General features: G+C 41.8%; 2 protein-coding genes across 3 annotated transcripts in view; one reads left to right on the plus strand and one right to left on the minus strand.

Moving 5' to 3' along the window:
• The first annotated feature begins 10,702 nt into the window (after positions 1-10,702).
• Positions 10,703-58,484, plus strand: ZDHHC13 (zDHHC palmitoyltransferase 13). 2 transcript variants are annotated; one of them, XM_082747342.1, is made up of 17 exons: positions 10,703-10,838; positions 21,438-21,583; positions 24,395-24,517; positions 26,511-26,588; positions 28,328-28,472; positions 29,897-29,961; positions 31,331-31,493; positions 31,735-31,860; positions 35,431-35,564; positions 38,726-38,826; positions 44,119-44,243; positions 45,100-45,162; positions 45,876-45,969; positions 47,578-47,661; positions 52,016-52,173; positions 54,991-55,088; positions 57,893-58,484. In XM_082747342.1, exons 1-17 carry the CDS (start codon positions 10,812-10,814, stop codon positions 58,029-58,031), a joined length of 1,869 nt encoding a protein of 622 aa, XP_082603468.1. In that variant the 5' UTR covers positions 10,703-10,811; the 3' UTR covers positions 58,032-58,484. The 2 variants fall into 2 exon arrangements, with proteins under 2 accessions (XP_082603468.1, XP_082603469.1); XM_082747343.1 differs by having other exon boundaries at positions 10,722-10,838; positions 21,443-21,583.
• Positions 58,485-65,562: 7,078 nt separating this feature from the next.
• CSRP3 (cysteine and glycine rich protein 3) overlaps positions 65,563-71,620 on the minus strand; it is a 19,046-nt gene continuing 12,988 nt past the window's right edge. Inside the window, exons 3-6 of the mRNA XM_082747348.1 lie at positions 70,532-70,700; positions 68,698-68,830; positions 67,462-67,555; positions 65,563-65,879 (exon numbers count right to left, since the gene is read on the minus strand). Coding sequence (XP_082603474.1) covers positions 65,803-65,879; positions 67,462-67,555; positions 68,698-68,830; positions 70,532-70,700 — 473 coding nt within the window. The 3' untranslated portion in view covers positions 65,563-65,802. The remainder of the gene's footprint in view (positions 65,880-67,461; positions 67,556-68,697; positions 68,831-70,531; positions 70,701-71,620) is intronic.

The following is a 71,620-nucleotide window of genomic DNA, read 5'->3' on the forward strand; positions in this document are numbered from 1 at the left end:
GGGTTTGCCATTGTATTGTCTACCCTCCCCCTCCAGAATTAAGTTCCTGGAGAGCAGGGTATTTTCTGTCTTGCTTACAGTTCTAACCCCAGTCCCTAGAACAAGACCTAGCACAGAGCACCTTGGCCAGTGTTTTGCCTGGTTGTTCTCAGCCTCTATTTCTACTCTGCTTTGTTCTGCTATGTATCGCAGGGAGGCTTGGACTCCGTAGCTGTGTTTTCCAGACTTCTCGCCAAGAGCCTTTCAGATAGGCTCTATCAATTAGGCAATGGTGAGGAGTTAGCAGAAAGGAGGAGACAGGGGAGGCTCTTTTCCTGCTTTGGACTAGGGTTAGCGTCTCCCCGGCAGGCACAGAGAGCAACAGGTAGTTTCTGGCACTTCCAGTTCCTGCCTGTGAAGTTTCTTCCTCGGAGCCCGAGTAGCTCTCCAACATGGCCTGGCACCACCTGCTGTGTATCCCATCGTGGTCTCAGTTCTGGACACCTTCGGGAAACCTCTATGGCTCAGAGCACCAGTCCTGCCCCCCTTCTTCCCAGGTGCTGGACTCTGGTGGTGCCACCTCTACCCTGCAGTTCTCCCACTATTAGGGATGGTGGCTTCTTCCTGCATCACTAAGATCTGGGTTAACTCAAAGTCCCTCTTTTTGGGACTCCTGGGTGGCTCAGTCTATTAAGCATCTGCCTTCAGCTCAGGTCATGATTTTAGGGTCCTGGGATGGAGCCCTGCATCAGGATCCTTGCTCAGCAGGGAGCCTGCTGCTCCCTCTGCCTGCTGTTCCCCCTGCTTGTGCGCGCTCTCTCTCTCTGAGACAAATAAGTAAAATCTTAAAAAAAAGAGAAAATCCCTCTTTTTTTTTTTTCATCCTCAGCCCTTCCAACACTATGTAGTCACTTTCCTATATTAAATTCCCTCTGTTTAAAATATCCAGAGGGGGCCCCTGGGTGGCTCAGTTGTTAGGCATCTGCCTTCGGCTCAGTTCATGATCCCAGGATCCTGGGATTAAGCCCCGCATTGGGCTCCCTGCTCAGTGAGAAGCTTGCTTCTCCCTCTCCCTTTACCCCTCCCATTTGGCCCCACTGCTCATGCTCTTTCTCTCAAATAAATATATAAAATCTTTTTTTTTAAAGATTTTATTTATTTATTTGTAAGAGAGAGAGTGAGAGCGAGCACAGGCAGATAGAGTGGAAGGCAGAATCAGAGGGAGAAGCAGGCTCCCTGCGGAGCAAGGAGCCCGATGTGGGACTCGATCCCAGGACGCTGGGATCATGACCTGAGCCGCTTAACCAACTGAGCCACCCAGGCGTCCCTAAATATATAAAATCTTTAAAAAAAAAAAATCCAGAGAGGTATATGTCTCATGACTGGGTCCTCTCAACTTGGACTGATATTTTGGTCCTGAATAAATACTTGTTGAATGAATAAATTCTATTGCCAAGCTAATGTCTTAGAGCTCATAATTCTAAAGAAAGAAACATCTTTTCCAGCACCCAAAGATCAAATTACATGGAAGGACTCCGGTGGGACCTCGTTGGGCCACATGCACCTCCATGCCTTGGACCAATCTCTCCAGACCCTAATGGGGGCTCATGGACTCAGCCCTGTAGTTCACAGCAGGCAGGGTACTGACGTGGGCTGTCCCATCTGAATGACTTGGAGTAAGGGAGATGTGCTTCTCCAATGAAAGAGGGAGCTGGGCAGAAAAAGAACCCCAACATATTCCCACCATGATAACTTTACAATCTTCAGGGGGAAATAGACATATTGACAAGCGATTATCATACGATGAGGTGAAGCGCCCGTGTTCTAGGAGCACAGGGGAGGATTTACTCTACAAAACACATTCACAATCGCTCTATAATTTGTTCCTGATGATGCCAGCCACTGCGAAATAGGTATTTTCATCTTCATGTTATGGAATCTTCTTTGGCCTCCTGTGGCGGGTCTATTCTTTCCTTTTCAGCTCAAAGCCTCATCTGCCCAGCTCCCTTGGCCACAGCCCTTGATTTCTTTCTACTTCTAAATATCTCAGCTCCATTCCTTTCTGATGCAAAATCCTCCTGAAGTTGGAGTGATTACAAGCAAGTCTCATAACAACCGTGCACATACAAAGCGTCCACCGCGAGGCAGACACCATACCGGGTGTTTCACACACATTCTCTCATTTACTCTACTTTATGACCTTAAAATACAGCATTGGTGTCCTGGAAAGATTGTGTGACTTGGCCCAGGTATGTGGTTACCTTGTCATAGGACAGGAAGCTATTTCAGTCTGGCTCCTCCAAAATCAACATTTCCCCTATGTTGTCTTCATGCCCATGGAGGGATGGCGAAAGAGCTGGGGATATTTAACCAGCAGGACAACACGCACTGGGGTGGCATTATTCATCCAAATATCCAATGGGCTGCGAGGTAGAAGAGAGAGCTTATTGGAATTTTTGTGTTCCAAGAGCCAGAAACAGTGCCCACGAGGTAAGTTAGAGTGAGATCAAGCTCTGCACCGCATAACCCAAATGGTAGAGAGCAGTGTGGGTATCCAAGGAGATGGTGATGGCGCAGCTTTTGAGAGATGTGGAAGAGTGAGAAAATCCTGACTCAGGGAGCAGATTGGGTGGAGTGTTTTTAAAAGTCCTACAACCGTGAAACCACTCCTTGCTTTCGGATCACCCCATTTCCTGAAGTCACAATTCTTACAAGGCTACTCCCAAGATTCTGGGTTGACTCCAGATGGTAAATTGGTGAAAAACAAACAAACAAACAAACAAAAACAAACTCAAGTAACTCAAAAGGAAAAAGGACGCACTGGTTGTTTAAAAAACAAAACCAAATCACGCACCATAGGGATTTTTGCAAATTTTCATGCAACTTTAAGCATTTTAGTCTGCCTGAGACGTCTCCAGACTTTTTAGTTTCATTTTATCATTTACAAAGTACTCCGGGCTTATCCAGTTAAGGCTAGACGGCTTGTTTGCAAAAATTTTACCGATTTTAATACTCTATCTCAGACTCTACGTGAATTGCCTGAGAACAGAACCAATGGGGCTGAGATGTTGAGACGGGGCTGACAAGAGTGAGAGGTGTCTGGTCTGTGTCTTGTCTGAGAAGCACCTCAACACACTTCCTTCTGTGTCCCTCTGCTCCTGGGTCCATTAACCCAGCTCTGCACTAATATAATAATGTGGTACTGTTTCTCCCTTCCCGAGACAGGTGTCTGGCTTGTCCTTCACTGCAAGGAGAATCACCTGTAAGTGTCCACAGTCCCAAGGAACTGGAATCAAACTAACCTGGTCTTGGAGCTCAGGACTCCCTTCCTTCCTGTCTATAGCATAGGACAAGTTCTGTAGATGTTTCCACAACACATACTTGCAAGTGTTGCTCAGTCATGCTGTGGCCAAAGTTCCATTTGCAGGGGAGGAAACCCATAGGGGTTCGATGTCTCGCCAGAGAACATGCAGCCAATAATTGGCCACTTGAAAGCTAACCCTCTATACTGCTGGCCTGGTTTCTCCCCATGCCCCAACATCTCCTTCACAGGCTGTTCAAGCGCATGGCTGATGGAGGGCAAAGCTAAGCCAGAGAAAGGCTTGGCTCTTGCTTCAGGATTTCTGTGGGTCTGTGACCCAGCTCTGATCACAGCTGGAGCCCTGGCTTCTGGCACCCTGTACTCAAGTCACCCATCTTTTTTTTTTTTTTTTAAAGATTTTATTTATTTATCAGAGAGAGAGGGGGGCAGAGAGAGCGAGCACAGGCAGACAGAATGGCAGGCAGAGGCAGAGGGAGAAGCAGGCTCCCCGCTGAGCAAGGAGCCCGATGTGGGACTCGATCCCAGGATGCTGGGATCATGACCTGAGCTGAAGGCAGCTGCTTAACCAACTGAGCCACCCAGGCGTCCCTCAAGTCACCCATCTTGATTCTCCTTTTTTGATCTGTACTCTCTCCACCCTGGGTATATTCCAGCCTCGAGAACTCTTCCTGGTCAGCGATGAGCAGGTAACTTGTGCCGGGCCTATAAGATCTTGTAGAGTCAGAGCTGGAGTCAGTGTCCCACATAAGGAGAAATTGTGGGAAAGCAGGAGTTGTGAGTACAGAGTACACAGAGGGCCCCTATCTACAGTGAGAGCAGGACAGATGTCCAGAGGCACAGAGATGAGAGAGAAACTAATGACCATGGTGACCTTGGTTCTTGAGGGTGCCTCACTGTTCAATTCCAGTTCTGCAAGGGACTTGGCCTCAGGAAAAAGGGAGCCACAGAAGGTTCAAGGGAATGGCAGAATTTCATGTAATCATTTTATCTCATGTTCTGCCTCTCCTGCCATCTCACCTACTGCCCTTGCTGATAAACCATACTTTCAGTGGTCAGATTCATCAGGAACTCTGTGAGTGGCGTTGGGAATGACCTCAGTGCCTTCCGCTTGGGAAATTCAGATTTTTGTCTGGATTCAGCATCTCTCCAAAGCACAATGTGGAATTCTTTCATTTAGAAACTGAGATGATAGTTGACCAATTAGGCCTCCTCTCGTCCCTTCTATATTCTTGAACATCTTGCACCACAGCAAGCCAGCTTGGCCGGTTACCATGGACACCACTGTCGCTCTAATTGGAGCCTGCTGGGCAGCGGTGAACAGCAGATGTAACCAGTTTCTTCTAGTGAAGGCAGAGCTGGTGGGAATGCAGCTCCTCTCATCACGGCAAATAGTTTAGTGTGTAGGGCAGAGTGGTGGTGGAAAAAGAAGAATGATTACTCCTTTAAAATGTCACAAACTAATGTCCTTGTCAAAACAAGGAATGGATTTTGACCAGTGGAATTGTGGTCATCGTATTTGCTATGAAGTCATGAATATTTCAGAGTTGCATCATAATCGGTGTTAAGGCTGAGTTTTCTGAAGATCTCAGCTTTTCTCAATAGTCTTGAGTATCTAGTAATGATCCACATTTACAAACCACTTATTGTATGTACATGACATACATTCTTTCATTTACTCCAGATAACTACTCTATGAAGTAGGTTCTTTTACCATTGCCATTTCATAGATGAGAGCATATAGGCTCAAAGAGGTAAGGTCTCTTGCTAAAAGCACACAAAAAATGTAGCTCTTAAACTCATGTCCCACCTTGATCCCCCCAGGTAGGTGGGAAGTTTGGAAATACTTTTGAAAAAAATCCTGTATGAAGTTTTGAAAGTTTCTGAACCAATAGATAGTCCCTAGGCCCTGAACTTATTTCTTTTTATTTTTAAAGATTTTTATTATTTATTTGACAGATAGAGATCACAAGTAGGCAGAGAATCAGGCAGAGAGAGAGGAGGAGGAAGCCGGCTCCCTGCTGAGCAGGGCTAGATCCCGGGACCCTGGGATCATGACCCGAGCTGAAGGCAGAGGCTTTAACCCACTAAGCCACCCAGGTGCCCCCCCCTGGAACTTATTTCTTGTCAGTGACTGTATTGTCAAGGTTACAGCCTTGTCACACAGGAGACAGCCCTACCCTCGTCACCTGAAGCCCTGAGTCTGGGCTCTTCCACAGTCTGACACCCTGGGGAAACCACAGAAGCTTCCTGGATTCACAGGCTATCAAGAGGAGTGCTAATCCCCACTCTGCTCACTTCACAGGGATGTTATGAGTCTCAATATAAGTAAAAGCAAAAGTGTTTTTGCAAACTATATAAAGCCATAGATGGGATTCTTCAACTCAAGGCAGCATTTTCTGAACGTACAGCCTGGGTTGGGAAATGTGCTAGATGCCAGGGATATAAATAAAAATGAATTAATACAGGATTATTTGTTACTCAACAACTGATTATTAAGCTGAGTTCCCATGGGCTAGGTACCGTGCTATGCACTGGGAACACACCTGTGTCTGAATCAAGGCCAGGTTCTATGTTCAAAGAACTTCTCATGGCGTGCAGAGAAGATAGCTGTTCAAAACATGAATTTAATAATGTTCCTATGGGGGAGCGCCTAGGTGGCTCAGTGGGTTAAACCTCTGCCTTAGGCTCAGGTCATGATCTCAGGGTCCTGGGATCGAGTCCCGCATCGGGCTTGGCAGGGAGCCTGCTTCCTCCTCTCTCTCGGCCTGCCTCTCTGCCTACCTGTGATCTCTGTCAAGTGAATAAATGAAATCTTTAAAAAAATTAATGTTCCTTGAGTCCTGTTAGGAGAACTATAGGTGCTATGGGAACATTCAAGGAGGAGTCCGAACTTGATCTCGGACTCCACCCTCCCCGAGGTAGTCATATATAAGTGTCCTGTAGGGGCACAGAGACTGGGAGGGGGGCATGGGTATATAAATCTATAAATACAGAGCTATGATAGATGGCTAGAGAAGGTAGAGCGGCAAGTCTTACCTGTATTAAAGTCAAGGTGGATTTATTACCCAATCCTGAATGTTGCTGTCACGGTTTGGAAACATCCAGAAAAATTTCCACAGGAATGGATATTTAAATATGTGACTGTAAGTTCGTGACTAAGACTCAAAATAGCAACCAACCAAAAAATAGTAGGAATACTTCCTGCTTTACCTCTTCTCTCTCTCTCTCTCTCTCACACACACACACACACACACCTGGTTAATCTGGCAAGTAAAATATAAGATGTACACCATGGTCTCCTAACCCAGACCCTAGTGACTTAGAAGATCTCATTACCAGATCTTGATGAATTATATACAAAATAAAGGGGAAAAGTCACTTTCACTTTTTAACTGTGAAGCTTTTCATGCATAGAAGGCAAGAGACTGAGCCAGGCTTCTAAGTAATCACTGCCCCTTCCTGTAACTCCTAGCCCTGAGAATCTGTGAGATTGGTTACAGTTAGAAACTGAGGCTCTTTGGGAGTTGGCAAGATAGCCTTGGGAGCAGGACCAGAAGAGCTGCCCTAACCCTATCTTCTCCACTAAATTGTGGAATGGTCCTGAGCAAGTCACTTCCCTCCACAAGCCTCAGTTTCCCCATCTATAAATAGAGGAAATTGGGAAAGTCCTTTTAGTTTTATGAATTTATGAAAAGAACTTTTTATCTCCCCAGGCTAATGTAGGTCCCTTTGTTATATTTCCTTGTTAGCATTTATTCTTGTTTCTACTTTTTCTCTTAAAAAAATATATATATATATATATATATATATATATATATATATATATATATCAGTGTTTGCCCTCCCCCAAAGACTTGACCTTGAGGAGAGCAGAGACTCTGCTGTCGCCACTGCACTCCATATGTTTTAGCCTGTACCTGGCACACAGTAGGAGCTCAATAAACATTTGTTACCTGAATGTTCACAGGAAGCACTCATCCCCACCCCAGTCCTGCTGACTCAATACCAGTGAGCACTCGGGTTTTCTAACTGGTGTCTGGGAAAATCTGTGTGCTGACAGATGTGTGGAGCTTTGTGACATTCCAAAGGATCATGACAGTGCCTTTGAAATAATTGCAAACCCAAGCCCCGATCCAAAAAATGCTCCTGTCCTTTCTAAGGCCACGACAGAAATGAGACCAGAGTCAAAAGTTCAGTCAGAATGAAGTCAGTTGCCACCCATCGTGTGACAGTGGAGAACAGCAAACTCTAATGTGGAATTTTTCTTCAAAGCCAAGAGTTGTTAAACATTGTGAAATCAGCACTCCTTACAGTGATTTATGGAGCTGAACCACCTTTGATTTCCTTGTGTAAACCATGACCTTTGTTGTATCCATTCATTTGTTCATTTGTTTGGACAGCACCTTTTTAGGCTCTGTGTGCCAGACCTTGAGCAGATCATGGTGAGGGGTATAAAGATGGATGTGTGCCAAGAGTCCATGGCCAAGGAGAGGGAAGAACATCCACCCAAGAACTGCTAGGCTGATCTAAGAGGTCAGTATGTGTGAGCGCATTTGATTAAAGTCTGTCTCTTGCTACTAAACTACTAAGCCCCAGGAAATCAGAGACTAATTTTTTTTTGGGGGGGGTCTTGCTCACTAGTTAATGGTGCTTGATACATAGTAGGAACTCAGTATACAGTTGCAGAATGAGGGAAATAGTGTACTCTAAAAGAGATCCCAAAAGTGCTATAGGGATTGGAGAGGTAGAGCTTAGTCTCAGCAGGGGAAATTCCCTGAGCGAAACTGAGAGGGACCATTGAGGTTAGTGTTTCCTGCAGCATCCCAGTCCCATTTTACAAATAAACAAAATGTCATAGAGAAAATGATTTGCCCAGGGTCATAGAGTTGCTTCCTTCCCATTCATATGTTGAAGTCTCAACACCCAGTACCTCAGAATGTGACAGCATTTGTAAGTAAGGTCTTTAAAGAGGCAAGTAAATTAAAATGCAGTCATGTGGATTGGCCTTAATCTATATGACTTGTGTCCTTGTGGGACAAGAGGGTTAGAACACAGATATATAGAGAGGGGAGACCTTGTGAAGACATGTACCAGGCACTCTTCTGTATACTTCACATACATTAGCTCATTTAATTCACTCAACACTGCTGGCAAGTAAGTATGATTATTGTCCCACTTGTACAGATGAGCAAACTGAAGCATGAAAAGATTGAGCACCTGGCCCAAGAGCAGACATCTACTCAGGCAGACTGCTCCGTAGCCTGCTCCTACCCATCATGCTATTCTACTGTGGTACGTTTCCACAACAAAGACGTTTTCAAAGATGGGAGGTGATGGTTGCCCTGTGGGCCTCGTTGGGTTGGTTCTCCTAGAGCCATCAGTGGTGGCTACCCTGATCCCAGTCTGAAGTGGTTCAGTGCAGGCATCAAACAAATGAGCAGAGTGGAGCAGGAACCTTACTAAAGAGTACAGTGTTAGCATTTATTTGTTCCAGAATCTTCTTGTACTAGGCTATTGATGCAGAACCACTGAAATAGCAGACTTCAACCATCCCGCAGGTTTAAAAAATATCTCCTAAATTCAGTCTTTGAAAGTGAAACGACCAAACTGCTTCAGTGAAAGCACTTTTTAGTAAGAGACCTGGTTTTGAGTCCCCTCTCAAACACTTACCGGCTGTGTGACTTGGGGTTTATATACTCAGTTGGAAGCTCAGTTTTTTTCTTCTGGGAGATGTGGAAACTAACACTCCTCTCATGGATTAGACATAATAAATGCAAAAACACTGTCACAGGGTGCCAATACATAGTAAGTGATCAATAAACACAGCTCTTGTTAGTTAAACAAAGTTGACCATATCCAAAGGCTTTCTCCTGTGTAAGCCTTGCCCAATGTCTCATCCTGGCCTGTCCAAATTAATTGCTCACTGCTCTGACTCTCACGGGAAGTTGCTTACACTTCTTTTTGTCCTTCCTTGTATCATAGAAGTTGATGACGCACCTATCCATCTGTCTATTCATTCAGTAAAATTACACTAACCACTGTCCATATCCTAGTGCTGTGCTGGGCATTGAGAGTTCAGAGATGGATGCCTGGGCACCCACTTTTGCCCTAACCAACCCTGTTTTGTCTCTTATTACCTCATCCTTCTCACTCCTTCAAAGAACTGAGGCTCTAGTTTAGGGTGGGGAAAGGTGGGTGAAAGAGAGATACGTGACAGCTCTCTGCAAAATCCCAAAGGACACTACTCTGTGGAGGACATACTACCAAAAGAGGGATGTAGTTCCAGAGGATGGAACAGGCGAGGGGGACACATTAGTGAAGATAACAGGAGGATGTTCCAAGAGGACAAGGTTTTTGTCTGTTTTATTTATGGCCCCAGAGAGGTTGGGCTTTTGGGGTGACTCAGGACTGCTGTGCCCAATAGGAAGGAAATAATAATAATAATAATAATAATGACAGAGTTTAAAACATTTTTACAATTATATTGTATCATGGTATCTATTCTGGAAAAACCCAGCACTTTGTTGGATTTCTAGACACTTAATGATTAACACTATTTTTATAGAATAAGGGAGTCATAATGTTTTCCGTTCCTTTACAGTTTAGCTTTTAGAGGTCTTAACCCGCTTTGGTTTGGCAACAGACACATTAAGGAATAATTACAAAGATTGTAGTAAGAGCTGGGCTAGAAAACTCCAGTGTTTTCCGGGGTCTGAGGTAGGAGAGCCCCATTGTCCTGCTGGAACTACCCAAGGGCTGGAAGCTAAACAGTTTAGATGCCAGCGCCTTCAGTCCACAAAAGGATGTGGAGAATGCAAGTGGGGGTTCTTGCTTAATCTTTCCCTAGCCTGAGCAGTGAAACTCAAGTATTTTCTCTTTTGTATGAAGAAAACAGGCCCAGATGGTGGCAGTGGCTCACTCAAGATCACCGAAGTGGAGAGCGGCAAATGTCTTAATAGTTAACATTTATTGACGCCTTGATGTATGTCAAACATTCAGTGAGGAGCTTTGCACATTTTCTCTCATTTAATCCTCCTGACAATCTTGTTAAGTTTAAGTACCCTTATTTTCCCCCATTCACAGATGAGGAAATGAAGTAAAATAAGAAACTTTCACAAGGTTATCTAGCTATTTAGTAGGCAAGTTTGCATTTGCTCTCTCAGTAGGTGGTGGGGTGACTTTGGAATAACAGCCTGATCCTAGACCTGTGTCGCCAACCCCGGCGAGCCCAGCATGATCTCGGCCTGGGGCTGGAAGCACACCGCGGGGCCGGGCCAGGGGCGGGGCTTACGACTCGCGGTTACCCATTAGCTTCAGCCGAAAAGTCCCGCCCTCAGCCTAAAGGAGCTCAGGGATTGGGTCTCCCGAGGGCGATTGGCAGCACGGGGCTCGACCGGGGCCGCGGCGGAGGCGGAGCCTCAAGCAGGAAGTGGGTGTAAAGGCGGCTCGAGGCGAGCTGGCTCGCGGGTTGCTGCGGCCACTTTGCCGTGTCGCGGCCGCCAGTGGCGAGATGGAGGGGCCGGGGCTGGGTTCGCAGGTGAGTGCGGCCGGGCGCGGGCAGTCTTGGGGCGGGGAGAGCGGCGGCGGCGGCCGTAGGGAGAGGGAGGGCGTAGGTGTGAGGCGGCTCCCAGGAGGGGCCTCCGGGGAGCGGAGGGGCCTGGGTTGGGGAGGAGGAAGCATGGAGACACCGAGAATGATGCTGGGAATTCTCTCCGTGACGACCGGAAAGAAAAGGCGAGGATGTGCGGGGGGGTACCCTACGGGCCCTCCATCCTCCTCGGTGGCCCAGGGCGCCCCCTGGGGCCGGTACCCCCGTGCCTGTCGGGGACCGCTGAGGGGCCTGGGAAGGGAGTGTGGCCATTCCTGGGGGAGGTGTCAGGTGACACACCTGAGATGGACCAGCCTGTCTTGACCTTGGCCTGGAATCCGTGCGGGTCTCTTGATTTCTTTCTTCGGAGGAGTTGCCTGGACACCTGGCTCGGCCCCACCCAGCCCTGTTCTGGTTCTTGTTCCCACATCCTTGCGTACTCCTTCAAAGAACCGAGGCTGTTAGTTTAGGCGGGGGAAAGGTGGGTGAAAAGAGGTGGGTCTCAGCTCTCCGCGGAACCTCAAAGGACGCTGTTCTGTGGAGGGGATACTACCAGAGGCCAGTTGTAGTTCCAGAGGGCCGGACGGGCCAGTGGGGGACGTTACAGCAGATAACAGGAGGCTGTTCCAAGAGAAAAAGATTTTTGTCCTTTTTCCTGATGCCCCCTTTCCAGTTCCTAGACTGCTGACAGGCGTGTTGTAGCTGTTCACTTAATATTTGTTGAATAAAGGAAGAATATCCAGATTCTGCCAACAGGTAGTGAGTGCTGAGCTTACACCAGATGCTTTTATATGCATTACTTTATTTTGGAATTGAAGCATCCTTAAGAAGATGATAGGATCTCCTTTTTACTGATGGGCAAACTGAAGCTGTCTTCAGTTGGAATGACTTCGGTAGTAGATTTTCTGTCCCTAATGGGATCCAAGCCGTTCGAGATGACTAGAGGAGTTGGGCTCTCAAAAAACAAAACAAAACAAAAAAAAAAACAAAAAACAAAAAAAAACCTCTTTCCAATTCTTAGAGTGCTTTTCATGCTCTGCCTTCCTGTCCTTTCAACAGTCTGGTGTAGGTGTAAGAGAAAGAATAAAACATGTGGAGAATTTAAGTTGTTCTTTTCATATTAGGTATCCTTGCACTTTGACAGCAAAGCAATTTTGCAAGCTGACTGGATTTTACAAAAGGTGTAGAATCTTCTCATGAAAACGATGTCTCATTTTTTTTTTTTTTTTTTCTCAGAGACTCTCAAGGAAAAGTTGGTAGGAGAAACTCTTATATCTTAATTACTGCCACTTATTTTCAAAAGCCTTCAAGTACTTGAAGTTCACTCCCTCGTGCTGAAGGGAAGATAGCCCTGCCCCAATTTCATGACAGATGGAGGAAGAGAATGATTCAGAGGTTGAAATTAATGGGGCAAGGTAGAGTAGTCATTGTTCATAATAATTGTTGTTTAATAATAGTAACATAATGATAATAATTGTTTTTCCGTAATAAAGAGTTCATCTGTATATGGTGCTCTGCAGTTTACAAAATATTTCCCCATTCTTGATCACTGTGACCTGTGAGGTGGGGAGGGATTGTTACTCTAGTTTTAAAGATTAGAACGGAGGCTCAAAAAGTCGGCATCATTTGTTAAAAGTCAAATAGCTGCTAAGTGATCGAGCTAAGACTTCATTCATTCTACTAGGTCTTAGGCCCTGTTACAGGTGCTGGAGATAAATCAGTGAACAAAACAGACAAAAAACATTCCTACTGTGGTTGAATTTGCTTCTCCTGATTCCAATTCAGGGTTGTTGGGTTTTGTGGGCATTTGCTTATGCCATCTGGCCATCAGTTTCCTCTCTCACCTCATTTTTTAGCTGCTTTCTTGCTTGCCAAACCACATTGGTCTCAGGACCTTTGTACTTAGTCTTCACTCTGTCTAGAGTGCTCTTTCCTCAAATACCCACGTGCTTTAATTCTCCACCTCTTGAAGGTTTTGATGTAAATGTCAGCTCAGTGCGCAACCCCTCCTCATCGTTACCCCTACTAGCAACATTCCCTAGTCTCCTTTCTTTTAAATTTCTCCTCAGCATTTAATACCGTTTAACATACTTTGTTTTGTTTGTTGTCTCCTTCCTTCCACTGAACGTAAGTTCTGTGAGGGCAGTGATTATCAGTTTTGTTGACTGCTCTGTGCCTGGCATCTAGAACAGTGCCTAGCATTGGTGGGTACTCTGCAAACAATTGTCCAATCTATGAACTCGGAAACTGAGCTCTGGTACTTCTGTTAGTGTCATGAGAAATTTTAATGGTTATCCATTATCTCTTTGTTTTATTCGATAATCTGGCAGGATAGTGACCCTTATCAGAGTTTGAATATGATTCCTAGATCTGGAGTTTCTCTTTAGTTAATGCCCACTGTAACTTTAATGGTACTTATTTATTATTTAGAAAAATCATGTGAGGGCGCCTGGGTGGCTCAGTGGGTTAAGCCCTGCCTTCGGCTTAGGTCATGATCCCAGGGTCCTGGGATCGAGTGTCACTTCGGGCTCTCTGCTCAGCGGGGAGCCTGCTTCCCTCTCTCTCTCTCTGCCTGCCTCTCTGTCTACTTGTGATCTCTCTGTCAAATAAATAAAGTCTTAAAAAAAAAAAGAAAAATCCTATGATTCCATGTGATATCTCCATGTGAAAAGTATTGCATGACCCCTTATATCTTAAAATTGTTAGAATTTTGTTTTGTTTTCTTCTCTTTTCTTTCTTTCTCTTTTCTTTTTTCTTAAATTGTTCTAGTTTTCTGTTGCTGTGTAAAAACCACCCCAAAACGTAGAGGTGTAAAACAGCCATTGTCATGTTCATGGACTGTGTCAGGAATTTGGACAGGGCATAGCAGGGATGGTTTGTTTCTTTTCCACTGTGTTTGGAGTCTTTGCTAGAAAGACTCATAAACTGGGATACTTAACATCTGGGTTTGGTATCATCTAGTAATGTCTTCACTCACATATCTGGTAGTTGATGTTGACTTTTAGCAGGGACACCTACATGTGGCCTGGGCCTCTGCACAGCATGGTGGCTGGGTTCCAAGGGTGAGCATCTCAGGAGACAGAAAGAGGAAGCTGCCAGTTTCTCAGGCTTGGGCCCACAAACTGGTGGAATGTCACTTTGGTGGGATTTTATTAGTGAGGCAGTCACAGAGCTCAGATTTAAGAGGAAGGGACACAGAACCTCTCCTCTTAATGGAGAAGTATCAAAGAATTTAGGGACTCTGTTGTAAAAATCACCCCAGATGTATCCACACATCTCTTACGTAATTTTCATAGTATCTTGTTCTCCCCTTTGAAGGAGGGTATTAAGCTAGCTACATGTTTCTTTCTTGGTATCCTTTTTACTTTTTTTTGAATCTTGCCTGTTTTGTTCACTGTCATATACCTGTGTCAAGAGCAGTGTCTGGCACATAGAGGGCATTCAGTAAATACCAGATGGATGGATGGATGGATGGATGGATGGATTGCAGCAGGAATTGTGTCTTATTCCCTAATTACCTCGTACAGATCTTCATCGAGTTACAAAGAGGTTACATCTAATAAACCCATCATAAATTGAGAATGCATTTAATACCCCAACCTACTGAACATCATAGCTTGGCCTATTTATTTATTTATTAAAGATTTTATTTGTTATTTATTTGACAGATGAGATCACAAGTAGGCAGAGAGGCAGGCAGAGATAGAGGAAGGGAAGCAGGCTCCCCACCGAGCAGAGAGCCCGATGCAGGGCTTGATCCCAGGACCCTGGAATCATGACCCGAGCTGAAGGCAGAGGCTTTAACCCACTGAGCCACCCAGGCGCCCCTTGGCCTAGCTATTTAAATGTGTTCAGAACACTTACATGAGCCTACAGTTAAGCAAATCCATCTAACACAAAGCCTGTTATTAAAGTGTTGAGTATCTCATGTAATTTATTGAATACAGTATTGAAAGTGATAGAATGGTTGTATTGTGTGTACAGTGCTTGAAAGCGTATTGCTTATTCACCCCTTGTGAGTACATGGCTGAGTGGGAGCTCACTTCAGTGGCCTAGCACCAAAAGTGTCCTACAACATATCACTTGACCTGGAAAAGACCAAAATTCAAAGTACGGTTTTTATTGAAATGCATATTTTTTCTACACCATCATAAAATTGAAAAATCCCAAGTTGAATTATTGTAAGTTGGGGATTGTATTGTGATCAGCAGGTGTTCTTTACATTTCCCTGAATGAATGTGTAATGAAAACTCTTATCAGTTTGCTAGCATCATGAGAATTTGAGAATTTGCTTAGTCTCTTCTGTTACCTTTCTTTTTTTTTTATTTAAATCCATTTGCTTGAGAGAGAAGATGTGTGGGGAGAGGGGCAGAAAAAGAGGGAGACAGGAAGCAGACTTTGCTTCCCCTACCTGCTGAGTGGGGAGCCTGACATGGAGCTCCGTCGCAGGACCCTGAGATCATGACCTGCGCTGAAGTCAGAGGCTTAACCCACTGAGCCACCCAGGCGCCCCCCTCTTCTGTTACCTTAACATTGCAGGTAGCCATGTGGCAGTTGAGCTTCCACCACCATAAAGGGTGTTTGTTTATGTGAAGGCTCTGTCAGTGCACATTTTAATAATGACTTTTGTAACAGCTCCTCTTTGACCCATACAGCATCAACATGGAAGGAACTTCATAGCCTTATTGACCTTCTCCTTCCATTTTACAAATGTAAAAACTGAAGCCAAAAACAGGGTAGATGATCAGCCACCATCATTCAGCCCGCATGTAATCTGAGACTTTGGCCTTATTCTCAAGGGGTTCTCATTTCAATGTGGTAAAAATGAAACAACTAGAGAATACTGAGAAAAAAAACAAAAAATAAAAAAATTTTTTTGGTAACTGGAGACTTAATTTCTAAAAAGTATTTAGTATCTTGACATAAACTTTGCTTCAGTCTTGGCAATAGGAACATATGGTGGTTTTCCTTAAACAATTTTATGTGACTATCTCCAAAGTTGACCTCCCTGAAAGCAGGACATTCCTTTCCTCACCTGTAGCTCTTGTAAAATTTTGGGAAGTGTGATGTCTAGAGCAAAGGAGCTGTGGTCTCTAAGCTGTTTTGATCATGCGTTCCAATCAGTGACAGTTTTGAGCCTGCACCTTTAAAGTAAAACCCTACCATAATGTGAAAAGTGGGATTGCAAATAGTCATTTTTTAAAGCATCATGTATGGTAAGATTAGTGGAATGATAAATGAAGCCGCCCCCCCCAAGCTGGCCAGGAGCTTGGCTCCGGACGCACAGTCCAAATCACTCAGGTACTGACTGCAGTTTGTCCTCACGTGTTGGCAGTTGATCACTCTGATCACTCCACTGATGGGCTGACTTTGTGTCGTGTGGTCGGCTGGGACTTTACAAGTCCTGCTTCCATCTGTTCGAGGTACATGGGACTGGGGCAGATGCTCCTTGCTGAATTTGTATCGTCCCGGGGCAAGTTATTATAAGATTTGACAATATGTTTCTGAATTCTATTCATTGATTGATAACTCAGTATATACTTGTGGTAAGGTTTTGAATTAAAGATAAACAGAAACCTGTTTCGGCGTACCTGGGTGGCTTAGTGGGTTAAGCCTCTGCCTTCGGCTGAGGTCATGATCTTCGGGGTCCTGGGATTGAGCCCCACATCGGGTTCTCTGCTCAGCAGAGAGCCTCCTTCTCCCTCTCTCTCTGCCGAGCTCTCTGCCTACTTGTGATCTTTGTCTCTCTCTTTCTGTCAAATAAATAAATAAAATCTTAAAACAAAAACCTGTTTCAAATTAGCCTTTTTGATAATTTTGATTTTTTTTTTTTGGAGGGAGGCTGGCTTTTTGTTAAATCACGTTAGATTGTCTTTGTTGTTACTTCAGGCCGTACTGAAGATATTATGCATAGAAGTGTCAGCTTTGCCTTTTCTTGTTTGCTTGGACTTCCGCTATTAATTGTTGTCCTACTTTATGGCCTCTTTGAGGGAATCAGTGTAAGCCACATGCTTATTTTGGGAGGGGTAACTTAGTTAAAATTAGATGATTTTACTTGAAAATTAACTTAACCTGATGTATATTGCAGAATGCTGAAGATCTGCCTCCCCACCCCTGCCACACCCTTTGCGCCTTTGCCCTTCTAAGGAATGGGGAGCACAGGTGGGCGTGAAGGACAGTTCCTCCACCGTGTTGTCGTTTGGGACAGGTCTATGATACGTACCTTAGACTCCCCCACACAGCTGACCAGGGTACTCTCTGCACTACACGGAACTTTCCCTTGCTTTCACAACCCCCGCGAACAGGCTGCAGTCATCTGGGACAGTGTTAGAAGCCGTGGGCTTTCTGTCCAGTGCCGTTTCTTCCCGCATTCACTTCACCCTGTCAAGCCCTCTGGGTGGTGGAACTTTTACTCCACTTCCAAGTCACCTTGTAAACAGACTGTAAGGATGACTTGCTTGATGTACAAATCAAAAGAGGCTGGCAGTGCTAAAATTAGTAAAGCTTAAAGAACCGGATTTGTAAATACTTGTGATGTGCTCTTTTTTTAAAAAAAGACAAAAGTTATTATAATAGAAGCCTTACCATGTTCTCCCATTACCCAGTAGATCACTGCTTATATGGCCTTGAGTGGCCTTGCCTGACTTCAGAGACCACTGACTTCAAAAACAGGCTTTGAGTTTATATAATCATTTCTTGGGTTTTACTCTGCTTTGGATTTTGGCAAAAAATGATGTGAACAGGAGGTACCTCCTGTTTCTTAGTCCTTACCACCCAATTTTGCCACTTAATCTTATGTTGCCTTCCATTATCATTTTACTCTGTTTGTCTTTATTAGATTCTATTAGACTTAAACTCCTGGAAGGTAGACACTGATGGTTTTCATGCCTCTAGCATAACACTTTGTATGCCATATATACACAATAATTTATTGCTGGAAAAACATGCTCTTCATTGTAACATTCTTTATAGAAGTGAAGGATGAAATCAGTATACATCTCTGCAACACCATCAGGTTTAGGGGCGCTGACCACCCCCACACACTTAAAAAAATCATATGTTACTTTTGCTCCCTAAAAACTCAACTACTAATAGCCTGCTTTTGACTAGAAGCCTTACTGATAACAAGAACAGTTGATTAACACATATTTTGTATGTTATATGTGTTGTGTTCTGTATTCTTACCATAAATTAAGCTAGAGAAAAGAAAATAGTAAGAAAATCATAAGGAAGAGGAAAAACATTTCAGTACTATACTGGATTTATCAACAAACATCTGTATGTACGTGGGCCCGTGTAATTCAAACCTTGTTGTTTAAGGGTCAACTATATACACAGTGAGGTACGGATATACCAAACTCCTAATAATAGTATCTCTGTTGCTACAAGATTGGAAAGAAAATAGTCCAGGTTTGCTTATCCTTTGTTCAGTTTTATATTGCCAGATCTTTAAAATGAATGTGATTCAGTTTATAATTAAAAAACAAAAACAAAAACAAAAAAACGTTGATGTGAAAGGTAGACTGACTCTGGACAGAGTCTAAAATTGACTCTGTCAAGTTTAACTGATCTGCAGTTTACTGACACGTTAATGTCAGGGTCCTGATTTAAGTTCAGGACTACCCAGACCTTTATTAAAAAATAGGTTGTCCTTCATCCTCAAGGTAGAAATTTAAGAATTTAATTAAAAAAAAGAAGTTGAATTGTCACAAGAGGTGGGGGGGAATGACTAAACTGTAGTAATTCTGACTGTAGTTCAACTCTTCCTTAACAGCTTGTCTTCTTCCAATCGGATATAATTATAATTGCTATGACATGATGAAAAGAATCCTAAAGTAATGTTCTTATTTATGTTTTAATCTAACTACCTATATGTTTATTTTTAGCTGTGTGCAAGTATGCTTCCTTATAAGGAGTATGAAGTAGGGAGGTTGAATTCATCAGATAAAGCAGAACCCACTATTCAAAAGAGCATTTGTGGTTCTGGTTCTGAGTAAGATGGAGTAAGCATTTGCCTGTCCCTTTGAAGGCACTGGGCAGAATGTAAGTAGCAGCTATTTAAGGATTCTGAGAAGTAAATTGTAACAGGTAGATGGGGAGAATTCAAGAAACCACTGAACCAGGAGCTAATTTACCCCCCCACCCCCGCCAACTGTTTCTCCTTCCCTGTTCCCTGCCATGCCTAAACTTGAACCATGGAAGTAAGGATTAGTGAGACAGCACTCTAGGAGAAACCCTCTAGTTCAAGTTCAAGGAACAAGAAGGAGGTCTCCTGGCAGCACAGGTGCCTGAAACTCAGGGGGAGGAGAACTTCCTCTTTGAACCAAGGAGTTGTGGTGCCAAGATAGCTGTTCTTAGAAGTGACACCCAAGGCATGATACATAAAAGAAAATAATTGATAACTTGGACTTCATCAAAATTAAAATGTTTGCCATATGAAAGAGACTTCTAAGAAATAGGAAAATAAGCTTTAGGCTGGGAGAAAATATTTGCAAATTGAGACACAAAGGACTTGTGTCTGGAATGTATAATGTTAAGAGCTCTCCAAACTTAACAGTGAGAAAACAAACAGCCCAATTAAAAAATGGGTAAAATACAATTCTCCAAAGAAGATATACAGATGGCAAATAAGCACATGAGAAGATACTCAACTTCAGCCATTAGGGATATGCAAATTAAGACCATGGTGCTATACTGCTACCTATCTGTTACACTGATCATACCAGATGCCAGTGAGCATGTAGAGCAGTTGGAACTCTCATACATTGCTAGTGGCAATGCAAAGTGGTACAGCCACTCTGGAGAATAGTTTGACGATTTCTTGTAAATTTAACATAGATCACCGATGGCCAAGCAATCTCACTCTTACAGAAGCAAAAATGTATGTTCATACAAAAGCTTTGTACATGAATGTTTAGCAGCTCTACTTAAAATTGCCAAAAGCTGGAAACAACTTGCCTGGATTGTTTGAATGGATAAACTGTGATACTTTCATATAATGGAATACTATACAGCAGGGAAAGAACTATTAATAAGACAGAACCACTGGATTGAGTCTCAGAAAGCATTATGTTGAGTGAAAGAAGCCAATCTTAGAAGATTATATGCTTTAGAATTCCATTACATGACATTCTGGGAAAGATGAAACTAGTGATGAAGAATGTATTGGTGATTGGCAGAAGTTGAGGTAGGGGGAGGGTGTGACCATAAAGCAGTATCCCAGTGGAGTTTCAATATGGTGGTTAGGTGAAAATATATCATCTTGTATGTTTTTTCTTTTTTCTTCTCTATTCTTTGTTCATTTTTTCCTACTTTTCTTGCCTTTTTAAAATTTATTTATTTAATTTTAAGATTTTATTTATTTATTTGAGGGAGCACAAATGGGGTAGGAGGGAGAAGGAGAAGCATACCCTCTGCTGAGCAGGGAGCCCAATGTTGGGCTCCATTCCAGGACCCTGGGATCATGACCTGAGTGGAAGTCAGATGCTTAACTGACTGAGCCCCCCAGGAACCCCTTTTCTTGCCTTTTAAAAAAATAATAATTGGGTGTCTTTAATATATTTTATTTTGTCTCTGCTCTTGGCTTATTATACCCTTTTTTTTTTTTTTAAAGATTTCATTTATTCACTTGACAGAGATCACAGGTAGGCAGAGAGGCAGGCCAAGAGAGAGGGGAAAGCAAGCTCCGCCCCCCCCCCCCCCCCCCAGCAGAGAGCCTGATGCGGGGCTTAATCCGAGGACCCTGTGATCATGACCTGAGCCGAAGGCAGAGGCTTTAACCCACTGAGCCACCCAGGTGCCCCTTATTATACCTTTTTATTTAGAGGTTGCCCTTGGGTTACCATTATACTCCTTATCACTGCATACCTGCAAATACTATTATAGTATCTCTTATAACTGTTTTAACATCTTTTACAAGTATACTGGCAAGTATACTTCCACTTTTCAACAATTACCAAGAAATAAAAAAATAAGAAAATGTCCCTTATGTTTACCCACATAATTATACATAGCTACTCGTGTGGTCTGGTACTCTGTTCCTTTGTATTGTTTTAGATTGCCATATGGTATTATTTTCATTTAAGCCTAAAGAAATTCTCTTATCATTTCTTTTAGTATAAGTTTTCTGGCAACTTTCTCACCTTTTGTTTGTCTCAAAAAGTATGTATTTCATCCCCATTTTTGAAGAATAGTTTTGCTGGTGTTTCAGGTTTGCGGTTCTCTCAGCTCTTTAAAACTGTGTTTTGTGTTCTTGCCTGCGCTTACAGGTAAGAAGTCTGAATTCATTCTTATCTTTGTATATTTGTGCCTTTGCAAATGACTTTTGTTTTATGACAAAATATATAATTTGGAATTTTCTCAAAATGAGCATCTCATCTTAGTGGATATAATTAAGATGAAAATCTTTCCTAGGATATGCCTGTAAGACTGGAAGAAATTCTCATTTAAGGATATAGATACTATTGACAGTAGTAGATGCTTCATTATGTAATTGAATGTGACATTAATTCTCCTACTATGCTATGTCAAATTACTCTTATTCTTCAGTGCAGGAATCACAGCCATGGCCCCCACCGTCCAGGATTTGGTCGACATGGAATCTGCGCATCTGAAAGCAAAGAACTTGCTAAAGCGAGAGAAGCTCTTCCTCTTATAGAGGACTCTAGTAACTGTGACATTGTAAAAGCTACCCAGTAAGTCTCCCCAGTGTTTCCTTTTGTCCTGTGTTCTGTTGAATCATAATAATATTTGTACATTTCATGGCAGCCCAGTATATACCTTCCTCACTTCATACTTCAGCACTAAGATGTTTGTCCTGCCAGCATCAGAGCATTTGATGCAGTGCACCTGATTCACTCTTGATTACCCGTCTCTCCCATTAAGTCAAGAGCCGCTTCTTAGCAAAAGCATGCCGTTTTCATCCTTGTCATCCCAGTGCTTTTGCATAGTTCTTGTCTTGTATCAGGTGCTGGATAAACCTTTGTTGAGTGGATGAATGATTATAAATGATATTAAAGTTTGAAAGTATAAGTTTGAAACACAAATCTGAGTGTTTAAAAAGGTACTACAACCTAAATAGGTCAGTGGGATGGGAAAAATATCAGCTCACACATTTATGGATATTTTAAACAGTTATTTATTGAGTACTTTCTATGCACCTATTGTATTAGAGGCACTGGAAGAACGCTAGTAAAGTAAAATAGGTTTTCCGACCGCTTGAAACATACAGCGGGTTATTTGCTTGCACTGAAAATGGAAAGTAGGTTTTGAAAGTTTCCCCTTAAGATTTCCATATGTGGGTACTTGCATTAAATCATTTCTAACATTTTTTTTTCATTTCTAACATTTTTATCCTCATGGATCTCACTGTTCATTAACAACCAACCTGCCTCTTGCCATTGAACATATTTTGAAATATTTTGTCTGTCAGACTTCATTAATTGACTACTGTAATCAAATACAAGTCTGTCCATCAGAGCTTTCAATCAACATAAAGGAACTAATGTTATCACATTAACTTGATATAATTTCTATTAAAAGCAAAGATGTTTGGTGATTAATAAGCCTGTTAACATTAACAAAGACTAATGTGTTATTTATGTTTAAAAATAATCGATGATTATTTTAGTATTCTGATTACTAATTTATATGAACTCTAGAGACCCTTGGAACTGCTCCTTTAGGTGAATATTATTTGCTATTCTGATTTTTATATGAAGGTAAGAATGTTCTTAAGGTAAATATTTGCTTTAATTAGCATAGAAGCATTTAAATATTTATCTGCTGTCAGTAAAGCTCTGTTATGATGAATGTAAGAAATTAGGTAACATTCACAGGGAATCTCAGTAAAAACTCGCATTTTATATCTTTCCTGAAATTTCCTCCAGGTCTTGGACCTTCTTAAATGGTTGTGGGAATATAATTAGGTAGTATTTGGAAAGGGCCAAAGAGAACTAGGATATGTACATTGTCTAAATCACTAAAAGCCTCATTAGTGTTTACTCTTATATTTCTCACATAAGGGAAGTATTTTTCAGTGAAATGTTAAAGTTGATATTTAAAACTTGGAGAATATGAATATATGTATCATTGTCAACAGTTCACTTTCTTACTTCTCTTTTCACTTAGCATTGTCAAACAGGTATCTCTGTCTTTTAAAAAGTGCCATAAAGTCAGACTGATAAGCCTACATATATTGGTAAGGCAGAAATTATTTAATCTAAAATGTGATTTTGGCCCTCGAGGGCCTATTGAAACATTCGGGTCCTTCTAAATGGAAAGAAGTCTGAAAGAAAGGCTAAATGGTCTGTTGGAGACTTAATAGTTACAGTTAGAAAGAAATAAAGCTAATGAATGATTTTAAAAATTACTGTAACATTAAGAAGAGTCATTTCTCATTCTGATAATTTAATAACACTCTTAAATATTCCTCAAGTCCATCCCTCCTTTTCCATCTCTTAGTTTAGGTTCTCTTTGGCTCTCACCTGTATTTCTGTATAAGAGTCACCCTCTTCTTTTTTAAAATATTATTTATTTATTTATTTGACACAAAGAGAGAGAGAGAGAGGCAGTAAGAGAGGGAACACAAGCACGGAAGTGGGAGAGGGAGAAGCAGGCTTTCCACTGAGCAGGGAGCCCAATGCGGGGCTCAATCCCAGGACCCTGGGATCATGACCTGACCCAAAGGCAGTTGCTTAACGACTGAGCCACCCAGGCGCCCTGAGTCACTCTCTTCTAATTAACTTCCATTCTACCACTAACGCGATCTACTTGAAACTCAAAGTGTATGTGCTTTCCTCTTTAAAACCTTCAGTGGCTTCCTTTTAAGCTAAGCAGTCTAAACTGCGTAGCATGGCCTAGAAGGCCCCCGCAGTCTCTGCGTACCTCTTCTAGCCTTGTCTCTTGCCATTCCCTTTTTTTAATGCTTTATGTTTCTGCTGTGCTAACTCACTTATATTTCTCTGAACATCATGCAGTTTCTCATCTCTGATTTTTGTCCAGTCTGTTTCCTTAGCCTCAGATGCCTTCCTTCAACCTGTGAAGCAGTTCACATATATCATGCTTCATCTCCAGGAAGGAGATCCTTCCTTTCTTTGCTGTATCTATACCATATCTACATTGTATTGTTAAATTTATCCCATTCCAAGTTTGCTGTTGTCTGTCTCCCTTATTAAGGGAGAGGATTGTAGTCAGGGATCAGCACTATACATTTCTAGCATATAGTAGAGGATAATATGAAATTTACTGAAGGGAGGGGAAATGTGAATGTCGAAGCTTAATTAGGAAAATCAAGTTCAACTCCCAAGTAGGTTGATCTGGTCAGTTAGTAAATAAGGTTTACTTTTGTTGTTTGGCTTAACAGTATGCCCTCTGTGTATGTCTTTGTTAATTACTGTATTCCTGTGTCAACTGAAAGGTTAGATAAAGGCATGGTAAAAGGAAGAAGTTTTGGTATTTGAAATTATTTTAATGGTATTAATTGTGCTTTTTTTAAAAAATTTGAGATACGGGATTTTTGAACGTTGTAAAGAATTGGTAGAAGCAGGATATGATGTCAGGCAACCAGACAAAGAAAATGTGTCACTTCTTCATTGGGCTGCTATAAACAACAGGCTGGATCTTGTAAGGTAAGATGGGATATATGTGTGTTAATTAAGTGTGTATTTGTTTTCTAGATCTCTCTTCATTTTTTTCTTCAAGTACAAGTATGAATGTTGTGCCATCTGTCATCTTTTATTGTGAATGAATACCTGAAACTTTGTGCCCCACACATCAGTTATCATAGTTTTGAAAAGAACCTTAGTGATCATCCATTTTAGGACTCTCACTGGACCCTAAAAGAAAAATTGAAGATAAAGCCAGGGGGGCCCATTGTAAAGATAAAGTTCTGGCAGTGAAATTTAACATTTTTCTGTGTTTGTTTTTCTTTTCTAAGTAAGCTCTAGACCCAGCGTGGGGCTTGAACTCACAACCTCAAGATCAGGGATTGCATGCCTTTGACTGAGCCAGCCAGGCACCCACCTCCCCCAATTTTTTTTTTTTTTTTTTGGTTAGGATTTATTTATTTTAGAGGGAGGGGCAGAGGGAGAGAGAGTCTCAAGCAGACCCCACACTGAGCTCAGAGCCTGATGCGGGTCTCAGTCTCATGATGCTGAGATCATGACCTTCACCGAAACCAAGAGTTGGGTGTTCAATTGACTAAGCTATCCAGGTACCCCACCCCCATCATTTTTTGAAAGGGAAAAGCATAACAAACTGTCTCAGACTAGAACAGAAAGTTTCATCTAGTTTAGAAGAAACATTAACATATTGTACTTTGTCATAATTCCAGTAGGAGTCGATCGGTAGGGGAATGATTTAACCGTTTTTTAAACTACATACAGAATACATTTTTAAGTAGACATGTATTAAGTTGTATAAAGTATTTCCCCTTCATAGAATGGTGCTGTCTACCCAGAGTTCTTTGGTTTGTCTCTTAATTTTATGCTTTAGTGTGTAAAATATATGTGTGCATGTGAATGTGTGTATATTTTTGTATGATATAATATTTAAAAACCCTGGCATTTAAGAAAATAAAAATGGACTAACATTTAAAATATACTAAAATAAACACACTTTATACTCACAGGCAAATACCTTTTCTGTGGAAATAAACTAGAATACTATTTGGATAATATGATATATGAAGCACAACTTTAAAATATTATAAATTATAATTATAAATATTATAATTATTATATCACAATATATATTATACAATATATAAATAAAAGCTATATTTTATATAAAATATAATAAAATTATTTTAATCTGCTGTATATTTTAATTTGCTACTATATTATATTAAAAATAAAATAAATATAATATATAAAATTAAATATATATAAATATAGAGAAAATATGTATAAAATTACATATAGAAAAATATATAACATTTATATACTATATATAGAAAAAATATACAAAATTATATATTATATAATGTGTTTTATATACAATATGGATATAAAATAAAAATAAATATTATAAAATATAATTATAATAATTATAAATATTATAATTCCTGTAAACCACAAAATAAAGTCTCTTTACCTTATAGGTTTATTTAATACACTGTATCACACCTGTGACCCCGAAATAGAAAGCCAAATACTCAAAATGTCTAACTTTTCTGAAAGGATTTTGAATTAATTTTTTACTACTTATTTTTAGAATTCAATCCCACCTAGTAATTCTAATTCTAAACTGTTAAAAGTGACATAATTTCACCTTTCTTCTTGCAAGTTAAGTAGAATGTGTGATCCTAAATGTTTTGAATATAAACCATTTTAAGAGTTCTGGGTAATTAGAGTATGTAGTGAGTAGTTATCGTGCGTTTGGTGTGTCAGTTCTAATGGAATGTTCCTGACTGCAGGAATCATTACTGAAATGCCGAGAATATTTCACCAGGGATCTGTTTGATGCTATGTGTGAATCCCTTGAATCTCATGTAGGTCTGAGTGCTTCTAGAGAGGGTTATTATAATTTGTTTTCATGTATATAACAACGAAAAACTGTTTTCTTTCTCATCATGAATTTTTAGTTTTAAGACTTATTTTCATTTATGTCTCCTCTTAATAGGTTTTATATTTCAAAAGGTGCTGTAGTAGATCAGTTGGGTGGAGATTTAAATTCAACTCCTCTTCACTGGGCCATCAGGTAAAGAATTTTTTGAATACTGAAAGTGCTATTCAGAATCAAAGTGACTTTTCTGTGATAATGGAAGTGTTTTGTTTTGTGCTAGCCAATGTGGCTAAAGCAAGTAAGGAAATGAATTTTTAATTTTATTTAAATTTAACTAATTTAAATAGCCACATGTGGCTAGTAACTACCATTGGAAACTGCTGTTATAGACCATTTGAAAGGCTTTCTTTCCTTTTTTTCCCTTTCTTCATTAAAAAAAAATTACAGTTTCAAAGAGTTTCCAGAGATAGTATGTTTTTGTGTTTAAGTTTCTACTATGATGCTTAAACTCAAGTATGTGTGTTATATTTCCTTATAATCAAAATAAGTATCTTTATATCTGATCACATGGATAAAGCTATAGTTCAGAGAACTGTAAACTCACTTCTTTTTTTTTTCAAATTTTTATTTAAATTCCAGTTAATTAACATGCAGTGTAATATTGATTTCAGGAGTAGAATTCAGTGATTCATCACTTACATACAACACCCAGGGCTCATCATAACACGTGCCCTCCTTAATATCCATCTCAGTCAGTTCTTTTCTCTGCTATATATTGGCCTTTAGAAGCTGTAGTTGATATGTGCCTGTCTTGATAACTTTTTTTTTTAAGGGAGGTTTCTTTCTTTCTTTTTTTTTTCTTAAAGATTTTATTTATTTATTTGACAGAGAGAGAGACAGAGAGACAGTGAGAGAGAGAACACAAGCAGAGGGAGTGGGAGAGGAAGACGCAGGCTTCCTGCTGAGGAGGGAGCCCGATGTAGGGCTCGATCCCAGAACCCACGGATCATGACCTGAGTCAAAGTCAGATGCTTAACGACTGAACCACCCAGACGCTGTGTCTTGATACTTAATAATTTCTTCATCTGTCACTTTAATCCCAGTCTCTGGTTGGTGGGGTTGGCATGAACCCCAAACTAAAATGAATAATTGTACATTTAAGAAAAGGAGTGAAATCTTTTTTCCATATCCAAGAATTTTGAAGAATCTAGGTTAACTCATCCCTTTTAAGTTAGCAAGATACAGTGCTTTACATGGAAAATGAGCCACAATCAAGTGTAAAAGTATATAGTTTCCAAGAATAAATAATATTATCACAGTATTTCTGTAGTTTGTGAATGTTGTACTTCATTGTATCTGACTCACGATTATTTCTTGATTTTTAAAATAGCAGCAATGCAGTTTAAGTGGTTTTAAAGTTTTCATTTTGGGCATTAGTCATGTAAAGTTATTATTTATATGTGGTAGCAACGTAAGATTTATAGTAGATTGGGAGGTTATTAAGTGTATTACCAGCACTCAAGAAGGACTTTATAGATAGCTCTAAGTTTGGAGCCTTAAAGTGAAATATGTCTAGAGAATCTCCAGTGTCTATTAGGGGGGCGCCTGGGTGGCTCAGTGGGTTAAGCCGCTGCCTTCGGCTCAGGTCATGATCTCAGGGTCCTGGGATCGAGTCCTGCATCGGGCTCTCTGCTCAGCAGGGAGCCTGCTTCCCTCTCTCTCTCTCTGCCTGCCTCTTCATCTACTTGTGATTTCTCTCTGTCAAATAAATAAATAAAATCTTAAAAAAAATAAAAATAAAAAAAAATAAAAGTCTATTAGGAAATACTGTTTATATTGAACCAAAATCTCTCATGTCTTAGGGATATCAGTTTTTCCCTTAAGTTTTTCTGCATGCTACAGAAAACTGTATAATTTTTATCCCCTCTTTACAGACAAGGGCATTTGCCTATGGTCATATTACTACTACAGTATGGAGCAGACCCCACTCTCATTGATGGGGAGGGCTTCAGCAGCATCCACCTGGCAGTATTATTTCAACACATGCCCATTATAGCATATCTCATCTCCAAAGGACAGGTATGTTTTGAAACCTATCTTATACTCCAGCTGTTGTGAAGCTGAAGAGATTGGAAGGATGATTAGTAATACTCTGTCCTCATTTTTAAAGTAGAAGTTAAAGATATCCGGATAGTCAAATATTAGCCTCAGTAAGTGTAGCTGTGCTAGTTTTCTAGCTTCATTGGAGCAAAAAGGACAGATCATTTAGCACAGTAACATGTAATAGATATTTTTGAAACGTGTAAGCCTATAATAGTTTTCCTTATGATCCCAGTAATTTGCAGAGTTTTTCAAAAACATGACTTCAAAACCTGTATTTTTCTTCTGGTTGAATATAGGAATGGTAGTCAGATCACTAAATTAACCCATCATTTGCTTTCATTATTTGAGTCCAAATGGGAGACCAATTTGAATATGTGCTTCTTATTGTTCTCTAAAGTAATTCCATGAAAAATGACTTGCTTTAAGAGGCATCCATTTATGGCACAGGTTAAATTATAGGGTATTGGCGGTGGGAGTTTCACTGTCAGCTGTTCTTGTCTGGGATCTGCTTTCTGGTTGCGAAGTAGTTTATGTATCAGCAGACTTGCCTGTAACAGGCGTGGAAACATGTTTGCACAAATGCTCTTGGAATGATTGTGTTCTTTTTAAATAAGCACTTTCTCTCAGACTTAGCCAACTGAAGTAGAATAATTATAACCTCTTGGGTCTCATTTTGGGAAGACTATGAGGAGGAGCCCTGTCTGCCTCTCTTTCGGCTCTTTCCTGAGTTGTATTCCTCCAAGGCCCAAGAGATTCTTTGGTAACTGAAACTCTTTCTTTGACTTGGATGGAATCATTATTGTGTGCCTCAAGCCTGGGCCATCTTATTAAAAGGAGCATATCCTCGTGGAGATAGGGTTTCCTTTTTTCCCCCCTCTATCCTGGAAAATAGAAAAGAATTTTTCATGCTTTTACTCTTTGAAACGTAAGTCCAAAAATATGGTGAGTTGCCTCAGAAAAGATGGACATTTCACCATTCCTTGAAGTATGTTTACGTAAAGACTGGGTGCTGTTACATAAGACACCATGGTTTGAAATAGGGTGTCAGTTAAGTTGTAACCTAGATGATTCCTAAGGTCTCTGAGTCTCTTATATTTGATGGTGATTATTAGCGTTCTCCCCCTTCCCTTAGCTCTCTTCCATTCACATCATATACTTTAAACTATATATTCACGTTTTCCCTTTAAGAATATTTTGTAGAAAATGGTGAATTTTTATCCTATGGATTTGAAGCAGAATATTCTTTTGTTCAAATGATATTTGAACCCTTCTTGTAAACACAACCCTTCTTGTAAACCCTTCTTATAATGTTGAATGTATTAGAGAGCTACTTCCATTAAGAGAAGAGAGAATTTTGACGGCGTTTACAGTAAGTCTGATTGACTCTTCCTTTTGGACAGAGTGTGAATATGACAGATTTAAATGGGCAGACACCTCTGATGTTATCAGCTCACAAAGTACTTGGGTAAGTATATTTAATTGAATTGCCTCATTTTGATTCTTGGTTCTAATTTCTCTGTATGTAATTTTAAATATCTTAATCTATGTTGAGATGATAATACCGTCTGAAGAGGAAAGGAAGATTTTCCACCCTGTGACTGCTAGGAACTTTTAATGTAGTTGTGGTTAAGCACCACTGAAATAAATTTTCTTTTTCACAATAGCTTTTTCCCGATAGTTTGAAAGCTACTAATAAGAAAAAATTTCCTTATAGAACAGGTAGAGAATCCATAGCATATACTTACTAATATGACTTATATTTCTGACTTTGCATTTTTTAAAAATTGGCTTCAAGTTTAAATGTTCTCATAATTTGAAATCTGGATGATAAAATCTTTTCAGAAAACAATACGTTTTGAGGCTCTCTGACATTGTTGACTGCTCTGAAAATATTAATTGTAACTGATCTACGAATATAGTCTATTGATGTGTTTATATCAAGTATTTACATATTTAAGTTTTTCTATGTATTATATAAACACATGTGATTAATGACCACCAGATAGTCAATACTGGCTACAGTTTTACCTTTATGAGTTTGTTTCCAGTGTTATACTTAATTTCTGATTCTGCTTTTACTTAGGACCTCTCTCCTAGGAACTGAGTTAGTTGTGATGCCATTACATTTTATTCATGGAGTGCTGGGGGCTGGGAGCTGAGTTTTATTAAAAAGCATTTCTTCTTTTCTGGTGATAACACTAAAGTCAGATAATAGTGTTTAAAGATATTGATAGAATAAGTAAGTAGAATACTGCTTTATTAAAAGAATCTCTTGAGTAGTCATGAAAGAAGGGAAGATATTGATGGTAAAGTAAAAATATTGAATGCTGCCTGCTATTCCATAGGTTTCTAAGATAAATAAATAATTTAGGACATTATTTCTACCTGTTTTATTTAATAATTGGTTAAAGGGAACATGAAAAGTTAGCTTTTGGTTTATCGCCTCAGATAGAATGTTGTACATTTAGTTTTAATTAGGTAAATAACATAACATTGGCCGAAGTTAAATTCACAATTTAAGAAAAAATGTTAACCAAGAGAACAACAACATGAAAATAAAAGGTTAAAAACAAAAGAAGTTATTTCATTGTACTGATGTTGTGAAATTAAATTATCTGTGTAGCAGACTGTCACTTCCTGGATGTCTTTTTGAAAGGTGCATCTCTCCTATTAACCCCTGGAATAGAACTCTGCAGAAAGAAGTTTATTGGTTTTCAGAATACTTAACTGATTGGTCAATTTATATGTTAGCTTAAAAGATCCATAATTTTGCATTTACCCTTGAAATCACTCATCTCTCTAAAACTCCTGGGTATTTTATTGTTTTGAAACAGACCAGAACCAACTGGATTTCTTTTAAAGTTTAATCCTTCTCTCACTGTGGTTGATAAAATACACCAGAACACTCCCCTCCACTGGGCAGTTGCAGCAGGAAATGTTAATGCGGTCGATAAACTTTTGGAAGCTGGTTCTAGCCTGGATATCCGAAATGTTAAGGTATGACCAGGTATTTATCGCCCTTAGTTTATTATGTCTTCAGTGAGGATATTAGTACATCAACGTAAACATAAGCTACGCATATATTTTCAATTAACCACAGGATAAATAACCACGAACTGTAGCTGGCTACTTTCAGAATGAATACATTTGAGTCTATGATTCTGCTGATTTCTTATCAAATGTTTAGCACCCATACTCTGTAGAAAATATAATTGAATATTCTCTCTCTCTTATTAAGGGTGAAACACCTCTTGACATGGCTTTACAGAATAAAAATCGCCTCATTATTCACATGCTAAAAACAGAGGCAAAAATGAGAGCCAACAAGAAGTTCAGACTTTGGAGGTGGCTGCAGAAATGTGAGGTATTTTCATATGGGTTCTGTTCTATGGGCCATAAAAAGGACTGTTTTGTTCATTTGTGTTTGTTTTTGAAGGTAAATCAGGGAGGAAACCAGGGCGAAACCAGGAAATTAGCTTAGTGCTACATTACATCTGCTAATTACATCTTTTCCACACATCACATGGCCCAGAGTTGGAAATTTGGCATTTTGTTAGCAATTTACTGGTGATCCTCAGCTAGATGGCTCTAAAGCTGTGTGTTATCTTGTGAATGTCATAGCATACTTCCACATTTAATGAATGAATTGAAAACAGACTGATTTTTAAAGAAACAAAAGGAGAAATACCTTGTTGAGAGAAAATTTATAGAAGTTTTTTTTTTCTTTTTCTTTTTCTTTTTTTTTTAAAGATTTTTATTTATTTATTTGATAGAGGTCACAAATAGGCAGAGAGGCAGACAGAGACAGAGGGGGAAGTAGGCTCTCTGCTGAGCAGAGAGCCCGATGCAGGGCTTGGTCCCAGAACCCTGAGATCATGACCTGAGCTGAAAGCAGAGGCTTTAACCCCCTGAGCCACCCAAGTGCTACTGCTTCTTCTATAAGAAGATTTTCTTATAGAACTTCTTTTTATTGAAGTTTTTTTCAAGAGGAAAATAGTAACATTCAACACAGAAGAGTTAGACTTTAAAAATAAGTGTTGCAGACTTCAAGCATGTGATGGCTCCTCACAAAATAAAAACATCTGGAATTTCTACAGATGTACCCCGAGTTTACTCTTGGTTTAAGTTGGCAGTTCTGAGTGATGTTCTTCTAAACTTAATTGATAGAGAAAGTTAGGAAGTTCAGCTTGTTCTTGTGAATGGCCCCCCAAATCTAAGTCATACTAGTGAATATAATTCAAATTGTTAAAAACAAGATATTGAGTTGATTCTACTTTTTTAATGTTTTCAAATAAGACAGATGACATCATCTTAGCTAATAATGATTAGTAATTTTACCCTTACATCGATTCTAAATTCATGGGCACCAGATTTCTGTGCAGAGGGTCATCACAAATATCGTACCAATTTTGCATTCAGATGTATGGAGGGAGAGAGGAAGGAGTAACTGTCACTCCTCAGTATCCTTTGCCAGCCCCTCTGCTTCTCTCCTACCCCCATATTGGTAGGGTGCCCCAGGATTTTGTTCTTGGACCTCTTTTTTAATCCATTCATTCCCTTGGTGATTTCATACACTTCCATGGCTTTATTCTTTTTTTTTTTTTTTTTTTTTTTACGGTTTTATTTATTTATTTGAGAGAGGGAGAAAAAGAGCATGAATGAGAAGTAGGGGCAGAAAGAGAGGGAGAAACAGACTCCCCAACTGAGCCACCCAGGCACCCCCAGTGCACTTCCATGGCTTTACATGCCATGTATATGTTGACCGCTTCCAAAGTTATCTCTAGTTCAGATCTTTCCAGACTCCTATATCAAATTACCTACTTGAATTACCCAGTTCAGTGTCTGATAGGCAGCTCCAGCATAACATATCCAAAACTGAACTTCTTATCTTTGCCCCACTCCTCCCTAAGTATTCCATCCACAGCCTTTCCCTTAGTAGGTGGCAGCTCTGGCCTCCCAGCCATTTTTGCCTTTTCTCTGTCACACCATATATCTAGTCCATTAGCAAAACATATTGGCTAATTCTGTCCTCAGTGTATTTCCAGAGTCTGACCCTTCTCACTGTTCCACCGGTGGCATTTTGGTCCAGCCACCATTATCTTCCATGCGGATTATTGCAGTTGTTTCACATCTCCTTGCCCCACTCACCTCTAGTCCATTGTCAGCGGAGCAGGCAGATGAATCTTTTGAAATGTAGGGCAGGTCCTGTCATTCCTCTGCTCAGAATCCTGTGATACCTCCCCCTGTGTCACAGAATAAAAACCAAAGTCCTTACCGTGACTTATAAGGCTCTATGTGATCCAGCTTTTATGTACTATTAAATCACTTAGTACATTTATCTTGTCATCTTCTGCTAGAATTTAAGCTCCATGGGAGAAAGGCCTTAAGTCGTGATCTGTCCCAGGTACCTAGAACAGTACCCAGCATACAGTTTGCACTGGAATAGTTATTGAGTGAATAAATACTGTGACTCGTCTATGAGTGTTAATGTCTGGGGTTAAAATTTGAGATCTGTATTTAATTCATATTTTTATTCTGAGATTATGTTGCCTGTAGATTCTAAGTTTACTACATTTAAAAAAATCTAAACTTGCTAATTTTATGTTGCCATGCAAATTAGATTTAAGATTTTATTTTTATTTATTTATTAAGAAAGAGTTTATTTATTTATTTGACAGAGAGAGAGACAGTGAGAGAGGGAACTTAAGCAGGGGAAGTGGGAGAGGAAGAAGCAGACTTCCTGCTGAGCAGGGAGCCTGACTCGGGGCTCGATCCCAGGACCCTGGGATCATGACGTGAGCTGAAGGCAGAGGCTTAACGACTGAGCCACCCAGGAACTCCTAGATTGAGGATTTTAAAGATTTGATAGCATTGGAAACTATTCATTCCCAGAATACTTAGAGAAGTAAACATTGAAGAAAATAGGGCAGAATATAGTTTCTCTCTTTGCTGTTACAAAGGTCACATGTATTGCAGTTAGGGGACTGCAATGCAGCAGTTGATGCCCGGCTTCGGCGCCACAGTCACCTGCACTGTTGGTTCATAGACTGAACCAATAGATCGGAAGGATTAGCATCCTGAGGATTTATTTCAGTCTTTGGCCTTTGTATGTCACTTGACAACAGAGACCTACTCCTTTCTTAAAACTCTCTTCTCTGGCTTCATGGGACCTTTCTCTTGGTTTTCATCCTGCCTTTCTGGTCACACCAGTCAGTCTTTCTTGGTTACCTCTGACGACTTAGCTTTTTCCCCCTTAAATGTTTGTGTTAGTCAAGATTCTGCCCCTTTCTACCTGTACGTCCTTGGGATGTTGTTCATTCTTGGCTTTCCAGCCTATATACTGATGAGTACAAAATGTTCTCCTGGGTGATAGACCTGCTTTTCCTGTCTGCCTCTTGGGTATCTCCTAGATGCCCACAGACATCTGAAATTCCACATGCCCTAAACTATCATCTTTTCTGCAGGCTTGTTCCCTCTGACCTTCTTTATTAGGGGATGGCACCATCTGGTGTCCAGGCTGGAACTCCTGTACTCTCCTCATTGAGTCTTGAGTGTATTGATTTTTGTGTGGTTCCTTTGTTTTGCTTTATGCTTTCTGACCTGTAGTTACTGTTAGAAAGAAATTATTTTTAAAAATGTCAGCTCTCATGAACACTTTTCTAAAAGACCACCATTTCTTAGAGGGGAAGAAAGCGAAAGAAAAGATGTTTAAGCAATATTTTATAACATTGAAGTCTTTTAAAAGATTGTTTCCAAGATTTGTGGTTTCTCAGACTTCATATTTATCAGTCAGCAATTTCAAGGAAAAAACTCTGTATTCTGCTATTGTATTAATTGTTATCATTTAGGAAGTAGTTCTTTTGTTGTACTAATCATTGTTAGAAACTTAGGATGTAAAATCCATAAGGTTCTAAAATTCTCAATCTCTTAATAGCTCTTCCTGCTGCTGATGCTTTCTGTGATTACCATGTGGGCTGTTGGAATCATACTGGACTTCAATTCAGATTCTTGGCTTTTAAAAGGATGTCTTCTATTAACATTGTTTTTTCTGACATCTTTGCTTCCAAGGTGTGTATATTAGTCTTTGCAAGGCTGGTTATTGCATTTCCATTTGATTGCTTATTTCTGTTGTTGATCAGCTAGAATCATAGGTTTTTATTGAGCTATGAATGTTACTTACCACACAGAAAATTCTTCAGGGTGGTGGGAGGGAAGGGCTTCGATAGTATATTATTTAGCCAGAAGCAAATTGGTCAACCCAATATTCTGATTGAATTGGCAATTGGTGGAAAATAAAGGTCCTAGCTCACTTTTTGAATTGTTGATTTGGATAAATAATGAGAAGATTTTTGTAACTGTTTTTATATCATGAAACATTTTTGCCCATTTTTCAGAAATGTTTTTTTCCTTAATCTAAACTCATTTTAAGCTCATTGTTTTTGCTCTTAATGCTTTATAGTTGAAACAACCTAATTAAATTGTAGGAAATTAGTAGCTAAATTGTAGTTAAAATAGTAGCTATGGTATGGTTCTGTTTTTAGGAAAATATTATGCAGGATTATATATAGTCATGGTTAAGAGTCAGGTTGCCTGGGTTCAAGTCAGGCTTTACCACACAGCATTCTGACATTGATTAAGTTGCTTTATCTCTCCACGCCTCACTATGTTCATCTATAAAATGTGGATAATAATTGTGACAATCCCTGCTTCACGGTTAATGTATATACAGTGGTTAGAACCATGGCTGACATACATCACTCAATAACCATACCACACCCCAGTCTTTTCTCACTTCCATTTTTCAGTAAAATGGCATCCGGTTCCCTGTGTGAATAATGAGTGTCATCCTTGGATTACTTTGATCTTTGATTCATCCCTTTCCACCAGCTCATCACCAAGTCCTTCCTGCCCTTTGTCCAGTTTATTCTCTCCATCTCCTTGACCAGGACCCCAGACTGACGTCCCTAACTGGTCTTAACTTCAGCTCTTATCCCTTTATAGTTCATCCCCATTTAGCAATCAGCGCGGTCTTTTAAAAAGGCAAATAAATCATTTTCTGCTTTTTCTCCCTGCTTAAAGCCCTCTGATTCCTTTTCTGTGTCTTCAAAATAAAATCCAGACTCCTTGCCTGTGAGGTATTACGTGATTCAGTCTCCCCTCTGATTTCATCTCTTTCCTCTCTTTCCTTCTTTGCTCTTCTACCTTCTTTCTGTTTCTAGAACACATTGTTGAGCTCATGCCCAGCCTCCCCTCTAGCCCTGGGCCTTGGCTTTTGCTTCTGTCTTTGTCTGAAGAGTTCTAGTGCCATATTGTTGTAGAGCAGGGTCACTTCCTTAGGCTGTCCCTAACTCTCTGCATCACTGTTTGATTTCCTTCATAGCACTTCATCACCATTTCCTGGAGTGTTAAGGCCCCTATAAGCAGGAAACTTGTTCTCCTGCTCAATATTTTCACTTAGTGAATGAAAGAAAAATGTAATGATGATGATCCATAGAAAAGGATCTAAAAGGAAATACAGTGTTGCTCTCTTCAGAGTGTGGTGTTCAGTATTCCTATGCCCTTTTTTGCTTGCCAGCATTTTCCGGAATAAGCATGAGCCACTTGAGTCATAAGAAAAAACAAAGTATTAGAGGAAGCTTACTCTTGGTCATGTAAGAATAGGACAGTTGGTGGGGAATTAATTAGAATATAGATGCAAAGTAAAAACTTACGTTTCTGAAAAATACCAGAATGCCTAAAATTGCCTGCTATTCAGAAAACTTGTAACTTAGAGATATTTATTCATTTTCCACTAATTAGATTGACTCCGTTGCCAAAGACATTTTAAGCCAAATCACCAGGCATTTCAGTCATTGCTTTGGGGTTTTTGTTTTTGCTTTGGCTTTTTCAGAGAGAAAGCCAGACCTGGCAGTATCTACTCACCTAGGATAGGAGCATTTGAGATTTTGTCTGTTCTGGTAGAAACCAGCAGTATGCAAAAATCATATGAAACTTTTGTTTCTGCTGACAGTGTGTCGAGGGCTTCATAAGCTAGGCTTGGCATATGGACACAGTTCAAATGGGAGACAAATGTATATGGCACCTTTATCCATCCTGCTTTTATTTCTGACTTATTCTTCTGTAGAGACCCAGTTTCATGGAGCATAGGCAGCTGTAAACTTCTACTACTATTTAGGCTCCAGGGGCAGTTGCTTATCAATCCAGGCTGCTCTGTAGTGCCTGTTAGAAGTAGGTAGGTCATGGTCGCAGACTTACAAATTAGGTAGTTCACTGCACTGCTTAATTCAGTCAAACATCAAACACCTTCGTGCTGCAGGATCTCAGGTCATGCTGTGGGGGTTCCATGGGCTCCGTTTGGCCTATTCTGGCAGCATTTTATGTGCCTGAAGTTTGGGATTTTTAGTTTTTCTGAAATATTTTATCACAATGATGCTCATATCTTGAGAGCTTTTTAAAAAGTCCTTTTCCTACCTGTCATCAACCATTGTTTTTTCCTGGTATAACATTGTAAAACAGATCCAGGTAAACTCTGTTTGTGCACAGATTTAGTATATTGAGTATTTAACACAAAAGACAGATTTTTTTCCTTTTGAAACTCCAATAGCAACAGTTGAGTAATTGATATGTAGCCTTCCTTGTTGCTTTTTACCCAAGCAAGAGCGTTTGCGTTCTGACCACTGGTGCCACTTTTAGCATTTTTATAGATCTTTTTATGTGGCTTGTCTGCTTCTCAGGCTGGTTGTGGGATGAAACTGCTTAGGGTTGTGTGCATCTGTTTTGTTTTTAAAAATAGGCTCCTGTCCTCCAGAAGGAAGCATATTAAACATGAAGGTGAATTTCCCAAGTATTTACAATTTTTGCATTTTGGAACATTTGAAAATATGAAATACCAAAAAGAAATACATGTGTGATACGTCACAATAGAACTGAAGAATCATTGCAAATAGAAAGTTACAGGGAATGAAATCCTGTAGAAGTTAGTTACAAGAACTAGAACGTGCATCTCTGCTTTACTTTTTTCATGGAAAATGGGGTGAGGTGGCAGCAAATGCTCAGTTACTGGGTGGGAAGTTTCACACTGGAAGTGCTGGGTGCTGAAAGCCATTGCTTGCTGCCGTTACTTGAGGGGATTGTTATTATTACTGTTATTTAACGGGACGTAGAACTAAAATTAATATGGACCATACTTGTTTTCACTAATATCCTGTGTATATCCCTTTCTCTTTCAGGTTCTTGGTCGGGTATAAGAGCTTCATATACTTACCAACGGTTTTCCTGCTAAGTTCCATTTTTTGGATATTTGTGACTTGGTTCACCTTATTCTTTCCTCATATCCTTAAAGCTGAAATTTAAATGTTTATCTCATTTTGCCTTTCAACAGTAGTAATGCCAGTGTTAGAAATTTAGATAATAGGAGAGATCCAGGGAATGCAACTCCTATTTGTAGTCATTTTAATTATTCTGGTTGATGAGGTGTAGTGTTGAAAATCTTCTCAGTTCTGGAAATAATCTTAGAGCACACCATGGAACCGGTAGGGGTCTAGTATTCATTACTCACAGGAAAGAAACAGTAGAATGAATTATTATTTTACTTGGACCCATATACATTTGTTGTATTGCCTTGAGATACTCTCTTCAAGGTCAGATGGTTCTTTTAACTTGGTTCGCAGTGACAGTTGATTAATAAATCTTCTGGGTATCAAGATGGCCTGTATGGGAGGGGTATTTGGGGAAATGTGTCCTCCTCAGCTGTGGTCAGCACAGTGTTGCCGTCTATAGCCGTGATTCTCAATCCACACTAAAAATATATTTACATTGCCACCCAAAATGTACGTGAAACAGAAAATTGATATTCCTGATATGTGCTTTACTCTGAAATTTTGTTACTTTATGATGTTCTATTTCCTTTTTAAAAAATGCTGGTCACAGTGCACTTAATTCTTTCATGACCTGCTAACAAATGACAGCTGTTTTCAAACCAAAAGAACTCCTCTAAGGAATAGGTTTATCTGTTGAGGAGCTGGGTTCAGGCCAAGGCCAGCTGGGGGTGTGTTGTGCTCTTGGGGTTGACTGAGCCTCGTCGCGTAGAAGTGGAGATAGGGCATACTTCCTGGTTTACAGCTATGTATAGCTCTCAGTAGGAGGGAGGTATTTTTGTCTGATTTTTATCTTCCCACCTCTTTCCAGGTTCCTATTTCCCCTGCAGAGACTAGGAAGTCATTATAACCTTGCTTTCTTTATAGGGTAGGGGAAGAAGGAATGTGATAGATAGTAATGTACCTATAAACGTACTCCTTCAGCTTCTCTGTTGTCTCTTTTTGGTAATGGCATCTTTGAAAGAAAGAATGGTGTTTGTGAGAGAGATGCATAGACTCAATTCAGGAATATTTTTTCCATGGGAATCAATATGAAATGAGGCAGGCAGATGAGTTCTCAGTGTGCATACGTTTCCTTTCATCATAGTATGTTTATACTTCAATGATGCTTTTTGTTTCTGAGCCTTATCTCTAATATTCTTCAGATTCCTTTAATGTAAATGAGTGGTACAGCATACCGTGGAGTTCATTTGGCTTTTATCAAAGAAGTTATTACATATAGCCTTTGTCTCATGATTACTAATGTGGGGGCAGCTTTGTAAGCACTAGTCTCCTGACCACTGCTTAATGGAGGCTTGGATGATATTATGTAATATAAAAATACATTATAAGAAATGAGCGTATTAAACAATAGCACAATATACACCCAGAATCACTTGGAGAAATCCCAAGGCTGGTAAATTCTAGGATAATTGACATCATTCTAAGGGGTGGCTGGCATTTTTGCTTACCAGCCCAAGTAGCGGTGGAGTAAACACAGTTTTAAAATTGTGTTTCTTGATGAATTTTGAAAATTTGAGCAATTCACAGTATTTCGCTTTTGGCACAAAAAGTGAGATACTGTTTATATTGAATTATTTCAACTTTGCTGAATATCAATAAGAATGTGGCTCCACTGTAGTTTGAGAGTCTCAACTACAGAACTTAGTGTCCAGGTGAGTTTCATTATAAGCAGTTCACCATCTGTGACGATGCCATTAATCAGAAGAATTGATTTCCAAAGCTAGACAGATTCTTAGGATGTCAGAGTGGACAGGATGGGATATTTTCCTTGCCTGTGCCGCCAAAAGCCCTTTGATCCACATGCCAGTGTGAACCTGCTACTGGTGAGTGTCAGTCAGTAGGTGGCAGACTTCGCCGGCAGATCAGTGTTTTGAGAGCTGGATGTTAAATGCTCTTTGAAACTGCTCTGGGTATGACTTGACTGTGCTACCCTGTAAAGACCCATCCTGACTAGTTAGACTGATCTTGTATCAGAATGCCAAGTCTGGATCGTGAGGGAGTGTCCCCTCGCACAGTCCATTATGGGAAAGTGTCTGGGGCACTGTGGAAGGAGTACTGTCTTTGGAATCAGACAGAATGAGTTTGAGTTTGGTTCTTTTTCTGACTCATCATGTACCATTGGGCACATTATTTAATTTCACTGAATCTCAGTTTTGCTATTAAAAAAATTCCTGAAGGATAAGAGTACCAAGTTCATGGGATGGCTGCAAGGATTACTGTGCTGTGATGTCTGTAAAATGCTGACCCCATTGCGTAATCGGCATTTTCTAAATAATACTTGATTATTAATTACTCTTATGAATAAAATCTGAGTGGAAGGCTGCATGTTGAAATTAATTTTAAGGGAAGCTCTAGGTTAGTTCCTCAGAAGATCACTTCCTTTTGGTGCCTTTTATATGTTCAGCATTAATGTATATGGCTTTTATGAAGCAGGATCAAATGGAAAAAATAGGACCTTACTGATGCATTTGGAGGTAAGATTAAGACCCAGAAATGGTGACACACAGAATGTTATGTCTATGCCTCTGACTTGTTGTGGAAGGAGTGACCCAGCTTCAGATCAGGTGAAAGAGTAAGAGCTTTGACTAAAAGCCCCATGTAGGGAGTGACCTAGCTACCAAGGAAGCTGCTGTGTTCTCCAGTAATAAATAGTACAAGGATGTGAGTGTCCCTGCAAAGGACAACAACAGTCGCACTGTCCCTAGCACTGGTCAGGACAACCCTGAAGTGTGTTTGCTCTGTGTGGAATTCTGTTTCTTTGAGGGAGACATGGACAAACAGCGTAAAGCAGAACATGACCAGAAGACTGTTGCTGTACAAGGAACAAGGTTGCTGCTTATCCTGGAGGTGTGAGTGCTGCCATTCCGTATCACGTGTTCGGAAGTCTGTCACTCGGAAGCCAATGCATTGTATGGAATGGACATTGAATAAAACTGTATTGAACAAAGGAGGAGTAAGCTTCTGTAGGGTATAGGTCGAAGGACAGCTATAGTGTAGATCTGTAGTGTAAAACTAAAGGATCTAAGGAATGAAAAACAGTCCAAGTAACAGAAAGGCAAATTTCATTTCCATATTGAGAGACTTTAACTGCCAAGAGTCACCGGCTAAGTGACAAGGCTGAGGTGTGTATAAGGTCTGAGTACCACAGAACAGGCATCTTTAGATTCAGGGAAGGGCAAGAATTCTTCTCTGTAGGCAATCAAGAACGACCTTCAAGGGAAAGGAGAGTATGTTAGGTCTTGAAGACAGTTAGGGCTTGGACATCCTCAAAGGGTGCTTTTGGAAGTAGCTGGGGACAGTGGGGAGCATTTGAGGTTACTGAACCACACAAAGCAAGGGCATGGAAGCAAGGAACATCTGGCTTTTAGGTGAGGGGATAGAACACATTCATTTTACTTGGAGAGAAGGGCTCCAGTGATTCTCCTGCTATTTGTTCTGAAAGTTATTCAGAACAGGAGCCCAGAGTTCAGTCAGGTCCGTATGCGGAATCCTATGCTTCAGCTGAATGTATTTTTGAGAATGTGTCATGTGTGCCGATAAAAGTTCAGTGGGAAGAAAGCAGGATGTGTTTCTGTAACTAAAGGTCTTGACTTATGTACTCTGAAACAATGCTGTTAATTCATTCTAAGTAAACTTTATTTGTTGGAATCCCACTTCACGCAATCCCTCTTCCAGATCCTATCTCTTTCTTAAAGCCAGGCCCTTCTGCAGACAAATGGATACATTTAACCACCAAAGTTTGTTCCTGCCTACCGCAACCAGATGTGGTTGCTGCTGGGTTTTGTGGCTTGGAGCAGTGCTTCTCGAACTGTTCTGTGCATGTGGACCCCCTAAGGATCTTGTTAAAATCCAGAATCTGATTCTGCAAATCTGGGCTGAGGTCTGAAGCTCGAGTGCCTTTCTAACAAGCTCCCAGGGAAAGCCATTGCTGTGGGTCTGTGGACCACACTTTAAATAGCAAGGGTTAGAGTCTATTTTATGGCCATCTTTTCCACTCCAAAGTTTGGCACAGGACAGCTTGAGGGGTGCCTGGGTGGCTCATTTGGTTAAGTGTCTGCCTTCAGCTCAGGTCATGATCTCAGGGTCCTGGGATTGAGCCCTGTCTCAGGCATCCTGCTCACCCAGGCGTCTGCTTCTCCCACTCCCTCTGCCCTCCTCCCTCGACCCCCACTAGTGCTTACTCATTCTCTCTCTCTCCCCCTTGAAATAAATAAATAAAATCTTTTTAAAAAGCTTGATAATACCTTGGAAGGCAGATACAGTTACTGTGTCCATGATGATTTAAATTGGGCAAGGAGAAATGGTTACTACTGGTGTATTGGCTTATTACTTGGTGCATCTTCATTCATCTATCCCTAAAGAGCAAAATTTTGCTTTTTATACAAGGAATTTGTACCATTTCAAAATGGGTAATGTTTATCCTTGAAATACTTTTTAGCTTAATGTGTCTGTAATATGTTCTTTTCCCAAAATAGCATTTGATTTGTAATTACCTTGCACAGAGAGCAAATTTTTTTGTGTATTTCTAAATTAATACAACCTAATACATCACAGGGATTCATTATTAAACTTTCCATTAGGAAATTTTTACAAGCATTTATCTAATATATAAAGAAAAATTTTTTTTAAAGATTTTATTTATTTATCGGGGTGGGGGGAGAGCGAGCACAGGCAGACAGAGTGGCAGCAGAGGCAGAGGGAGAAGCAGGCTCCCCGCTGAGCAAGGAGCCCAATGTGGGACTCCATCCCAGGACGCTGGGATCATGACCTGAGCCAAAGGCAGCTGCTTAACCAACTGAGCCACCCAGGTGTCCCTAAAGAAATATTTTTAGTTGGAATCTCTGAATCAAGGGTTTTTTTTTTTTCTTTGATTTTGTTTAAATGATCAATAAATATTCTTTTCGATACTTACAGGAGAGCTATAGTTACACCATGAGAGATTAACTTATTGGATCTGAAATGTTTTTCAGTCCTCAGGATTTCCCTCATACATTACAATTATTCCTATCAATATTTCATGAGTTTCAACTAATCGGGAGGGATTAATTATTAGCAACTATGAACAAATTCCTGTAGTATTAGAACATAGGATGGGGCCAGGCCTGGGGGCAGGGATATGTATATGTAACAGAAAGTGAGGATAGAATGCAGAGAGATTTTCAGGCACCAGTGATGGAATTTGCTTATGTCATAATCATGCCGTTCTTAGTGGAAGTTGATACATTCCTTAACGTGGCTTTCACATCGAGCAGGCAGCCCTTTCTATTTTGCTTTCCTTCTCAGCATAATAGGCTTCCTCTACTTTTTCTACAAGACTTGGGCAACTGATCCAGGCTTCACTAAATCTTCTGAAGAAGAAAGGAAAACGGTGAGCTTTCTTTACAATGTTACCTTTTTTATTTTTATTTTTATTTTTTAAATAAGAAGTTCATAGCAATGTTGGTGTTTGTCATGGCTGCATCTCTAGTGCCTGGCAAGTAATAGATGCGACATAAATCAACAAAGTTGAGATTTCTCCAGGTCATGCTTTCATTTATTTATGTAAAAGTCTTAAAAAATATTTTTATTTTCTCTTAAAGTCATACCCACCAAGACTTTTTCAAATGTAATTTCTGTCAGCAAACCTGATCTCGTTTTCTTTACAGTAACATATAGATAATGATCATTTAGCTTAAGTTCTCCCAATTTAATACATGGAGAGTAAGTAGGCAGGGGCAAGGGGGGAGTCCTCAATGACAAGAGATGCCCTTCTCTTCCTTAGATGTGAAGCTGTCAGTTAACCTGCATGGCTTCCTTTGCTTGTGAATGTTTAGAAGTCGGGGAGAGTATCATTGTTTGTGTTACTTCTATCCAGTGTTCCTGAAAGATAAGCCATGGTGCTTATAACCATCAGTTCTGATGTCTACTGATGAGTTTTGTTTCTTTTTTATAAGTGTATATATGTATATGTCTTTTTCTCTAACAGATTATAAGTCGGGGATGCTTGCCATTCATGGAGAGAAGGGAAGGTGTAATTTTGTGCTTTCTAATTTATTGGCTGTGCTTGAAAGTGCAGCCTTGAAAAGTCACATTATTTTCAGGTACAGGATGATTTTGTGGCAGGTATTCCAGATTGCTTTTCTGGCTGCCTCAGTTTGGAGAGAGAGCTGGGAGAATGGTCTATAACATGCATTATACATTCCCTAGTAACACGTAATCATAAGGTCAAATTTCATGCCTTTCAGAATATCATCACCCTTGCAGAGACTGGCTGTCTGGACTTCAGAACATTTTGTACATCATGTCTTGTGAGTCTTTTTTTCTTTCCCCACTGTAGTAAGAAAGCAAATTCTTGGTAACATTTCTCATGTAAGCCTTCGTTAAATCTTCATGGTATATTTGTACATCTGCATTTTTACCAGCTTCCAATTTTATATTACTATTAGAATAGTTTTCTGCCTTGAGTGTATGAGGGAGTGTTTATAGTTTCTTCAAGTTGCCTGTGGTTAAATCTCTCTGAATGATCTGTAGTATGTTTGGATTGCCTTTTTCTACCACGAAGCATATAGTAGAACTAACTTCAACTCACAGGCTCATGATGACCCTAGAAACCACTTAGTGAAACCTCTCATTTTGCAGTTGAGAATCAAGGCCTAGAGGGAGGAAGTAACTTCCCCCAAATTATTGGCAGAGCTGGAAATGTAACTTGCATTTCCTTTTTCCTTTTTCTTAATCCAGTGCTCATTCTGCTGCCCTTCCCTTCCCAGTGCTCCCTCACTTCCCTTTCATCAGTGTGAAAGGGCTCTGGAAGTCAAATCCCTTTTAGTGATGGCCTAATCAAAATAAATATCCGGAAGTAAATATTAATAAGGCATTCCAGAGCCTCAACATGAACTGAGGGTCTACTTAGGATTATCTGTGCCTGTGTCTTTAGGATTTAGGAGTAAGATTTTGCTTGTGATTTGTTACCACTTTAAGACACTGATATTTTTGCTTAGACCTGTCTTAATTGCCCACTTAGATAAGGAAGCCTTTAAGGTCACTTCATTGCCACGTGTGTAACTCCTGTGTCGCTCGATATGATCAGCATTGTCTGTGGACTGGACGGTGCATAGGTGAGAGATGGAATTTTTTTAGTTAACCCTATGAAGTTAAGCATATATTTAGCTATGTGTGTGTGATTCATAGGAATAGTAGAAGGGCATCTAAAGGGTCCATTTTGTGGCTCTTCCTTATTGGGAATCCTTTCATGGTGTAATGCTCTTGGAAAACTGTCCATGTTGATAATAATTAATGTGGTTTGTATAGTATTTTAGAGTTTATAAAGCACTTTTGAATATAGTATCCTATTCGATCGTCAGGGCACATCCCGAGGTTGGTTATTACTACCTCTGTTTTAGACGTGAAAAAATATTAAAGGTAAATTATTTGCTTGAGGTTGTTTTAGGAATACCAGTCTTCTATACCAAATTACCAGGTTCTTAGCATGTTTTGTGACTTGAGTCTCTCCTTTACTCCTCCACTTGCCTCCTTCAAAGCTCAGGTAGAAGCCAGACCCAGAGGTGTTGAGGACTGTTCCTTGTCCTGGCCCCATAAAAACCAGGGGTTTATTATGAGGAACTGCAGAGGAACTATGGTCATTTGTCTCCAGCAGAGGAAATGCTTTTAAAATCCTGAACAAAAGGCTGCTTCACAGTTAGGTTTCTTTGGTGCATTTTGATGTTCTCTTGTATTCCTAGAGAATAGGTGAAGAGGTAATTCTTAGGGCCCCAAGCTTCATAGACACCATCCCACTATAAAGAGGGGATGGCTAGCATTATAGCAGGTAGCTTTGAATGGAAGTGGGAAAACAACAGTCATGAGCCCATATATTTTGATTACATGCATTCGACATAGTGATCTCATGGGCATCCTCTTGTTTGGTTGCCATAGGCCTATGAAGCAGACAGAAGAGATCTTATCCCCATATTAAAAGCAAGGACACTAGACCAGAGAAGTTAAATGACTTGCCTACATTCACGCAGCTGCTGATCTGTGAACCTAGGTCTCTCCATTGCAGTGGGCATTCCTCCTCCTGGACTGTGCTTCCTTCAGAGAACTGGGGACGTGGTAGTAATTTAGTGTCATTAGCATCAACGTGCTCCCAACTGCAGCATCAAGAGAGCAACATACACGAGAGTGGAGCTTGGTTGCTTGGCCCCCTTGCCCCTACTTCACTTCTGTAGACCTTTCTCAGGCTGCAGGTTGCCCCTCTTCTCCTGTGTTTAGTCTCCTGCAACATATCTATCTGCTGCTCTTCAGATTCATTTTCTGTATTCCTCCGATCCAGTGGATCTCTGATGTTCTGAAATTGCACTTCTTAAACTCATCATGTGGAAGGAAGGAAGGAATAGGGTATGTCTGCCCAAAGTCCTGCTGTCTCCCCTTGCTCTAGCACAGTCGTAGGCCCTCCTAGTGCTACATGTGTGTAGTAGATCTTGTTCTGTCCAGAAAACGATGTCTTTTAGGTAAGCAACAAATAAATATTAGTTCAGTTAACATGGACAGTTGCCCATGACATATCAGAGCTGTTTGGTTTTGGTTTAATGGTATTTAAAAGCAAAGCCTAAGCTTATTTATTTTTTACTTTAGTGAAGGCTTTTGACAAGAAAGTGGCTAATAAGGTTTTGATATGGAAAATCATTGTAAGAAAGTATTAACTATGGTTTTTCTTTTTGATCTAGGTTTTGGCAACCATCGCTATTACATATTCTTCTTACTTTTTCTTTCCATCGTTTGTGACTGGATTATATATGAATCTTTCATCTGTAAGTATAAGTTTTTCTTAAAACAAGCTCATGAACTCATACCCACACGCACTTTTCTTGGTAAATTCTTGTATATCCCATTCTGACTCGGTGACGATAAACCATACTCCTAATAAAAATGAAACGGCTGCCTCTGAGACTCAGCATTGGGAAGCTTCAAGAAATGCTCAGAGCGATTAGTTGTTAGAACTTGGCAAGAGATTGGACCTCTCCTAAAGTGACCTTGGTGAATTTGAGAAGTGGTCAACAATACAAATTCATTTAAGGCAAAGTGTAGATTGATCACCTAGTGAAGTGAAGAAAAATTAGCTGCTCAGGAACAAAGCTAGGGAAGTGAGAAGTAAATAAAAGAGGAAAAAGGACAGGATGGCGGCGGAGAGGTTAAGGGGGGGCGGAAGTGACCACAGTAGAGAAGGAACAAAAGTCTGACCACCCGTGCTATTTGGTAAATGTCAAGTCACAGAGCTAATGGGACAGCTAATAGTCATTGCAAGTTTGGAAATCATGACTTGGAAGAAAACCTTAGACCATTTATTCTGCATCCCTGAGAAGGGAAAATAACTTTTCAGTAGCAGTGTGAACACGCATGGAGGGAGCTCATGTAGGGAGTGACATCCGGCTATTCCAAGGTGATTAACCAAGAAGAACAGGGTTTAAGTTGAAGCAAGAAGGATTTGGGTTAACTCTCACCAATTGTATGGCTATGCTTCACAAACCTTAGAGTAGGTTACCTAACTGGGAAAACCTATAGCTCTTGTAGTTTATTTTGGTCTTGTTTGTTATTTATTTATTTTGAAGACTTTGGGAGAATCTGGCCTCACTACGAATCTGTTTCCACTCAGCCTCCTGTTATATCCATGCTCAGGTCTTAGATTTTGCCAATAGAACACAAGTTTATTTCCTGAGCTGAAATGTGGAATGATGCAGGAAGATGTTAGGAATGTTTTTTCTACTTTATTTTCTTTTTTCCTTAACATCCCAAGTACCACCCCTCCCTACCTTCCCCTTCCCCCACTCCAGTTTTCTTTAAATTTTGTTTAGTTCTTGAAAAAGAAATCTTCCTACTCTGTCCCTAAGCCTCCCAGTCCCCTTCCCCAGAAACATCCAGTATTACAAGTTTTGGTTTGTTTGGGGTTTCATTTTTCGAGATTCTTAATATCTATGTGAAATGGTGTCTTTTTTGCCACAGCATAGGCATGGAAAGGGCTTCAATTACCTTGTTGGCTCCTTTCCCCTCTGACACCTTGGATGTCTGTGATCAGTAGGGAACTGCTTTTGTAGCTCAATGTGACCGTCACCATCTCAAATGGAGCAAATAGTCAGAAGGTTGTGATCTCTGGTCTCATTTCTTATCAAAGGCCATCAGTAATCCTGAGATTGGAATCCAAAAACCTCTTAAATTATGTCCTGTGGTGTAAGAAATGAAAGATTTCTTGACAGTCCTATTGAAAGAACTGCCCTTTTAAGACCTAACAATAAGACATATTCCTGGAAAACCTTTTTAAGCTGGCCCATGGACCAACTTGTCCCTTGGACTTGATCCTAAGGGACACGAGCCAGATTTTACACCACTCTTGTCTCTCCTGCTTCTCTCTTCACTAAAAATAGTCACCTTTGTTTGGTGTCTGTGTCTAGCATAAGACTGTATTGATAAGGACAGAAGTAATTTTCCATCACTTTAGTTCTTTCCAAGTTGCTTTCTTATTACACACATTGGTCCTTCCCTCTACTTTGTTTTTATTCCCTGGCTCTGATCCAATTTCTATATTTTGTTTCTTAGGAACGGTCACATTTTATATTCGCTTGCAACCATGTAGGCTAGCTGAACGTATTTGGTTACTTTTATCCCATTGGTATTCAAACAGTATTTCTTTACACAGAATGAGGACATTGTAGTATTTATCATTATTTCACAGATGGAAAAAATGAACTTGTGCTTCACTTTTCTAGCGAGGTCTCACTATCATCCCACCCTCGTGGTTTTCCATGGAAATTCCTATTGCTAGGGCCTTGACGTGCGCCCTCCTCGTGTGAGCCAGTGGCAGCTGCTTTGGGTTCCCTGCAGAAGTAGCTACATCTATTTCATCTTCCGTGAGGTCTGCTCGCAGGGTGGATACTCAGAAGTGTCAGTCTCCTACATGTTACAGGGACAAAGATTTTTTAAAAAATTTATTTCATTTTGTGTTAAAGATTTTATTTATTTATTCATGAGAGAGAGAGAGAAGGAGGCAAAGGGAGAAGCAGACTCCCCACTAAGCAGGGAACCAGACGCAGGGCTCAGTTCCAGCACCTGGGATCATGACCTGAGCCAAAGGCAGACACCCAACCAACTGAGCCACCAGGCACCCTGAAAGATTTTAGATCATTGTTAGAAAGAACATAACTCTCAGAGATATCTAAAGACGAAAATGATTAGCTGGGAACAGTAGGAGTCCCCTGTCATTAGCCAATGACCACCTGATAAGAATGTATTATTATTACATATGAAAGTTTTGTAGTGCATAAGATAATGTATGTCCCATTTGTAGCCATATCTTTGACATTAATTCTAAAGTCAATCCTATGAAAATTTCAGTTTGAGGTCATGCTGTATTATTCAAAAAATTCCCAGAAGAGAGCAGTAGAAATCCATAAGCTCAAAGAAAGTAGGTATTCTTTTCCATGCAGCAGCTGTTTCCTCTACCTGCTGTTGGGAATTACATTCTTTTTTTTTTTTTTTTTGTCATATCAGGTGCATGGATCGCATCTTTGAGCAGCTCGAAAAGAGAGCATAATTTGCCTTAACTTGTTGCCTTGATCGTTACTCCGTGATGATTGCCCTTAGAATGCTTGTGACATATAGTCATGAAAAATGGTTAGGAACCAAATGAGACTCAAAAGGGCGAAAAATAGATTTTAAGACTAATATACACACACACACACACACATATATATATATAATATAAAATTATAAAAATTTTTAAGACTAAAATTTTTAAGATGGGTAGTAGTAAAGTTAGGGATTCATTTTCTTTCCATCCTAGGAGCTCTTAAGTGCTGCTTTGGGAAAATGTCCGAAACTACTTATCAAATTGTTGGAGGCATTTATGAAACTTCAAGGTGCAAATTTGCAGAGTTCTTTTATTTATTTTAAGATTTTTTTTTTTTTTTAAATTTATTTGCCAAGCAGAGATCACAGTTAGGCAGAGAGGCAGGCAGAGAGAGAGAGAGCAGAGGAGGAAGCAGGCTCCCTGCCGAGCAAAGAGCCCGATGTGGGGCTCGATCCCAGGACGCTGGGACCATGACCTGGGCCGAAGGCAGAGGCTTTAACCCACTGAGCCACCCAGGCGCCCCAAGATTTTTTTTTCTTTTCTCTCTCTCTCTTTTTTTTTTTTTTTTTGAGAGACCATGAGAGAGCATGAAAGGGGAGAAGGTCAGAAGGAGAAGCAGATTCCCCATGGAGCTGGGAGCCTAATGCAGGACTTGATCCTGAGACTCCAGGATCATGACCTGAGCTGAAGGCAGTTGCTTAACCAACTGAGCCACCCAGGCACCCCAAATTTGCAGAGTTCTTATTTTAAAAATGATTTGCCCTTAATACACAGTCCTGGTGCCTACACAAGTCATTGGCTTTACAAAATCTTGCAGACTTGTTCCCTTGTTCCTGCTGCTGCCTACCTGCCTACCTACCTTACTGCTACCCTTAGCTGCATGGCTTATGGGGTCACCAGGGCCATGGTGAAGTTCTGCCTTTTCCTAGGGCGTCTCTCATGATTCCCTTACCTGAACTTTCTCCCCCTACGAATCATAGTGCCAGTGCATCATGGTACTTCTGTACCCCCAATAACCTCAAGCTGTTAGGTCGTGTTCCAGTGGTATCTGGGTGCTCATGGGATTTCTTGTGCCTACAGCAGTGGCCTGTGGATCTGAACCCTTACAGACTCATGTCTTGCTGTGTATCCTGGACAATATGAAGAGTTTTCTAAGCAGATATTTATTAAACACAGCTGTTCTCCATTGTCAAGTCCTTGAAGAGTTAACTTCAAGTCAGTTTATTTTATGCTGAATATATGATGGTTTTAGTGGTGGTGTTACAGACCTTTTTTACTTTTATTCCTTGCCTACCAACCACCAATGCAATGCTGTCATAGTGTTCATGAGCAGTGAGGTACTAATTTATCATCTTTGTTAGTTAAGCTGGCATTTGGAAAATAAATTTTTAAAGTTGGGTTCTAGTCTGTGTTACCATGTCTTACTTTCTCTTCTCCCTGAATAAAAGTGCAGCGATTTTATCTTCTTGAAGAATGATCACTTCTTGAAGAAAGAAGTTTGTTGCCTTTTTAAATAATGAGTTCCATTTCTTGTGAATTCACAGATTGGTCAAATCATTGTGCCACAACATTCAGAGAAGATGGACTATGGACCTACCTCAATCAGATTGTGGCCTGTTCCCCTTGGGTTTTATATATCTTCATGCTAGCAGCTTTCCATTTCTCATGGTCAACATTTTTATTATTAAATCAACTCTTTCAGGTATTTATTTCTCTTTTTATAATGCATTTGAGTAAAATTTCCAATAGCCTGTAATAAGTTCGAAACTAAATTTTAAATCAGAAGGTTTTTGGGTCTTAGTTCCACCCCTGTTGCTTACTCTCTGGTTGTAGGCATGTCATTTGACTCTGGAATGTCAATTTTCCATGTCATTTGACTCTTGAATTTCAATTTCCTTGTGTGTAAAATGGAGTTGATAGTACTACACTCATAGGATCGCGTAAAGGTTAGAATAGTAAGTTGTTAGCTCGTCCCTAGGAATGATCTAATCTGACCTTTTTATTTTATGGATAGAGTTACAGAGAGGTGAATTGACTTCCTCAGGGTCACTCAGTGAGTAGCGAAATCAGAACTGGAGACCTAGGTCTTCTGACAGCCTCTTCAAAGGCTTTTTTCATCATATAGTTAAATAGTAAAGTGTGTGAAAACATAAAATACAAACAGCATTGTGAGATACTTCAAAACAGTTGTGAGATAATTCCCTGCCCTCATTTTTTCCAACCCTGTTTGTTATCCTGTTCATTACTCAGTGCTTAAGTGGATAGAAGGAGGGAGAAATGCAAGATCCATCACCAACCAGTGGACACAGTAATTACACTTCCAGGGAAGGTCACAGCCATTACAAAGTTCATGCTCCAGGGCAGTAGCCACATTCAGCTTCCTGTGAAGCTACTCTCCTTTTCCTGCTGCCTGCCTTCCCTCTGAGCATAACCTAATTCGTGTTGTTGCTATGGCCTGCCCTCGTGGAACAGACAGCCGTGATCAGTCTGAGCCAATTACCGTCAGACCTCAGATAATTCGAGCATTACTCATCAAAAGCACAATGCATTCCACTTTTACAGGGAAGTAACCAATTCTACAGTAATAAGGAGAAAGAAAGAAAGACAGACAAAGGGGAGAAATGCCAAGGAATGGAATGAAGCTGGTAACACTGAACTGAGGCTTCTGAATGTTCATCTTCATCTCCTGCCTCTCTGGTATCTACACACTCAGGCAGGAGGAATGAATATCGATGATTGTTAATACCTTAAAACACCTAATATTTATATATGTTTTCCATATTCCAAAGCACTTCCTGTCTCTTTCCTGACAAAGAGTTGAGTCCTAGGGATGCCTGGGTGGCTCAGTCGGTTAAGTGTCTCCCTTCAGCTCAGGTCATGATTCTAGGGTCCTGGGATTGAGTCTTGCATCAGGCTCCTTGCTCAACGGGAAGCCTGCTTCTCCCTCTGCCTGTTGCTCCTCCTGCTTGTGCTCTTTTTCTCTGACAAATAAATAAAATCTCAAAAAAAAAAAAAAGAGTTGAGTCCTAGACTGTTCCATAGCAGTGTCTCCATTTTATAGATGAGAAAACTAAGCCCCTGAGAGGTTAAGTGCCTTGTTTTGGCCATGTGGCTGGTGAGGGGAATGAGAAGTAGAACCGAAGATTTGAGACCTCAGTTCTAATTCTTTCTTCTTTTCTGGACTCTGAGGACAAGTACAGATATATGTGAGACTATAATATTAGTTGTTTTTTTTTTTAAGATTATATTTATTTATTTGACAGAGAAAGAGATCCCAAGTAGGCAGAGAGGCAGGCAGAGAGAGAGAAAGGGGGAAGCAGGCTCCCCGCCGAGCAGAGAGCCTGATGTAAGGCTCGATCCCAGGACCCTGAGATCATGACCTGAGCCAAGGGCAAAGGCTTAACCCACTGAGCCACCCAGGCATCCCCAGTTTTTTATTTTTTTTCTTTTTAAAGGTTAATATTTCTTACAGTTTCTAAGGCAAGAAAATGGACTCAAAGTTTTAGATGGGTTTCAAATAGAGGAATTCATGGTAAAGTTGTTTTCTTAATAAAACAATTCAGTTGTTTGAAGCCTTTCATTTGCTGACTGCTCTAGTGAGTCACGGGTTTGACTGTAATAAGACAGAGCACAGACTCCGGTAAGGACCATGAACTTTATTCTCACACTGACTGAGGTGTCTGTCTCAGTTCTGCTACTTTCTAAACTGTGTGACCTTGGACCAGTTACTCCACCTCTGACAGCCTCTTGACAGGGTATTTTAAATATATTATGTCAAATCCTTCAACAACCTGATGAGGGAGGATGGTGTGATAATCTCTGTTTCACAGATAAGGACTTGGATATTTGAATTATTTTGAGGATTAAATGGAATCCCTCAGTGAATAGTAGGGTTTTAATGATTTGGGGGGGTTTTTAAGTTACCTCAGCTCTTGCCCTTCCCCAAATTATGGATTTGAATATCCTTCACTTCAGATTGACTCTTTCAGTTGGTCCTTTCCAAAGAGATGCTAAGAAGCATACACAAGGTGAGATCCTTGCAGTAATCTTGACCTTATTTAGTTTTATTCAACTAAAACTTACATGCTGCCTGTGCTGAGAATCTAAAAAGGCTTGTAGGCCACGGCTTGAATTACTAAAGCAATTACTTCATGACTGTGCTTTGTTGAATGTTAATAAAAACAGACACTCAAAAAAATGAATGCTCAGGGGCACCTGGCTGGCTCAGTCGAAAGAGTGAGGTCTCTTAACCTCGGGGTGGTGAGTCCAAGCCCCATGTTGGGTGTAGAGATTACTGAAAAATAAACAAACTTAAAAAAACAAAAAACTCAGCTGCTAGATTTACTTAGTCTCATTTAGAGCTGTTGAGTTGTTGTCGTCACTGTGATCCTTGGTTAGAAGGCTAGTTATACTGTATTCAGGGACGTACTGAATGTTTACTGCTGTCCTGAGATGCACTAAGAGCAACAGAACCTCAACATAATGGAATTTTTATGTACCTTCCAATCTTCTTTTGCAGATTGCTTTCCTGGGCCTGACCTCCCACGAGAGAACCAGCCTGCTGAAGCAAAGCAGGCATATGAAACAGACATTATCCCTCAGGAGGACCCCATACAAGTAAGTCAAATCTATTTTTTGGCCACTGCATCCTGAGGAAGATGCTAGTCTAGTCATTGGTTTGCCAGCTTCCTGCCACCACTCGGGCAAGCTGCTCTCCGCTAACTTGCTGTCTGGCGGAGTTGACCCTCTTCTTTCTTGGAAGTCTTAGTGACCAGAGGTTTGTGGTAAGGTCATGAGCCCCCAGGTGCTAAGAATTTGGGACTTGGTCTGTTGGACTCAGCACAAATAGTTAAGTGACTTTGAAGTTTTGCCAAGGTGGGGAATCTCTCCAGTCAAGCCACATGGTCACAAGATTGAGTTTTGCTGGCATGAAGTCAATGTGAGATAACCAAGCATGTGGTTGAGAATTCCAGCCACAGGGCTCTCTACAGAAAGCACTAGGTTGTGAGGTTTGCCAAGATTTTCCACCTGCCTTTCTCTCACCCGTAATTCTTTTAGCCTTGTGTTTAACGAGCCCATCTGTGTCAGGTGGAAGCTGCTGCTTCAGGTTTGGGGCGTGATTTCTCCATAGCATCGGTTATATAAAACCTGTCCTCAATTGAAAATGCGAGTGTTTGTAGGAAGGCTGTCATCCTACGATATGAACGATTGGGCTTTGAAGCTTATCTTCCTGTCATATATATCAGGGTCTTGGAGGCTGGGAGTGCTGCAGAGGTCACCCTGAGCCCTTGGGGGATTTAACGCTCACTTGCATATCTCATGAGCAGTCTATTTTAAAGCACTCTCGTGGTACAAGATGAAACTGTTAGGCTGTTAGACAAGGAGATCAGAGCCTGGAAGGGACTATGATCTCTGTTTAGAGAGGAGAGGAATTGACTTAATTGGGAAGAGATGGCTAAGGTGATGGAGGGTGGCCGGTGGTGCCAAGCTTGTGGCGATTAGTTCAGACTGGCAATGATAGTAAAGTCCCTCTCCCAGTAGTTGACCCGAGGAATAAATACTGACTCCACTAGAGGATGAAAGCCTTTTGTGACCGAGGTAGAATTTTCAGCTGAGCCTTGAAAGAGGTGGGGTGGGGCCTGATGGAGAAGGACAGACAGGAATTTCAAGCCCTTAAGAGCCCAAGTGAAGGGCCTGAGTTGAGAGAACTGGGGCATGTGTGGGAATTACTGAGTAATGGCAACATACGCTGGAGGAACTAATGGGAAAGCCTAAGAGCTACTTTGCGCCTTGCTTCCAAAAACCTGCCCAAGTTAACTTTTGCTCATTAACTAGCTTTGGAGCCGCTCTGTCGAAGAGTGGTGATGATACAATCCTGATAGCTCTCCCAGCAGCAGCAATGGCCCAGTCATCCTCATGCACAAATAAATTCTAATGTGTATCAGGGGTTAGGTTTTTTTTTGTTGTTGTTTTTTTGTTTTTTTAAGATTTTATTTATTTATTTGACAGAGAAAGATCACAAGTAGGCAGAGAGGCAGGCAGAGAGAGAGAGAGGAAAGCAGGCTCCCCGCTGAGCAGAGAGCCCGATGCGGGACTCGATCCCAGGACCCTGAGATCATGACCTGAGCCGAAGGCAGCGGCTTAACCCACTGAGCCACCCAGGTGCCCATAGGTTTTGTTTTTTTAAAAAACGTTTTATTTATCCACTTGAGAGAGCGCCTGAGAAGGGGGGAAGGTCAGAGGAAGAAGCAGACTCCCCGTGGAACAAGGATCCTGATGCCGGGCTCCATCCCAGGACTCCGGGATCATGACCTCAGCCGAAGGCAGTTGCTCAACCAACCGAGCCACCCAGGCGCCCGGGGGTTGGGTTTTGATAAGGTTTTTGGAGGACCAGACAGTGTCCAATAGGTAAGATTAATTGGGAAGGAGCTCTTTCCCTTTGGCTGGAAATGCCACCTTCCAGCAGTTTGCCAAAACGACGAGCACCAAGGGAAAAAGGAGAAACACCCACTGTATGTTCTCTAGACCTTTTAGAAAACACAGAGGTGTTCCTTTGGCCACATACATGCGAATCTACAAAAAAAAAGTATTACTGTAGACATCAAGGCAGTGGGACCATTCAGAAAGCGATGCCCAACAAATGTGACCTCAGCAGAACTGCAGGAGTCTACAGCGTCCCCCAGCTGTTAGTGTACACACACAAGGGCCAGATTCTTGCCAAGAGAACTAACGTATATACTGAGCTCTGAGGCACTCAAAGAGCTAAGATAGCTTCCTGAAGCATGTGGAGGAAACTGATCAGAAGAAGGAAGCCAAGGAGAAAGGTACTTGGGTTCAGCTGAAGGGCTAGCCTGCTCCAGCCAGTGCTGCACTTGCTAAGAACTGATGGAAAGGAGCATGAGCTGCTGGAACCCATTCCCTCTGAATTCTTGGTATAATAGGTCTAAGAAAAGATGAAGGACCTCTGGACTATTAAAACAAAACAAAACAAAACAAAGAATAATTGCAAGGAATCGAGACAGGGCCCTATTTTACTTAAAAAGTTTAGAAAAAAAACCAGTTTGTTGACTATATTCTTTGGGCCTATCTGGCCTTTGAGATCATCAAAATGTGAATCAGGACAGTGGGAATGGAAAGCACTTATTGATGGCCCCACCCTTCCAGTGAGTGGGAGACTCAGAAGGAAATCAAGTTGCTGGACAGAAGCCAGGGAATCTCAGTCAGGACTGAGGTCCGGAAATGGACGCGGGCTTCAGTTTTAATGTCCTCTAAGCCAGGGAACTGTCTGATTCACCTCTGGATTCCTGCTTCAGGATCTTCAAAGCACCTTGTCTGTTATAAATTCTCAGTGAATGTTTCTGGTCTGAATGAATGTCCAAACAGGAAATGTAGTAAGATGTGTTCTCTTCCTTCCTTGGCAGCCTTGGGTTCACGCAGAACCTCGCAGATTTCTTTCAGTGTGGCTGCTTTGGCTTGGTGAAGCCCTGTGCCGTGGACTGGACGTCACAATACACCATGGTCTTCCACCCAGCGAAGGAGAAGGTCCTTCGCTCTGTTTAAGAAAAGCCACCCCAGACTTTCACTCTGACCTACTTGTGTTTATGTTGATGCCCTTTGGTCTGCAAGTGAAGTGCTGATTCAGAGTTCACCTAAGTCCAAAGGAAAATGCAGGTGGTTTTTTTAAAGGTATTTGGTAAAAACAGAAGTTCTCAATAAAGGCATTACACTTTTGGATTTAGCAAGATGGACTGTTCCTGAACAATCTTGGCAGACATCTAAAAAAACTTATATTTTTCACAAGAAAACACAAGTTACATTTTTTGGAGATAATATTCATTAATTATGGATAAAATGTGGTATTTTCAAATACTTTATTGGTTGTTTCAAAGTAGTACTATTCTTTAAACTTGTAATTTTTGATAAATTATTTGTGTGTTTTATCTATAAATATGTAAAAAATATTTAAATAGATGTACCTGTTATGCTTTCACACTTAATAAATTTTTTTTTTTTTGTAGTTGAGATTTCCTTTCTGACACTTAACACTTTTAGAATCTTAAAATGAGAAAAGGTGTATATAGGACATAAAGAAACTGATTCACAGTTCCAGGAATGAGTTGAACTCACTGTTAACACCAGTAAGCAAGATCTAATTTAGTTTTCCATCTTAAAAAACTTAGAAAATTGAACAGAGGAAGTCTTAAAGATTAATTACTGCTTTTACTTAGAATCCTCAAATATTGGACTGATATGATTGTAATTGCTGATTTCCCTTATTCTGGAGGAGAAATGAATTCAACTTTAACTCTTGGTTTGTATATAAATGCTCCTGGGCATAGCCCCTTCCTGCTGAAAACCATTCCTTAAGGTTCTGTTGCTCTTGGGATAAAGGCTCTCATCATGACCTCCAATTGAATTGGAAGTATTGAATAATACGACCTTACTTGGTTTACCAGTCTTAACTCTGGACCACACTTTATACTCTAACCACATTGACCTTTCAGTTTTTCAAGGATCTGTTCTTTCCTCTATAGAGCCTTTGCAAATAAGGAAACTAAAGCCTAAAGAAGTTCCTGTGTTCTCCAGGGTCACTTAGATACTAAATGGGGTCACCACTCTAGAGCACCAGTCACCTCAAATACTGTCTGACACATTGTATGTGTTCAATAAACATTTAAATTCATTGAATGAATGAATGGTTTTTAAGCAGGATATGGTGTGATCATAATTGTTTGAAGGCTGATTCTTAGCTGGGGGGACAGAAGGACTTTCTCAAGCTATACCCTTTCCCTTTCTCTCTCTCTTCAAACTCTACCAAGTATTCTCAAATTGTGGTCCATATAGCATTTAATCAGAATTATAGGGATGGGGCAGGGGCTCACTTGTTTAAAATTCAAATACCCTGCCTCACACCTTCCAAACTACTATATTCCAGCCTTTACAATTGATATATAATAAGGAAAACACATTTCATTAATTTAAATTATTCCATAGATATATATATTGCATACCATGATAGGTCTTTCTGACCATAAAACATGTAATTGGGCATACTAATCACAGAGCTTGCAGTCTCGAGGGAAAGCTAAGATAAATGAGCCTATAGTATAATGTAGAAAATATGAAAAGCCATAAGAGGGGTACAAATAAAATATTGTTAGAGTGTAGAGGTTGGAGAGTCTCAGTAGATGTGGTCAAGTGTTTATGGACAATATGGCATTAGAAAGGGTCTTTCAGTGATATTTAGTTGGGAAATACAGAGTTGGAAGTGAAAGGCCTTCTCACGTAGTGAAGACAATGGGAGAGTTTAAAATATGGTTAGAACCATGACAGGATGTTTAAAGTGGGGAGCTTGGTCAGTAAATTGGACTCGTTGATTTGGACTAGATCTCCAGGGACCCTGAATGTTAAGCTAATGAGCTGTATTTAAGTGAGCAATAAGGAGCTATTTCTTTACTCACTTGTCAATAAAGAGTCTTTTCATATCGTCTTGTCTAGTATCACCAACTCCTGCCAAGTAATTACTCTCAAATTGGGGTCCATAGACGATTTACATCAGAATAACAGGCCTGTGATAGTGATGGGGGTAGTGTCTGGGGATCACTGGTTTAAAATTCAAATTCCTGGACCACCTGGGTGGCTCAGTGGGTTAAGCGTCTGCCTTCGACTCAGGTCATGATTCCAGGACCCAGGGATAGAGTCCCACAACCAGCTCCTTGCTCAGCCATCCCTTTGCCTGCCATTCCCCCTGCTTGTGCATTTGCTCTCACTCTTGCTTGCTCTCTCTGGCAAATAAATAAAATCCTTAAAAACATAAAATAAAATTCAGATTCCTCGAGTGAGTCTTGGAATCTCAGTTTTTATCAGGTTCCCCAAGTGACTTTTTTTTTTAAACATACAATGTATTATTTGTTTCAGGGGTATAGGTCCATGATTCATTTATATTTTTATTCACAGCAATTCACAGCATTCACCATAGCACATACCCTCCTCAATGTCCATTCCCCAGCCACTCCCTCCCTCCCGCTTCCCCTCCAGCAGCCCTCAGTTTGTTTCCTGAGGTTGAGAGTCTCTTACGGTTTATCTCCCCAAGTGATTCTTATATTTACACGATACAGTTTGAGAATCATTTATGTAGGGACTCTTGTCCCCACCATTCCATTGTGGTGGTTTCCTCAGGTTCATGTTGGTGGGAAAGTTTGAAAAAAAAAAAGAAAGTTTGAGAGTTGATGTTTAATAACTAGACACCCTGGGTTTGAGTCCTGGAATTGCCCGTTATATGTGCATTTTACCTCTAAACAAATGACTTCCCTCTATACTGCTCCAGTTTCCTCATTTGTATGATGTGGTATAGTAGATACCTCCAAAAGGTATCTTTACATTTAATGAGGATTAAATGTGTAATAACATAGAAAGTGCTTAGAATTCTACTTGGCCCATAAAAATGCTCAAGAAATGCTATTCATTCAGAAATCTTTGGAAAATTGACTAGAGGTAAGGAAATGTGCCATATTCACTCTTCCATACCCCGTGTCTGGGGACTAGGATTCTCAAAACTATAGTTTTCCTTGTCAGCTGAGTTTCCATTACGTTCTGCCAGTAGAGGAGGAGGAGGGGAGAAGAGACTTAACTCCATTCCTCTTGCCAGCGCATCCTCTCAGTGTTGTTGTGAAGTGGCCTTTCACCCTGATGGTGACAGTTGGAATCAGGGTCTAGCTTTTCTCCCACATTCCAAGTCACCTCCCTCTTCCTTAGAAGCCCCAGTGAGAACAGACAAGGCTCTTTGCAGGGAGGTCTGACTCCCAGCCTGGGGATACCTGTCCCCGAGGCATCTGAATTAGGATGCTCCCATCTCTTCCCAGCCCCAGGCATTGTGGCTGCTTCCTGCAGCTCCCATCTCTGTGCTAAATCAGTGTGCTCCTCTTTACTTTTTGAAAAGTATTAGCACCTGCTTAGTCAATTCCCTCTGTTATTTTCTCTCTGTTAAAAAACAGTAACAAAACAAAATCAGAAAGCCTAGTGTAGTTTCTGTTTTTCTGACTGGAACCTGACAGAGAATGTTAGAGATAAGCTTTTTTTTTTTAAAGATTTTATTTATTTGACAGAGAGATCACAAGTAGGCAGAGAGGCAGGCAGAGAGAGAGGAGGAAGCAGGCTCCCTGCCAAGCAGAGAGCCCGATGCAGGGCTCGGTCCCAGGACCCTGAAATTACGACCTGAGCTGAAGGCAGAGGCTTTATCCCACCGAGCCACCCAGGCGCCCCTAGAGATAAGCTTTTAACAATGTCCTAGGCAAGAAGTAATGAAGGCCCGGATTGTTGATTGAATGTGGAGGGAGAGAAGGGAAAGTCAGCGATGACTTTGGACCCAGTGAATGAGAGGGTGGCAATGCTCTTCTGAGGAGTAAAGAAAACTGTGGAGAGACCAGGTGATGAGTTTGGTGGTTGGGGGCTACTAAGTTTGAGGTATCACAGGCTATGCGGTAGAAAAGTCTGGAAGGCAGCTGTAAAGAAATCATGGCATGCATGGGAGGCATGAACATAGATGAGGTTGTCACAGGAAAAAGTAGAAAAACAAGATGCAAATGAAACAGGGAGTTGTCCACCTGAAATGGGAAAATCAATCCTAGGAAGAGACCAAAGACGACAACCCACGCAAACAAAGAAAATATGAGGGAGGAGGGAGCGGAACACAGTCTTATAGAACGTGGATTTAGGGAGCTGGAGATGAGGAGGAGGGACCAGGGAGGGGGTTGGAGGGGAGGACAGCCCTGGAATTCAAGACGAGTTCAAAGAGGAAGGAGTCACTTGTCAGGAGCTGAGGAGAGGACCACTGAAGAGATACGGGATCTGTGACTAGGAGGTTATCGGCCGGCTCGGGAGAGCCGTGGTGGCTGGGAGTAGGGTGGGCAGCAGGGAGGACACTTGGATGCCTGATGCTCAGGCAGTAAGATGGCATGGAGTCTTAACGGTGATGGCTTTGAGACAAGCCGAGCCGAGAGAAGGCAATAGCTTGGGGGCGAAGTGGCCAGGTTTGGGCTTGTTTGGTTTGTCGGGGCCAGGGGAGTGAGACTCTTAACAGTGTGAGGCCAGAACCTCAATCTTTTCCCTAAATGTCTGTGTAGTCACATCAGAGACTGCATTTAATCCCTTGCACAACTGTTAGGCACACTCCTGAGGATGCTCCCTGTGACTTAGCAGATGGGCTGGACACAGGGCAGTGAGAAGTGGGACATCTTGGACGTGGCCCATTCGGTAGTGCAGCTGCGGGGAGTTCACCCGTTCGTAACCGCCCCTCACATCTCACTGTCTTAACACAACGTGAGGCTAATTTCCCCCTCTTGTTATGGCCTGGTTAGCTGTTTGCAGACACTCTTGCCTGCGGGAACCCACACTCCCTGCCTTCCACCATTTCCTAGAGCCTTGGTGCCCCGTGGCCCTTCTGCATCCACAGACGTGGAAAGAGAACGGAGACTGTCCTAGAGGTCTTGGGGGCCTGGCCTCCATTGGCCAGTCTCAGTCCCACATCCCAGCGAATGACAGGCAAGCCTGGAAAAAGTAGGGCATTGCCTAGGAAGTTGAGCAGAAACACAAAGACGGGCTAACACACAATAGGCTGCTTTCTTTGTTTTGCTTTGTTTTTGTTTGTTTGTTTGTTTGTTTTTCCATTTCCAAACTCCTTCACTCCATGTATAATAATCTCTTCTTTCACATTCTAGCAAAATTTGCTTATGGTCCAGCCTACAGGCTCTCCCATTCCCCTCGCTTAACAAATGTTTACAAAGTGCCTACTGTTCTAGAGCACTATGAATACATACACGTCACATTCTAACAAAGCAGCAGATGGGAGTTCAGAATTGCACTGTGCAGAGAGCAATGCTGTGTCACTTACATGCTGGCTGTGGAAACACGGAGGTGGATTAATTCTGCTCGGGAAGTTCAGGAAAGCTTTTGCAGAGGAGATGGCTTTTGACCCTTGACTTGATTATAGGAGCTCGCCAGGCTGAGAAGTTGGGTGAGGTGGTAAAGATGGAGGGGGCTCTACCTTCTAGACATTTCAGGCAAAAAAAAGCAGCATTAGCAAAAGTGTGATGGCGTGAGGATACTTGGCCTATTTGGAAAGCGTCAAGTCTTTGGCTGTAGCTGAAGCTCGTCTGGAAGGTCTAAACCTAAAGTTGAAGGGTAAGTCCAAAGTCCTTTATGGACTTTGTAAAAGTCCGTATATGACATATGGCATATGGGCCAAATTCTGTCCCTCCGCTTGGCCCCACATCTATATGTTGAAGTCCAAACTCCCAGAACCTCAGAATGGGATTGTATTCAATCTGAGGATAGGGGTCTGAAGATCTGAAGATAGGGTCTGATGAGGATCTGAAGATAGGGTCTTAGAGAGGTAATTAAGTTAAGATGAGGCCTTTCAAGGTCCCTGATGCAATAAGACGGGTGTCCTTATAAGAAGAAGAAATTAGGACACAGACATGCACGGAGGGAAGGCCATGTGACAACACAGGGAGAGGGTGGCCATAGACGAGGGGAGAGGTCCTCAGAAGAAACCAACTCTGCTGACTCCTTAATCTCCGACGTGTAGCCGCTGCAAGTGTGCAAATGTAATTTCTGCTGTTTGAGCCGCCCAGTCCATGGTCCTTTGAAATGGAAGCCCTAGCTGACTGCTACGTATTCCAAAGGGTAGGATTGGAAGGGATGCATTCTAGAGACATTTTGGACTCACAATCAAGGAGGCTTGGGGAATGAAGCAAGGGAGGGTGAGGGAAAGGGCAAAGCCATGGATGAACTTGAGTTTTGGGCTCAGTCTTGCAGGTGGATGGATGGTGGGGCTGGGAACTGTGAGACGTGGTGGCGGAGAGAACACTGCACAATCCGGTGATCATTTCGTGTGTGTATCCTACCCCTCTGCAAGCCTGGAAGTCTCTAGGGCAGGGAACTTCCTAGTGAAGGCCTAGGGACTATATTTATTGCATTTAAAATCCGTGCAGGTTAAAGGGGACTTGATTGACTTATTTATCACTAATGTTATTAACTGTTGGATTGACATTGATGGGATCCCAGACAACTCTGGTCAAAAGCTTACAAGTTAGAAATAATCGCGGTACCCTGCCTTCCCCAGAGAATGTAAAATGTACGGGATTTCCATCCTCGGCTCATTTTACTGGAACTCCATGGCTGAGTTACCCCAGCATGGGGTCTCTGGACAAATAAAGCGTACTTCTACCTTACCTCTTTGAAGGTAGAATGAGACACAACCCCTGCCATTCTATCCATACCAACCCAACAGAGAACATGATAAAATGTAATTGCATTTTGAGTATCCAAAAACTAGTAGGTAACCAAGTCAGTGTGGGGCTTTGTCTATACGATAACGTGTGTCGTCAGCCCCGAAGTAAGAGCTCCTTTTAAAAGAAAGCCTTCTTGAGCCTTGGAGCAGAGATGAACCCATGATTTCGTCTAGACACTCACTTGCTTTCATTTCCTCCCAGAAATCAGAATTCTCCCGGGGGCGGGCGAGATGCAGTCGTCGTTAAAAGCAGAGCCCCAAGAAAATATGCACGCCTGGGCTGCGGAGAACTTGCTGAGGAGGCAGAGACATTAATTGGCTGCATTTCATGGGTGAGGCCGGCAATTTGACGTAGGAGAGGGTTTCAGAAAATTGCTAAACCCTAGGGAATTGTCCCAGAATAAAAGAAAATCATCCTCCCGTTGTTTATAACACAGAAGCAAACTCCTCAGTTTGTTGCCATTTCCGGGTTTTCATGAAATGTGTGAAGATTGCGAAGCCCCTCGTAGGACAAAAGGACTGACGCTTCAGCAGTTTTTTGGTTTTGATGTTCCTTCCAGAATTCGGTCTCATGTTGTCTGCTTCCTCCGGAACCCCGTTTCCTTCTCTGCCAGCAGCGAGAAAGCAGCTCCATGGGCAGATTCTGGAAGCCCGCTCTCCTTTGCCTCTTGTTCCTCCTGCTCACACCGTCCCCAGGGGACACCGAGATTCATGACATCCTTGCAGTGAGTTTTTTGAAACCCCTCTCTTTTTCCCTGAAACTCGCCCTCTAGTCTAGAGAAAAGATACAGAGACACAAGGTGCCGCCAAAGCATTTATTGCCTCTCCCACCCCCAGGTGTCAGAAATAATAACGCATTTGTTACAGGTTAAACTGTTAATACTCTTCTTCCAAAAGTGTTTCCTAACTTTGGGTAAAGACTATGATCACTTCTGAAGAGAAATACTGCCCGGGCCCCACCAAGGGGATGATGGGGCCAGGCTTCCCGTCTGGCAGGAGGACTCGGCAACTGTGAAGGACTGGTGGAAATACACGCACTTTTCACTCTTTCTTCTCCACTTGTTGTGTGAGACCTCCAAACCCAATACCTGTAGGGCCAAAATTTTTGGCATAGCAAACTGTGAACGAGAAGGGAGGGGGTAAAAGGGAGAGAGAAAGGGTTGGTGAGACCATCATCACGCTTCCTGGGGTCTGACGCAGGCCTTCCAGCTCTGAGAGGCATCCTTGTGACACACGGATTCCCAAGTTAACTTGGGAGTACGCTGAACTACACGGACTTTCAATCTGCTGATAAAGATGGTTGATACTTCTGGGCACTTAGGATTCAGCGTTCACAGGCATTTAATCATTTGCGTGAACGTGAAGTGGCCCCCGCTTGCCTGCCAGCCTGGTCCCCTCCTGCCTCTGCCTCCTTCCTGACACCCCAGGCACACGGAACGACCCAGGGTCCCTGGAATGAACCGCAGTGCCCTGGCCTGGGTGCCGGTGCACGCACTGCTCCCCGTTCCTGGAATGTCCCTCACCAAAGCGCACATTCACCCTCCAAGACCCGAGGAGGCTTGTCTTCCAAGAAGCTTCCCCTAACGCCCCAAGCTGCTCACTTGCCTCTGGGTGCTGCTGCACTGTGTGGTACTGGGGCTTTGTTCCCTTGGCAGCAAGGTTGTCTACGTGTCACTCTGTCAGCTGACTGCAGCAACATTTTAGGGGTTTTGGCCTGCGAATGCTAAGGACTCTCTGTGCTCTCCACTGTCGGAAGAAGGCACCTCCCGTGGGATAGTGCGTTCCTTTGCATTCCATCTCCCCAAGAGCAAAGCTTTGGCATCCCGCGGTCTTGATGAGGAATGGCCTCCCTCTGCTCTTCCCCATCGCTCCTCTCACTTCATTCTACCACACGCACTTGGAGACGGACACGATCATTCTGTGCAAGGGTGGGAGATTCCCCACTGAGAAACTGTGGCTCTGGGGCTGAGGGGACAGCTCCTTGCCCCTAATGCGTCCCTCCCTTTTCTTAGCATCAGAAGAGAGTTAGCCTCTCTTCCTCTCTGCAAGACAAAGGGACCGTTGGAGGCATCTGGGGGTAGAGCAGGGGGGACAGGAAAGAAAACCTCTTCCTCAGTTCTGTCCCTGTGATCACTAAGTGATACGCAACATTAGAAAGAGAAACGCCAGGAAGGAAGGAGAGAGAGAGCAAGAGTGGGAGGGAGGGAAGGATATAGTCTGTCTTGATGAACCAAAGAGAAGTCAGACTCTCTAAACTAATGAACTGTTATTTAGTCTAATGAACTAAAGAGAGTTCATTCTCCCTTAGTCACCCATAACCACCGTTCAGGTAGGTAGAGGGCGTTTGGGTTTTCAGAAGGGAATGTGATGCTGTTTAGTGAGGCCCGTGGCCTCTTGCAGGACCAGAGTGAGGACCTTGTTTCTCCATGTCCCCTCCCCCTTCAGGCTGCTTTGAACCACTGAGCATCTGAAAGCATCTGGTCTCTCCCACCACATGCTCCAATGGAGAGGGCCAGAGCTGGGTCAGGGGGTGTGGAATTCTTTCCCTCTGGGGATTTTGCTCCCCATCCTGAGAACCCAAACTGCCCAGGCTGAGCAACCGTGCCTCCTGGCAAACACAAGCCTCTTGGCTGGACACAACTTATCCTCTGAGAATCCTCCTTGGAAAAACATCTCATGAGAGTCCCTGGAACCACTCACCTTTGCAGTAAAGTTCCCCATCTTTGTCAGTGACGTTCGTGGACTCTAGACTCTTCCCACAGATGGCGCAGCGAAAGCAGGTCTTGTGCCAAGGCTGAGGGGCGCAGAAGAGTGGGAGAGCTATGTTAGTGTGGGGGGCAGCACATTCTGTTTCCGTGTGAGAGCTCACCAGCAGCATATAAAGGAGTGCCACTATCTTAACCTCTCACACGTCTCATTGACCCCAGAATAATTTTTCCAGGGGTTCAGAGAAAATGGATTTGGCCAGCAATTCTCAGAACCCCTACAAATAAATTTATCAAAGTGATCACCGTGTGTATTCCTTCAGAACACACTAAATAGAAAAGGGCTTCCTCCTCCTAGAAGATCAAGGTATAAAGTACAGAGAAAGGAACTTGGGGGCACTGAATACGTTCATTTACACTGAATATAAAGTTAAAGAAGAAAAGAAGTGAAGAAAGAAGGCAATTAACCAGGAATTCAGCTTTGCTTGAACTCCGTGTGTTTCCCATGGAAGAGAGTCGCAGGGCTCGGATCTTCACAAGATGGCTTCCTTCCGCATGCCTGCCTGTCCCCCAGGCACAGCCTTGGGTTCTCATACATCTTCAAGGAGCCAGTCTTCGGGTGGAGACTGCCCTCATATTTGAGATCAGACACTCTCCAGGACCCTTGTTTCCACCCACCCCTCTTCGCTTCAGTATAAATGGGTTTTTGTTTTCCTCCATCAGGCCCAAACCCTTCGGCGAATACCCTGAAACCAGAGCTTGTAGGGCACGTGTGCGGTAATGTCTCAGACATGGGGTGACTCCCCTAATTGCCAAGACCCTTGTGAACAAAGATGCTTCTCACTGCCCTGAGGGGTCTGCTCTATCTGTGGCGACTGAGTTACACAGTGATGATGGGCTCACCGGGCTGACACCTTTCTGGAAGGATTTTGGACACAGAAGGACAAGGGGCTCATGCACCTTTGTATCTCCAACCTTCTAGCTGGGCACCTTCTGCCCAGTGGACTGAAACTTGTTGCATCGAGTTGCACCAGTTCTAGTTTCCAAGGACTCTGCCGAGTGGTGGCCATAGCCCAGGAAAGTGGGTGAGGATGGGTGGCTCCTAACATGGCTCCCAGGAGCAAAGAAGGATAAAGGGCCTGGCTCCCACCTGCGCACAGTTCCTACTCTCCTCTCTCATTCCTCCTGTGCAGATGAGCAAGTCCCATTTGGCTCCCACGGCAGTCCTTACCTTGCCACCTCCCATCACCTTCTCAGCAGCATAGACTGACTTTCCGCATCGGGGGCACTTCTCTGACTCTCCAAACTTCGCGGTGAACTTGGAAGGGTTGCTGGTGGTGGCTGAGCGTGCAGGCTTTGGGGACCTGGTGGGAACAGAAAAATAAATGAAACCTATAGACCTTGTTGGCAAAGGGGGCTTAGCTGTGTGACCTTGTGCAAGTTACTTAACTTCTCTGTGCTTCAGACTCCTCGTCTGGGAAAGGGGAGTAATCATGGTGCCTTCCTTACAGGGTTGTTGAGGAGGGTTCATGAGGGGACATGAGGAGAGCTCCTAGAAGTCTGAGTGTCTCCTGGGAGGTAGTAAGGGCTAACAAACCTTGCTGTCATTGGCTTAAATTTTTCCTTTCCCTCGTAAAGCCTTTAGTAAGGGTTCCATGTGCATTAGCTTGTGTTGTTGTTGTCATGTTAGCATTGCTGCCAGTGTTTAGATTTTTCTGTACCATCTCAAAGCCTACTGGTCTGCTTTATGGAGTGAGCTCTGAAGATACTACAGAGCAAGTTGGGATCTTGACAGTTGATCATAAGCAAACCTCAGCCCAATACACCGATGTGTCCTTGTCACGGTTCAGGTAGTCATCCTGCCTCAAAGGGTGACCTTGCCCAGTGTGAGCGACATCTAAGAAGCGCAGAAAACCCCCACCTCATTTCCATCTCTGTTGGTGTTTCCTTGTATATTTACCACTTGCTTCTCATCATAACCTCTAAGACAGGCAGGGCTGGTTGGGGGAGAGCAAGGGTTCCAGGGGCACCAGCCCAAGGTCAGGCAGCTCATGACTGGTGGACTGGGATGAAACCCAGGTCTGTGGACTCTTGTCCCTCTTGGTGTAGCATCACAAGGAAGCCCTAACAGAGAAGAGTGGGTTTCAAGCAATGTGTGGCCAAGAACGTGGTCGGTACCTGTCTTCACTAAACAGTGTTCAGTTGTTCACTGAGTGATGAGAAAAATTCAAATGACTGGTCATAGATCCCTGCACTATTTTCCCAGGCTCTACCATGGCCTAACCTCTTTGGAAGGGGCCAGATGACAGTTTAGATGGTCTAACTCTGCTCTCTGGGGGAGGCCCTCCATGGGCCACTGTCTCGGGTGACCCTTTCTGTTTAGTCCCACTGTGGAGCTGAGCCTGGACACCAGCTGGCCAGACAGCACTGTGGGCGAGGGTCTGTCGGTCTTTACTCAGTTCCGGGCTGGAAGGCAGCGTCATCATCAAGATCGTAGGCCAGCCTGGTAGATGGCGCTTGTACTGGGTGATAGTCCCGCTTCCCTTGATCACGCCGGGGGAACGTCAGCACTGTGTGGTCAGTGGGCAGCTAGGGAGGCCCACTGCCCTCCCTGCAGACCCACCCTCCCTGTGATGTGGATGTTAATCATATTACAGCCTGAGGGAAGAAATCTTTTAGTGACAAGCGCACAGTGAATGTCCACTGCTTCCAGGCCATATGTATGTGATTTACACCGAAACACTCAAAGAGGAAGAAACGAGACTCCATGCAGTTTTGGCAAAGGTCAAACAATGGAAAAGCTGTACTTTATGGATTTCTCTTGACATGCAAACCAAGAGCCATGGTGTAAAAGTAATTGCCCTTTAGAAAGGCAGATAATTTGAAGAGAGCCTTGGGAGAGATGACACATTGTTAAAACTTGGTCAGACTGAGTATTCCTATTGTTGGCAAGTCAACAACTGAGACCATTCTCCCACTTCCAGAAAACGTTGCTATGGGAACAGAATGAACTGTCCCGATAGCTGGGGCTCTACCGGGCTGGGAGAAACAGGGCAATAACTCACTGTTGGAACTGGAGGCCCAGATGTTCGCCTGTGTCCGTGCTGAGGCAGCCAGCGCCTTGTCCGTACCCGATCCCCTTGGGGCCGTACCTGCGCCCATAGCAGACCTTACAGTAGATCTCGGACTCGTGAGCTGCAACCGTGGTGCTGTCGAGAGCCTTTCTGCAGGCCACTGCCGGGAAAGGGAGGGTCAGGGGGCTGGGGCCATGGTTCCTCCCCGCCTTCCCTGAAGCCCTGATGCCATACTCAGGGCCAAGAGACCCAGCGAGAGGGGCCCTCTGGCCAAGAGCACAACTCTGATATCCTGACCCAGAGCACTCTGAGCTGTGGACCCCACGGCACCCCTGATTTCATAGGTGAGGAAACTGGGAAGCAGAGAAGGGACAGAATGTGCTCAGTGGAGACCATCTAGACAGAGGGGGAGGCCAGGATTGCAACGGGCTTGTGTGGTCTTGGACCAGCTGAGAATATTGTCCCTGAATCCGAACAAGCTGAATCCTTGAGTGTCTCAGCCCAGATGACACCAGGAGAGTGTGTGTCTGCATGTGTGCAGGGGTGGGTAGGAGATAAGGGGCTGAGACTGGGGGTGAGTTTATTTCCCCTTAATTATATCAGAATCAGGGTCCAGCAGTTTCTCTACTTACCATGGCCTTTGTTATGCAAGGAGACAGCTACCACTGAGGCTACTTTTCATCCAGTTCTGGAAGCAGGAGGTGGTGAAGGGGTAGACCTTCAGCTTATATTGGCTTAGCCCCAGGTCACCGTACATTACCCAGTATAAAGTATCCCCCATAATAGAAAGGATATAAGACAAGCCTCCATTTTCCAAAAAGAAGATATATAGAGAGAAATTTTTTGGGTTTTTGTTTGTTTGTTTGTTTGTTTTGCCAATTTGAAAAAATAAACTCTTTCCATCTAAAACTAATGATATACTATATGTTGGCTAATTGAATTAAAATTTAAAAAAAAAAAAGAGGGGGCACCTGGGTGGCTCAGTGGGTTAAGCCTCTGCCTTTGGCTCAGGTCATGATCTCAGGGTTCTGGGATCAAGCCCCGCATTGGGCTCTCTGCTCAGCGGGGAGCCTGCCTACC

The sequence above is a fragment of the Mustela nivalis genome (genome assembly GCF_964662115.1).
Source record: "Mustela nivalis genome assembly, chromosome: 9".
Classification (NCBI taxonomy): domain Eukaryota; kingdom Metazoa; phylum Chordata; class Mammalia; order Carnivora; family Mustelidae; genus Mustela; species Mustela nivalis.

Coding starts and splice junctions, on each gene's coding strand:
- ZDHHC13 (XM_082747342.1), top strand. CDS start 10,812: ATGGAGGGGCCGGGGCTGGGTTCGCAG. Junction 10,839..21,437: donor GGCCGGGGCTGGGTTCGCAG/GTGAGTGCGGCC, acceptor CTTATTCTTCAG/TGCAGGAATCACAGCCATGG. Junction 45,163..45,875: donor CATTTTGTACATCATGTCTT/GTGAGTCTTTTT, acceptor TTGCCCACTTAG/ATAAGGAAGCCTTTAAGGTC.